Raw genomic sequence first — 65,548 nt, forward strand, 5'->3', positions numbered from 1 at the left:
TCTCCAGCCAGGCGCTTCCCTTCCCGGCACCGCAGTGATTCGCGGCTGGTGTTTTGAAAACACCCGGAAAGCTCCGCTTCTGCGCTTCTCCGGTGAATCTGCCCACCTGCTGCAGGAGATTCTGCTAGTGTCCTACCAAGACCCCTCCTCCTCAGCCCCGCTGCATCTTACAGCTCATCTTGGGGTTGACTCCTGGCCGCTCCCCTAGTCCAGACAGGCCCCGCCCTCCTGCTCGACCCCTGTGACTCACGGATGGCCCCACTGGGCCTCGAGGCCAGAGAGTCGGTGTGGGAGGCCTGAGCTGCGGGGGGGAGGGGGGAGGGGGGGCCGCAGGAAGGAACAAAGGGGCACCCAACGAGGGGTACCTGGGCGGGGAAGGGGGCATAAAGGACAAGGGGCCCTGGGGACTTGAAACACAGGGCACCCACGAAGGAGACTAGAGCTTGGAGAAGTCCCTTTCCAGTCTACCTCTCCTCCCGCTGAGCCCAGGCACCTCTCTCTGTCCCCCAACCCCCAACACTGGGGCCATGCCCGGGCCCCCTCACCAGCTGTCTGCATCCCCAGCCAGCTCCCTGCCCTGGACGGGGCCCAAGCCTAGGGCCCAGCTGCAGCTCCAGATGTGAGGCAGCTCTCTGGGGGAGGGGAGGACGGGAGTCTGGCTCTGAGCCTCTTGCATCACCCTCAGATGATGAAACCACGGCAGAGGTTTTGGCGAGGGTGCGGGTTGGGGTCTGAGGGTGCATCTGTCGGTGCCATCCTCTCCTCCACCCACCCCCCCCACCCCAAAGATAACTGCCCCATCCAGTAGCTGTGATCTCCCAATAGGTCAAACCAAAAACCAAGATCATTTCAAGGGCAAATCAACACCTCCGCCCCGTCCTGATGAAGAGCGGGAGCATCACCAGTGGGGAGGGGGGAGGGGGCGAGCCAGGCCCTGCACCCTTCACCGGCATCTGATCCTGGGGCTCGCAGGCCACCCTTCCAGAGCAGGAGGGCAGCAGAGGGTTGAGGAGTCAGGTCCTGGGCCCTCTCTCCCCATCCACCAACCAGAATAAGAGGGAAGAGGGGGGCCACGTTTATGGGCCATCTACCTGAACAAGAGACCTCACTTCATTCTCGTAACCTGTGAGCTAGGCTTTATAATGCTTCAGTTTCGCAGAAGGGGAAACTGAGTCTCACCTAGCACACAAGCAGCAGACCCAGGATTTGAACTCGCGTGTCTGGTTCCAGCCTCCCCAGGTCACCCCCAAGCAGCTGCCCAGGGGAAGGGAGCGGGGCGGCCCTCCCGGATGACAAGCCGCATTCTGTTCTCCCGTGACTCCCCTGGGGCTCAACTCGCATCTCCTGCCTCCAGGAAGTCCCCTCTGACTTCCGAGAGTAGGTGACCCTTCTGACTCATGGTTTCTCTGTGCTGGGAAATGGCGCCAGAGTCTGCCCTTGCCTGCCCCTCCACCCCCATCCCGCCAGGCCACAGGGTGTCGGTCAGGAGGGGCAGGACAGCCAAGGCTCTGGCTCCCGACTCCTGGGCACTGCTGCCTGGAGTGAGGCGGGAACTGGGCGCCGAGGTCAGATGGGGCCCAAGAGGCAGGAAAGGGCTTCACCGCAGCGTGGGTCTGGGTCGGCCGGGCTGGAGGGAGCCTGGGACAGCCCCTCGGTCTCTGTCCAGCTTCCACACAGCCACAGCCTCCTGTCTCTGGTTGGTTCCCACCCCCTCCACCTCCTCCCAACCCTCCTCTTTCCTCGCTTCCTCCCAGACCCCGCAGTTTGTTGGGACCAGCTTCCTGTCTGCATGCCTCCCCTAGCCCAGCCCTTTGCTCTCTGCCAGATAGAAACGGGTGCTACCCCGTATTTGGCCCCGAGTCCCACTCTGGTTCTGAGCCGAGACCCTTCCCCCAGCATCTTGGGCCGGCATCACTTCTGACAGGAGCTGTGGGCGTCTGGGCAGATGGGAGCCTTGAGGAGTTGCTGGGGGAAGGGACCCTCCAAGGCAGAAGCTCCCACGCTGAGGTGGTTAGAACACTCAGCAGCGGCTTGGGGCAGCCATCTGGCCCAGCTCGCTCAGGCGCGGCCCTGCGGTAACAAACCCGAGCCCCCAAGAAATGCCCGTAGGCCCTAGAAATGTCTCTGGGGGTGGCCTGACCTTGAGGCCTGTTCCCTTCAGGGTCAGCACCAGAACCTGGCATTTGCAGCAGCTGTGTGACCTACAGCTCTGGGTGGAAGGCCTGCCATTCTGGGCCTGCAGTCCTGACCCCCAGCCCGGGCCCAGCAGCTGTGCCTTGTTCCATGGGAGACGGGCCTCAGCCCATCCTGCTGGCCGACGACGGTCCAGCCACGCCCTCCAATGCCCACCTGGAGACAGAGCCCAGATCTGCCCCCAGCAAGAGCTCAGGACCCCAGATGGGGCCGACTGGGGTGCAGACTCTGATCCTAGCTCAGGCGGAGGCCCGGCCTGACTTCCTCTGTTACAGAGAAGATAGACTTAGCTGCGGAGGAAACCAGAATTTGTTATAAATAGCAAGGGAGAGAAAAACTGCTGTGGATTACGAACACCCCACCAGTCTCAAAAAAAAACACCTATTCTTGGTTTCAAATGTCACTGAGAGTTTAATTAACACGTCACGTAGCCTCAGACACGGGTTCTCTGTCCACTCTATGCCAATCCAGCCCTGGGGCGGGAGGCAGGAGCAGGCGTGGGTGGTCCTCAGGTCCCGGGACCCTGGAGTATGAAGGAGCTGGAGGTCATTTAGGTCAACCCCTGATTTTCAGGTGAAGAAACTGAGGCCCAGGGAGGTGGAGAGACTTGTCCAAAGCTGCACAGGAAGCCAGGGGCTGAGCAGGGACTGACAGTCCCCACACCCAAGGGCCTTCGCGTGCCTGTGGCCCTCGCCTGCCCAGGCAACGGCCGTCGCGCTGGGTGTCGCCACACACCGTGCTGACCCTCCACTCCAAGGCTGGTCACGTCCTCTTCCCCTGGGACTCGGTTACTTCCGAACGTTGTCCTGGGCACATGCCGCGAGCCTCAGACCCTTCCTGCCATGTGGTGCTCGCAGCGGCCCTGGGAGGCGGGAACGCGATCACCCCGCACGACAGAGGACACCGGGAATGGCCCAGGGTCACACCGCAGCCATGGAGCAGGGTTCGGACACGTGCAAGCCTGTTTCCTGTACCATCCTGTGTCGTGCAGCGAGGGACAGGGACAGGGTGGCTGGCAGTCAGAAGGGGAGCCCTAGGGGGCATTTTGCAGAAAAAAAGGAATAGAATATTGGCAAATTTAAATAATTCGTCCTGACACACACTGGGAGTTCGCTCGGTGCAGCCCCTTGCTTTGCCCTTGAGACCTTCGCTATATACATGGAAAAGGCAAACTGTGGACTCCTAATTGTGACACAGTGTAGCAAATGCCATGAGAAAAGTTACCAAGCATCACAAATGCACTAGGAAAAAGCAACTATGTCACTTACGGGGCCACCGGAGGAGGCTTGCCAGAGGGGCCGTCCGCCTGAGCCCCACAGGCTGCTGGGAGCGTGGGCCCGGAGAGCATGGCCTGGGCGCGGGTGGCACTGGGTGGAGCATGGCTGTGCTGGGGACTGGCGGGGAGTGGAAGGGTCTCGGGTCAGCTTAGCAGGGGACGAGGTAGGGCTTGGGGTCAGGGGGTTTGTCCTGTGATCCCCACAGTAATACAAGACTCAGCGGCTCGGGCATCGTGTCCGGCTCCTGTCACACACCTGGCTTCCCCGCCCCTCGGCCACGTGACCTGGCGGAGCTCGCCGAGCCGGTCCGCATCCGTGTTGCCGTCACAGCAGGACCGGCAGGGTTGCCTGCTTCGTAGATGGCGTCGCAAAGGCTTAATGAAATGCTGCTGTCGGGCACTTCACGACCGGACGAGTGCTCCAACACGGGGGGCAGGTTAAAAAGAGTCCACGGCGCCAGGCGGGGGCGGGCTTGCGCCAGGTGCAGCCTTCCCTGCGCTGCTGGGTCACCTGCGCCTTGCCGAAGCCTGGCTGACTCTTCGGGTGGCCGTGGCTGTGTCCTCCTCTGGGTCTCGCTCCCCTTGCCGCCACCTGGCATCTCCCCTCGCGTCCATTGTACTTGGTCAGCACTCGGTTCTCCCTCCCTGATCCCTCCGAACCCCGGCGTCTGTCCCCACAGCGTTTTCAGTGGCTCTTCAACGCCAGAATTATTATTTTGCCCCGTGTATTTATGGAAAACTTATTTTAAGATGCTTCTGCGCCTTGGTTAACTAAACTGGACGTTACATTCCATTTAGAAACAGTCGTGCGGCATAGGGGAAGGAGTGAGAGAATCGGAAAGCTTGGGGACAAAGCCCGGCTCAGCCACGTGCCAGTGACGAGAACCTGCCTCTCGGCGTCTCACCAGGAAAAGGATGATAGGACCTCAATGGGGTAGGGACGGTCACCTGGCACTATAAGCTGTCAGCCCCAAGGCAGAGTGACATATTACCAGAATCAGATGCCAGAAAAATGGGGGTCAAGGTCGGCTCTGGGTTGGCCGCACCTTCCACAGTGACCTGAGGCGGGAGCTGGCCTTCTGCCCACGGCCATCTGTGGGAGCCGCCAGGGCTCGTGAGAGGCGGAGGCCGAGGGTCCAGCTACCGGCTCCCCCCGGGGCCTCTGAGGTCGGTGCCCTCCCGTCTTCAGCGTCTGACCTCCTCGCTGGCCAGCACCCGACAGAATCGAAGCCATGGCTCCTCACCAAGGGCCAGGCCCTTACATCGTCACCCTCATACCCTCCACTGCCCCAGGGGCAGAAATCGTTGCCCGGTTCACAGGAGGAGCGGAAGCTTAAGGTTACGGGAACTGCCTGTCACAGCGTGGAAGCCGGGTAGGGGCCTGGATCCTGAGGCCAGGCTCGCCGCACCCACAGAGCAGCCTCGTCCACCAGCACCGCAGCCCAGAGCTCCAGCTGCTCCGAAGACGGTTTTCCAGCGTCCCGCATCGGAGCGCCGGATGGAAGGGCTCCCCTCGTCCGCACCCTGGGGGCTCTGCACCCGTCCTGTCACCCACACCAGCCACACCTGCAGCTTCTCGCCCCCAGCCCCAGCGCCTGGGCCCTGAATCTGCAGAGAACTGGCAGGGAGAAGATGGGGGTCCAGCAGACACTGGCCCTGGCCAGTGCCCCCGGTGACAGGAGGCGGCCCCCACCCCTGTGGGTACACTGTCAAATGGTCCTGCCGGGAGGGGAGAATTCCATCCCAAATCTGCCCCAGACCCCCGGGGAACTCATCCCCCACAATCCCCTCCTACTGTGCAGGACGCGGAAATAGGGAAGTTCACTGGTGGTGACAGGAACTGAGGGAGTGACCTCTGGGGCCAGTGCTGCTCTCAGGGGAGGCCAGGCCTTTGCTGGGGGGTGGGGGGCAAGTTCCGGTGCTGAGGTTTGGGGGAGACAGGGCTGGGAGGAGCTGCACTGACCGTCTGGGAAGCTGTGGGGACAGCGGAGCGAGGCCGGGCTTGCAGCGGCGGCCAGTGAGCCCCTGTCTGGGCACTCCGCACTGGGAGGCAGCCGGGGAGCCCTGGGGGCGTGACAGGAGGCCGCAGGGGCGCCGTTACCGTGGCAACGGCCAGCCGGCTATGGGCTAAGGGGAGGGGAGGGGAGGAGCGAAGCCCCGAGTGGGAAGGGGCCCTGCGGGGTGTGGGGCCACTGCCGCCCGCCGGCTATGCGACCACTGGCCGGCACGGCTGCAGCCTGCGCCTTCGCCGCCGCATCCGGGACGGGAGGACGCGGGTGCCGTGTGCGCAAGCGCGTTGCAAACAGACCGGAGCAGGACAAGGGCGGCCGCTGCCACTGGCGCACCGAGGCGCTCGGTCACGGAGACGCGGGGCGGCTCAGCGGGGCCGCGGAGCCCGTCGACAGGCTTGGCTGGGGCGCTGGCTGGGGAGACCGCAGAGAAGGGACCGCAGGAGAACCCACGCTCCCCACGGCGGCCTCCCGCCCTGCACAATGACAGGCCGGATGGACCCCTGTCCTCCCCCGTGCCACGCCCCCAGCCCAGGGGGAGGAGTGGGGCGGGGGAGCGTGAGTGTGGGTGCAAGTCCCAAACAGGAGACAAGTGGAGGCCAGGTGCCCGCAGCGCAGGCCTGGGGACTTTAATGTTCTGCCGGTGGGAGTGGTCGGTGCCCGTGACACTGGACCCTCGACTGAGCAGGCCACTGGAGGGGCGTTAGCGCCTCTGTCTGGTCAGGGCCGGCGAGGGGTCGGCCTGCCCATCCGCTGCTGTGGTTCCGACTGTCCACGTCGCTGCTGGAGGGGGAGGCTGCCACGGTGGGCTGGCCATGGTGGGCTGGCCTCCGCCCCAGCCACCCCGTCCCCAGCACTGGCTGCGCTGGCTCCCGGCCCGGGCCGAGGCTCTGCGGGCGTCACAGCCCAGGTGGGATTAGGGTCTCCTGGGAGCCCTGACACTGGTCCAGGCTGCCCAGGGAGGACCTGAGGCTCAGGCCGCCCTGGGCGCCGGCCGTGCCCACAGGGGACCCTCGTCCCCTCAGCAGCTCTGTCGCCGCCACCTCCACGTCCTCTGGTTCCATCCGGCAGGCGTCCGCCAGGGCCTGGCCTGTGGCCGTGACGAAGCCAGCATCAGCTGCCAGGGTCTCCAGGCCCCCTCGAACCAGGGCCTGCAGAGAGGACAGGGGAGGGGGCTTTGGGGTACGGCCTCGGGGCCTGCCTGTGCTGGCCCTGCCCTCTTCCCACATGGCCACCCCCGGGGGCCACCGGGAATGTAGTCCTGGTCCAGCCCCCGCCTCACCTCCTGGATCAGCAGGGCCGTGGCGGGAGCTGGGCACTTGGAAGGGCGCTCGTGGGGCCAGCCGCTGCGGGGGGCATCCTCGGGCAGAGACCCGGGCGTGCGGGTCCTCCTGGCCTCGGGCATGGGGGGCTCTGCCCTGGAGCGCTGTTGCAAGTGCACAGAAGCAGAGACCCCCGGGAAGCTGGAGGCTCTGGGCCCCGGGGTAACCCACTCTCTTCCCAGGAGCCTCAGCCAAGACTCACGGGAAGAGGCGTCCTGGGGTCCGGTCCCCCTGCTGTCGGCAGGAGGTCACTGCCGCCCACGTGCTCAGAGCTCCCCCGGGCCCGGCCTGGTACCTGGTGGGGGCTGGGAGCTGCCTGGGGCCTGGGCGTCGCGCTCGGGGTCGGCCGTCCGCTCCGCTTTTCCACACGGGGCTCGCTGTGGGGTGCTGTGGGCGCCACGGGGAAGCAGGGTGTGAGCTGGGTCAGCCAGCTGCACCCTGAGACCCTCGGGCTGGGGAAGGCGCCCTGGGGGCTGCACACGTGCTGAGGCCCAGCTGGGGCCAGGAGGTGCTGCACTGGCTCCTGGGCCCCCACCCTACTGGCCCTGGCCTCTGTGCTTGCGGATTTGAGAACTGTCGGCTCTGGCCAGGCTGTGCGTGTGTGTGTGTGTGTGTGTGTGTGTGCACGTGTGCACGTGTGTGTATGTGGATGTATGTGTGTCTGCGTGTGTGTGTGTGTGTGTGTGTGTGTGTGTTTCCCCTTTCGCCCTGCACACACGCCCCTCCCCGTCACCCCGTCACCTGGAGGGCGCCCTGCTCCTCTGCCTGGATGAGGGGCTGGACCGGCCAGCTCCCCACTCGGCCCCGGCTGGTCCCCGATGCGACAGGCCCCCACGCCAGCCCCCACGCCAGCCCCCCCAGCCCGGCTCCCAGCTGTGGGGAAGGGCCGGTCCCCAGGCCTCCGGGAGGACACTGACCCTGGGCTCCTCCTCCGGCAGCGGGCGTCGCCGACTCTCCCGGGCACTCCCTCACGTAGCGGATGCTGAAAGGGGGCGAGGCGGTGACCCAGCGCGGGCCGCCGGGCATCCTGCCCCTCTGCGGCCCACGCCTCCTTTCCGCTCGGGTCCACATCGTCCTCTGTGGTGGCTGTGACCGGGGATGGCACCCTGCCGCCCTCCCCGGCCGCCCCGAGTCTCCAGGAGGAACATGCGCACGCCCCGCCTCCGCCCCTCGGCTGGAGGCTGCCCCTGGCGAGGCTGCTGTCCCTGCTCCCCCCCTCCCCCGTGCGCGCTTCACGGCCCTGCACCAGCCTCTCCGCCTTGGGGACACTGGCGCTCAGCACCGGCCCACAGCGGCTCCGCCAGGAGCTCTAAGGACTGGCCGAGGCCGCGTCCAGCCCCGGAGCCTGTGCTGAGGCCCAGGCATGACCGTGCTGACAGCTGCCGAGACGGTGCTGAGCTCAGTGCAGGCCTTTCCGGCCGGTGGCCATCCCCACGCGCCTGGCTCTCTGCGATGACGTGGTCCTAATCGCCCCACATGACAGACACGTCCCCCGACAGGACGCCAGCCCGTTCAGGACGGGCCCAAGTCTGATGATTCTGTCTTTCCACAGCACCCTGGTCACCCCGGGCACAGCGCCCTTCAGGTGCGGCTGGGTTCCAGGCACTCTGTCTGGAAGGGGGTGCGGGCGGCCGGGCCATGGGAAATGGCCGCTCACCTGGCTTCTGCCCGCCCTGCCCACTCCCGAGGGCATGGGACTCAGCCTTTCAGCCCCGGGCCCCGTCTAGGACAGAAGCTCTGCCGGGCGCCTGGCCCTGCAACGGTGGCTGGGAGGCGCCCCCTCCCCCGCCCTGCTGCTTCCACGACACTGATGGGTCACAGGTCGGGGGTTGGTGAGAGGGGAGCCACCCGGCACAGCGGGCCTCCCCCGTCCCCACATCCACGGTGTCCTGTACTGTGTACTGCGGCTGACGGTCCCTCTCCGTCCACCCCAAACGTTCAGTGGGTCTGGGCGCCCAGACCTGCGGCAGGCCGTGGACGAGGTAACGCCCCGCCCAGCGCGGGTGCCCCCTGCCGGCCGCAGGAGCCTCTGCAGTCCAGACCCGCCCCCTGCACCGAGATGCCCGACGGACCCCAAAGGGCACCAAGGCCAGAAAAGGATTCCTTGCATATTTCGGGGCACCCTCTCCAGAAAAGCCTGGAACCCATGAGCCACGCCTTCCCATTCCTGCTCCGGAGCCCCTTCGTGGGACGGGCGGTCCCGCCACTACCTGGAGCACCCCCGGCGGCCGCCAGGGCTGCCGTTGCCGCCGGCAGTGTTGGCGTTGTTGGCGTTGTTGGCGTTGTTGGCGTTGGCGCGGGCAAGCGGGCTGACTCTGGGATCCTGAGGGAAGTCCTCCAAGAAGACAGGCGACTCCAGCTCCTCCATCTCTATCTCCGCGAACTGGAGGGGCCTCTGGCTGGCCATGGCGGGCGCCAGGGAGTTGGTCCTTTCCAGGAAGTTGTCCACGGCGCCAAACAGGCCTCCCGTCCTCTGGGGACAAGGAGAGGGCAATGGCTGAGCGCAGGGGTGGGCGGTGACTGTGCCCTGGGACCACGGTGCTGGGAACAAGCGACGGAAGGCCAGAGTGGACCGGACCGGGCTGGGGAGCCAGAGAAGCAACCACCCCCTCAGAGAGTCCTCATTGCTGGGGCGGACGGGACAGACCCACGGCACTCTAAGGAGATGCGGACATCCAGGCCGGCAGAGTGGAGGGCGTGGGCTGGCAGGGCACAGTTCCACCTCCAACGCGAACTCGCTAGGTGGCATTGGACACCTCAGTTCCTGTATTTGGGCCGCATTTCCCCGGGAACAACCCAAGAAGGTTTAACCAGGCGGTCCCTGGGCCCTGCCGGCTCCACGGTGTGGGGAGAAGCACAGGCCACAGCGAGCGGCTGAGGACCAGTGCGACGGAAACAGGAGGGGCACTCGAAAACGGAGGGCTGGAAAGATGGGGCGAAGCAGGGTTCGGGGGACGGAAGGGTAAGACTCAGAGGAGGAAGGTGGGAAAGCCGGGTCATTGAGTCTGAGTCCCCGGGGCCGTGGGTGGTGGGCGTCTTCAGCGGTCATGTCCCCCTCCCGAGTGGCGGGGTGTCTGGCTTGCCTGTCGGGGGACACTGCTGCCCCCGTGCTGGACAGGATATGGGGGGCGGCCACGCCCTACGTACCCGGAAGATCCCCTCCTCCATCGCGGCCTCCACCATGGCCCTCTCCAGCTCCTCCTCAGCGGTCAGGTCTCCTGAGATTGTCCGGCGGATCTCAGGGGCCGCCTCCTCTTCGATTGTCCTCAGTCCAGCCTGGGGACAGAAGAGACTCAGTGATGACCCTCTAGCCCAAAAGGAGAGGCCACTCGCCTCCCGCGGCCTCGCGCATTCCCAGTCTTTGCAGTGGGGCTCCGGCTCTGGCCCCCCATCCCTCTCCCGCTCGTTCCATGTGCCAGGACGTCGTGCGGCCACCAGGCCCTGCTCTGGCCTCTGGGACAGTCTAAACCCACGTGGTCCCCGAGGAGTCTTCTCTCGACCTCATGGATGATTTCATACTTTTTACTCATTACAGTCTTCCAGACAAAAGATCCCTTCTGATTGCATGTGCCATTAACACATTTCTTTTTTGAGCCAATGAAGTTCACATCGCCAGCAACAGGACAAATCAAGATTCGTGTCATCTGATGGTTTGCACTGAGAACGCAGCACCGCCTCCACGACATTCCAAGATGTGTATCCTAGAGATATTGCGCAGAAACATCACAGAAACCCAAACTGGCCTGCAACCTTCGAAAGCGTCAAGGTCACGTCGACGAAAGACCAAGGAACCGTTCCCAGTGGAAGAGACTGGAGATATGACAACTACGTGCAACGTGTGATTCTGGATTGGATCTTTTTTTTTTTTTTTTTTTTTTTTTGCTAGAAAAGACATTATTGGGACAACCTGCGAAGCTTGTGCGGGGGTAGGAAGGGGTCAGTGTTCACGTCCCGGTTTTGGTGGTGGCCTTGCGGCACGTAGGAGGATGCCCTCGTTTGCAGGAAGTACACCTTAAAGTGTCCCGGGTTGATGGGTCAGCATGCTGGGAATCACCCTCAAATGGGTCAAGAAAAAGAGGGGGAGGGGTTTGCATTATACACGCAACTTTTAAAATTGTGAGTTGTTTCAAAGTAAAAATTGCAATTAAAATAAAATTCTGCACACACAGCTCACGTGCACGTATATATTCCAATTTATAAATCGTGTGCATTATAATCACACTCAAAAAAGTGGAAATGAAAATCCGATAAGACAGAGCTCTAAATGCCTCAGCGCACCCAGCGGCTCTTCGAAGCTCCCCGGGAGCTCCGCCCTCTCTGGAGACTGCTGCTCCCACCTCACTCACGTCTCTGCTTTGCACGAAGCCCACGTCCTCGGGGCCTGGCGCCCAGAGGTGGAAGGGCTCCTGCTTCTTCTCTTGGGTCGAGCCCAGCTTCCATTGTGGACCACCCAGAACTGTCATCTCCTGTCCTCACCGCTCCTGGCTCCCTCCTTCCCACCTCGCCTCCATCGCCGGCCCTCAAGGGCGTGGACAGGGTGCTCCATCCTGAGACCTGGCTTGGAGACACCATCCCTCAGAGCTCGGCTGGGCATACCTGGATCTGTACGGTGTCCTTCTTGGGCCGATACCCATAATACTCCTCCTGGCGCTTCATGAACTTCCGGAAGTGCTCCTGGATGAGGAACGTGGCATAGAACTTCCCCACGGTCACCTCGTCATCTGTGGAGGGGCCCACAAGGCGTGTCCTGAAGGCCAGTGGCAGTGTGACACTGGGTTCAGAGCAGGGGCTGGGCGGAGCCGGGCCCAGTGGCTCAGGCCACCCACCCTCCTCTCGAGGGCCTGGCCAGTGGGCAGTTTCCACCCTGAGGCTGTGTCTGCCCTGGTGACACCACGGAGTCTCTCCACGGTGTTGACGGAGGGCCCGGGCCCTTCTCAGACTCCCAGAGCAGGCGCCCTGGTGAAGTCCCCCGTCCCCCTCCTTGGCCGCCTCTGGACCCCCGTCTCCCAAAGCAGCGCCCACCTCCTATGGGCGGGATGACCTGGTCCAGCAGCTTCATGCTGGTTCTCTTCCAGATCTTCTTGATGATGGCCCTCAGCTCCTCGTTGGCCTGCTCGAAGTTACCTGGGGACAAGGGACAGGCCGGGGCGGCTGTGCTTGACGAAGCCACCTCTGAACCTCTCACTCAAGAAATGTCGTTCGCTTTTGTGGCAGCTGCCGTGCTGGATGCTGGCAACGGGGGGACGTTGTCCTTGACCCCTGGCCGCCCGACTCTGGGGTCCCGCACTCAACCTCGCAGGCCTTGGCTCCTGGGGCCCGGGGGCTGGGCTTGAAGGCTCTCATCTCCTGCGCGCCCATCTTCCCCCCAAAGCTGTCGGACCCCCACACGCTGGGTCTGCCCCGAGGACCCCAGGCAGCCTTCCTGTGCTCCGTCTGCGCCCGTCCCGGACCCTGGGCCTTTCTCTCCTGCCCTGCGGTCTTGGTCGCCTGTGGTGGTCCTGACCCCCGTGGATGGCTCTGACACGGCCCGGCCGGGTGTGGGCTCAGGGACAGGACTGAGACCCCACCCCGCTCCCTCCAGACTCGTCTTCCGGGAAGATGGGGACCTGCAGGTTCAGTGGGGCTCATGAGGACCCCATCGGCTTGCCTGGCACTAGCTCCCACCCGGAGATGAACCTCGGGGCGCCCCCCAGCCCCCCAATAGCGCCCGCTCTAGGCCGCAGACAGCTGCATGCGTCGGTCCTGGTGAGCTCCGCCCTGTGCAGGATTGCCGAGCTCCCTCTGAGCCCCGCGGGGCACGAAGCTTCCGTGGCTGTGGTCTGGGGTCCCCCCCGTGGCCCCTGGTTCCAAGCCTTAGCTCAGAGAACCGAGCAGAAGCTGCTCCGGAAGCCGCCTCCCAAGAGGTGGGTCTCACCTTCCGTCTTGATTCTGAGGGCCGTACGGACCAGGGCGAAGAGGGTGGCGTTGAAAGTGACAGTGCCATCGCTGTTCAGAGGCATGTTCATGCCCACCAGGCGCTGCGCGAGCAGAGGCAGGCTCGCTGAGCCGGCCCCCTGCCCACCGGTCATCCTCGCCCAGTGCAAGAGCCGTGGGCTGCCCAGCACCCCCTCCAGCAGGGGATGCACGGCCGAGTTTGGGGATGTCATCGAGACCACAGGTCCTCAGCACTGCTCTCATGGCTCCTCCAGCCGGGCCCCCGGCAGCGTCCCCCCAGCCCCTTGGGCCTGTCCCCTCCTGAGCCCACCCTCACTGGGCAGCTCACCTTACCTTACACGCCACCCGGTGGGGGCAGAACTTCCCAAAGCCCAGGGGTGGCTGGATCCTTCTCAGCAGAGTCACCACGTCCAGGTGTTTGATCCGGCCCCTGCGGGAGGACAGCAGGCTGGAGGCCTGGCAGCCCCACCTGGAGCGGCCTCCTGCTCCGAGGCCGGGCCCAGGGGGGAGCCGGGAGACAGGGCGGGCTGCCTCGCTGCCCGCCCGCCTTCAGGAAGCAGAAGCGGAAGCCTCAAAGGACAATTCGCACTGCCCACCGCCAGCACTGGGCTCTTTTGGGGCCAGGATTCCCTCAGATACGGGGTCTCCAGGCCCGGAATCTGGACCTCCTCTCCCTGGCTTGGATCCAGCTGGCCGGGGGCTCTCGGCTGTGTTAGTGGAGGGATTGAGGGAGAGAGAAGCCCGCCTACGAGCCATTTCACAGGCATCATAAGGACCAAACGAGAGGACGCCCATGGCGGCTCGTGCCGCGCCCTACCCTGGGGAAGTCAGCGAATGCGAGCTCGCTCCCTCGTACAGAGAGCGGGAGGCAGCGGTGCACACAGGGGCCCTGGGTCGGGCGGACAGTGACGCGGAGCCTGGCCCCGTTGGGCCGGGGCGGGGGCTCTGCGTCTCCATCGAGCCCCAGGCTGCTGGCGGTGGACCGCGCGCTGAGCAGCCCGGGCCTCGAGCGTCTGCTGAGGCGCTGGGCTCCCGCCAGCGTCCACGCGGAAGCTGGACGACCGCTTCTCAGCAAAGCCAAGGGGGCGTCGCTTGGGGGGGCGGGGAGCTGTGGGGACCCCTCCACGCCTGGACACCCCAGTCCTCTGATCTGGGATCTCGGACAGTGAAGGGAGAGGAAGCCGCGTGTTCCTATGGGACTGGACGGTGACTCCCTGTCAGACATGAGGACGGGGTCCAGGGCGGACGGGGTCCAGGGCGGACGGGGTCCAGGGCGGACCGCCGGGCAGTGGCGGGAGGGCCCCGCGCCGAGCCTGCAGACCGGACTCACTTGGCCTCCGGGTCGTACTCTGCCCAGATGGCCTTGAACTCGTCCAAGTGGTGAGGGCCCAGGATGGACCAGTCTCGCGTGAGGTAGTCGAAGTTGTCCATGATCACAGCCACGAAGAGGTTGATGATCTGTAAGAGGCGGCAGGTGATAGAGTGGGGGGCGGGGCCTGGGAGGGGTCTGCGGGGGGCGGGGCCCTCTGGGCAACGCCCGCTGCCCCCCACCACGAGCCCCCTGTGCCGGCCTCCACGCTCTGGCCCCGGCGGCACCTCCAGGGCGTTGGGTGCTGCCCGTGAGCCCCCAGCCTCACGCTCCCCCCGGGGGGATGATCCCCCCTTCCCGCCCTCACGGGGCGGCGCCCTATGACCGCTGCTGCCTTTCCGTATGGGCGGGGCGTCCCCCGGAAGTGCAGGGCTGCTGCCGCGCGGACCCCCTGGGGCCCGGTGCGGCCCTGTGGGGCCAGCGCTGGGCCTCCGTCCTGTTTCTGTCCCCTGCGCCGCGCCGGAGCTTGGCACGCATCGGACGCCCGCCCAGCCGTTCCGGGGGAACGCGGGAAAGGGGAACGGCGAGGGCCGAGGGCCCAGCGGGTGCTGCCGGGGCCTCGTTGTCCGTGTGAGCAGACGGCGGCCCTGCGGCCCCCGCAGGGCCCGGCTCCGGGAGTCACCCGCCTCGTCCTGGGAGGAGCAGGGACAGCACACGGCTGGACTGCAAGCCCTACCGAGTGAGGACGGGGCCTCGTTCAGTTCTTTTGGTCACGAATCTCTAACCAAAAACAATGTGAAACCTTTTAGTAACCCCTCTGGGGCACGAAGCAGGGCTCAGAAAAACGAGCCGCCCCGAGGATGACGAGACCGAGGGTGCGTCTGGGCACGGCGCCCCGTCCTGCCCTGCCCTGCGCGGGCCTGCGGCCGAGCCCCGACACCGGTGGGGCCCCCGCCCGCGGGCCCGGCCTCACCAGGAAGGCGCAGAGCATGTAGAAGCTGACGAAGTAGTAGTAGGCGAAGCCGGTGCCGCAGGAGTGCTCCTCGCCGGGGGCGAACTCCGACTCGGGGTCGCACAGCTTGCCCGAGCTGCAGGCCAGCAGGATCTCCTGCCACGCCTCGCCCGTCGCGCACCTGGACGGGGGGGGGGGGGGGGGGGGGGGGGGGGGGGGGGGCTCCCGTTGGCCTGCGCACTCCCGGGCAGCCCCTCTGAGGAGCGGCCCGGGGTTCACCTGCCGCTCGGTGTGAGCCGGGCGGCCGTCCACCCAGTGGGGACCGCAAGCGGGAGCCGAGTGACAGCAAAGGGGCTTCCTGGCCGGAGGGGCAAAATCAACGGTGACTCGGGGGGTGACAGCAAGGAAGCGCCGTGCAGACCCAGCGGACTCAGGGTCGGAGGTCACCGGGGCCTCGCCACTCCCCTGAGGGCACTTGATCTCTGCCTCCTGCTTCTGGGGTGAGCCTGGGGGCGCAGCCACACTCAGCTCAGGACCATCATCAGCGGGGCCCGGTGCAAGACGAAGACACGGGGCCCCTCCCTCGAAAGTGCTTTGTGAAGCGGCACTGGTTGTGGGGCGCTGGGCAGGGCTGATCCCGGGTCCCGCAGAGCCTCTGCCAGCTGCGCGCAGCGCCCCGTGTGGCCGCAGGGGTCAAAGCAGGCAGCCGGCCCTGCCTCCGGGGCGGTGGGGGCTCGCGGGGCGGGGGCGGGGGCGGGGGTGGGGGGTGGGGGTCGCCCCTGCCTGAACAGCAGCAGCACAGCCTGCGGGAAGGTCTGGAAGTTGTTGTTCCGGTTTATCTGGGTCCCGTCCACCAGGGCGATCTTCCCGAACATCTGCAAACCACGCAGGGCTGAGCGCTGCCCGGGAGCCCCGGGTGGCCGCACGCCCCCCCCCCACTTCCCCGCACTCAGACCTGAAACCAAGGACATCTGACCGTCCGTGAGGTCCGGGAAAGCTCTTCGCATCAAGCTCAAGAAAAGTAGGATGAGCTTTTCTAAGGGCAAGCTGACTTGGAGACTCGTGTGGGCAGTTGTGGGGGGCAGGGAGATGGGGGCGGGGCGGGGGCGGGGCTCCGATCACAGCCTTAGGCCTGCGGTCTGGACTCCAGCCCTTCCACCTGCTCAGGCTGCAGCTGTCTGAGGACCCCCTGGGCTGCCAGGAGGAGCCAGCGAGGCAGGGGGTCCAACCTCCCCAGGGTCCACCGATGCCCCCTCTAAGGGACCCCTCCGCGCGGCCGCCTCTGCTCACCTGCATGCCGATGACCGCGTAAATGAAGAAGAGCATGACGATCAGCAGGGCCACGTAGGGCAGGGCCTGGGGGGGTGGCGGGTCAGTGCGCCGGGCTCGGTGCGTCCCTCAGCTCGGCTCCCGGGGGGGCCCCGCATCCCCGCTCCCCACCACCCCCTCCCTCCAGTGCTGTGCCCCCCACCCCTGGCTCCGCCCCTAGGGGCTCTCGGGCCGGCGCCGCCAGCCGTCCAGTCCCCACCTGGAAGGACTTGATGAAGGTCCAGAGCAGCGTGCGCACGCCCTCGGCGCGGCTCAGCAGCTTGATCAGCCTCATGACGCGGAAGAGGCGGAAGAAGGCGCTGGAGATGCGGGCGCTCTCGTCCGGGTCCTGCGGGGCGGCAGCCCCAGAAGTCAGTCGGGGGGTGGCACCTCCGGGGCTGGGCGCAGGCGGGGCGGGAGGGGCAGCGTGTGTGCCGGGGGATGTCGGTGGCCGGGCTCGTGGCGGGCACGTCCGTGGACGGCGTGGAGCGCAAGCATGCGGTGAGCCGGTGCTCGGGGCTGCGGCTGCGCGGCCCCGGCCGCCGCCGCGCCTCCGGGGCCTCCTGCCTCATCTCCCCTGCTCCGAGGACCCCAGAAGCTCTCCTGGCCCTTCCCCGAGGGGCCGCCCAGTGCAGAGGTGGCCCCGAGGCTCAGCTGCTCTGTGTCCCTAATTCGACCTGGCTCCTCCCCACCACCTACCCCGCACGCGGCTGTCCTGAGCCCGGCCAGCCGCCGCCCTTGTGCTGGCCTGCGACACCCGATAACTCTGGGAGGGGAGAGCCCCCTGCCCAGCTTCCTGTGTCCCCAAAGGCATTCCTCATGCCTGTGACCTGTCACTAAGGTCCCGAGTCTGCCGGCAGTCATAGTCCTCTCTGGATGTCCCGTGTGCACAGAGGGTGCCAGAGAGACCCCTCGTCCCGCTTCCCAGGGCTCCAGAAAGCCACTACGTCCATGCACGGTGCCCCGACCCCACCCGGGGGGCTGCTCTGGGGAGGGGGCCCCATGCACCCGCGGCCAGGCGTGAGCATGCGCGCTGCAGGGCTGAGCTCATGCAGCCTGGAATTACAACGTTCCCGCAGCCTCCACCCAGGCAATACAGTCCCCCGCTGGAGGCCAGGAAAGTCTGTGGAGAGAAGAGACGAGGGGGGGGGCAGGGAGGGGAGAGAGGAGGAGGGACACGTGGGAGGGGGGTGTCAGAGAGGACAGACACCAGAAAAGTTAAACAGAGAAAGAGACAGAGGCGAGGGACAGAGACCCCAGCTGGCTGGCCCTCAGGGCGCCGGCGGAGGGGAGGACGAAGCTGTGGGGCCAGGGAGGCGACAGGCTGGGGGCCAGGGAGCAGGGGGAGGAGGGGAGACCGACAGGGACACGTCCCTCCCGGGGCTCGGGCTCTTCCTGTGCGTCTGGGCTGTGTGACGGACGTGGGGGCGTCCCTGAGGGGCACTTGGAAACTGCTCGCTGCCCGCCAGGACTGGGTGGGCACCCCTCTCTCCCCCGGCCCCGGCCCTTACGGGCGAGCTGTCCTCCAGGGGAGACTGAGCCCCCACCGCAGATGCCCGGGCGCAGGACCAGGGCTCCCCGGCCCCTGGGGCCCCTGGAGAGCAGGCCGGGGTGTGGGGGCAGCTGATTTTCTCCTCGCTCCCAGCTTCCCCTGCGGCCGCACTCCGGGGCGCCCTGCTCTGGAAGTCTGGGACAGGGGACGTCGTGGCTTTATGTCCCGATTGTCTGTGGGTAGGCCGGGCCCCAGAACCCTGTTTCCCCGCCAAGGCCAGTTCACCCCGGGCCGCCGGCTCTCAACCCTGGCTGTAATTCAGAATCACAAAAGAACTCAGAGAAATACGTCCCTTTGCTGGGTCCCCGTCCCGGCAAGTGAAGTCAGCCTCTGGGGGGCGGGCCTGGCTCCAGGACTTAAAGGCGCCCCCAGGGATCCCAGCTCACAGCCAGGGTGACAGCAGCAGTGACCGCTAGGCACTCGTAGCCAGTGGCTGCGGCCCTTCCATCCCTGCGGGAAGCTCTGACCAGCACTGCACCCCGGTTCGTGCGCCAGGAATATAAATCAGGATTGAATTTCGAATCTTAATAGGACTTTGAACAAACGGTACTGGTAAGGGCCATCTGATGCTCCCCAAAATCACATCATGACCCTCTGGTTCTCACCACCAAGGAGACTTCAGATTTATGCAACACCCCTGCGCGCGCGCACACACACACACATACACACACGGCCCTCAAACGTCCGGAAGTGGCTATCGCTAATCTGGGCTGTTCATTTAGAGTCCCATCTCCTGGCTGGGTTGGTGACAAAGCTGTCCTGACACCACAGGGCCTCTGGGAAGCTGTTTCCGCCAAAAACGGAGCGAGGATGGAAATGCACCACATGGGCCCCGCACGCCGACTTGGTCCCGAGCCCACCCGCCCCTCGGGGCCTGACAGGTGGGGTTCAGCCTGTCGCTGTCCCTGTCTGTCCTGTACACGGGGGTGGACAGGACGCATGGGCCAGGCTCTCCCCGGCGTGACCAGCGTGGCCCCAGAGTCCCCAGAAGGTCATACTGCGTGCCGAGGCCCCGCCCCTCACAGGTCCCTAGGGCCATCCTCTCCCCCAGCCTGAAGTCCTGTGCTGGCTGGTGTGGGAAGTCCAGAGGGAAGGACCGGATGAGCCCCTGGCTTTGGGACTGGTTCTGGGCCCTGGGGTCCAGAACAGCCCCCCTGGGGTGGCCAAGGTCTGGGGCTCCTGTCCAGGACATTGCAGGACACAGCCTGCAGACACCCGCCCACAGAGGGGCTGTCCGCACTTCGGCCTCTGACTCTTGGGTCTCCTCCCCTGCTCCCTCCCGGACCCTGCAGGAACCCCGGGGCTTGGAGGCGGACCTCTCTGGCAGAACCAGCCTCCCCGCCCCGGCTGCCATTCCCCCTTCCACCCAGGGCCTCGACCCTGCACCCCGCTCTCCTCGGTCCAGCTCCTGGGGCCGTTCGCCTCCCTGCTCGGCCTGGGCCCCTCACGGGCTCCATGCTCCTACATCAGTTGGCACCTTACACTGTCCGGCAAGACCTAGAATCCTCGGAACCGCGGTTTCCTGCACCGTCTGCCTCAGGCGCTGCCCTCTCCCTGTCACTGGCTCCACCCACACCGTCTGCTAGTCTGTCCCCTGAAGCTCACCCACAGCTTCAAAGCACAAACCTGGGGGCCTTGCCACTGGGCAAACTGCTGTTCTCGTGAACTCAGTCCCTTGGATGCCGCGGCTTCCTCCACTCTCTGGTCACTCACTCGGGACTCCGCTCCCGGGTCCCCCACCTCACCAGGTATTTGCATGAGCCCGAGGAGGGGCTACGGCCCCTCCTGTTTTCAGGAGAGTTCTCAGCTCCACAGCTCCAATGCCCATGCCCCCTGTCTGTCGCGAAATGGCTCAAGGGACGTGTTCATCTTCACTCTCTCGCCTCAGTCCACTCCCCACGGTTCCCATGAGACCATGCTGTGGGGGTCACCGCTGACCCCCCCCTTGCCACATCGAGTCATGCTCAGCTCTCATCGACCTTGACCTCTCGACACCGCAGGTGACCACTCTGCCTTCCTGACGCCTGTTGGCCTCGATTTCTGGACACCAGTCTCTTCTGGTTCTGTTGGCTCGGTGGCCAGTGCCTTCTCCTTGTCCCTCTGGTCACCGGGGACGGGGGCAGGTGGGGCTCGGCCTCTGCACCTTCTCCGTACATTCCTCCGGCAACCTCCATCCCTCTGCGTGGCCGTCTCTAACCTGACCTGGCCTCTGACCCCAGACCCGTGAAGCCCGCTCGGTCCCTCTGTGTGGATGGATGCCTGGCACACGTCCTGGGCTGTCACGACCCTGCCGGAAAGCTTGGCTTCTGCCCCACCCTGTGGCCCCCGCAGCTGCTCAGCCGCTCGGGTGAGAATCCTCGTAGTCGCCCCTGATTCTCACCCCGGTCAACCCGAATCGATCCGCCAGCAAATGCTGTCAGCTCCAGGCGCTGACCACTGTCACCGCCTCCACAGCCGCCACCGTCTGTCGGGATGGTGACAGCCGCCTCCTGACTGTGCCCCGGGTCAGCCCTGTGTCCTCGGCGCCCTCCGTGACACGCACGGGCACACCTGCCACACTGGGGGTCCCGCTGCCTGCTTCCGGGGTGCTCTGCTCCTGGTGGCACCCCAGAGCCCACAGGAGGCAGCGGGCAAGTCCCTGAGGAGCAAGCGAACGGCCGACCCCGCGCTGGGCCCTGCGTCCGGTCACGCTTCGCCTCCTCGCCCCTCGCCTCCAGCTGAACTTTCCAGAAGAACCGCTTCAATCCCTGACCTCCCACTGAGCCCCGACTCACCGCTCGCCGCACCCCCTCCCTCCTTCTGCTGACCCAGACTACGGAGCGGGCAGAACCTTCTCTGCCTTCGCACCCCATGCCGCCTTCCGCCGCAGCAGCCCGGCCCGTGGTGCCTGCCGTCCTTCCTGGCTCCGGCCACCGGCCTCCTGTCCCCCAGGCCCCGCGTCGGACGGCACCGTGCCCCCCGCCCCCGTCCCCGGCGGTGACTGCCGCCTGCACGGCAGCTGGGCTCGCCCACTACATCCGCCTGGAGTCTGAGCGGTCTGCTTGCCCCGCGGGGCTGTCATCCCTGGGCCCCCCACAGACATCTGCAGATGGAAGGGGGACGACTCCGCCCCCTGACACTCACATCGATCTCACTGAGGATGACGTCGATGATGCTGCCGACAACGATCAGGAAGTCGAACACGTTCCAGGGGTCCCCGAAGTAGCCCTGGGGGCGCGGATGTGCGGCGTGAGCTTCCGGATGAGCCCCGCTGCCAGCAGGGGCAGTGGGCCCAGCCGCAGGACTGCAGGGCCCGGGCCGGGCTGGGGGCTGCCCTGCCCCACGCCCACCCCTGCGGCTTTACGTGGCGGGGGTGGGGGGCCGGGAGTTGGGTCCTGGTCTGGATGGGGCACCCGCACCCCCCACTCTGGGAAGCCCTGCTTGGGGCTGGATGGTGGAGGCCCCGGCCCGAGGAGTCAAAAGCCACAGGGAGGGCGGCCAGGGCTTGCTCTGTCCACCCCCAGTCCTGACCGTCTGGCCTGCCCTGCGTCCGAGGGTGGACAGGGACCAAGGGGCGAGCAGGCGGGAGCAGGCAGGCTGGAGGCGGGGCCCTTCGCAGAGTGAGGCTGGCGGCCGGGGTGCTGTGCTGGAAGGTCCCCCCGCCCGCCCCACCTGCTCCTGGGCCCGAGGCCATGGCACTCACCCTGGCCTTGAACGCCACGAGCTTGAGGACCATCTCCAGGGTGAAGATGATGGTGAAGGCCACATTGAGGATGTCTGAGATGTGGTTCATCTGCTCTGACTGGTTGTAGTGCTGGGGGGGGTACAGGGGGGGGTCCTGCATTTCCAAAGCCCCACCCTTTTCCTGGTGCTCCCCCCTCCGGTCCCCTGCCTACATTTTTTTTTATTTTTAGTCTCAAAATAGTAGGAGCCCAGCCAGCAATCCCCTGAGTTCTCCCCGGTGTGATGGGTACCCCGCCCCGACCAGTGGAAGATGGAGGGGAGAGGCGCCCATCCTGCTGGTGTGGACACAGGGCCGGCAGAGAAGACCCCTGGGCTCCAGAGCTGGCGTGACCACCGGGGCTGTGGGATGCTGAGCCCACCGAGCCCGCCGCGTGTGCACGTGGCCCCGGTGACCGGGAGGCAGCTCAGAGCGATAACCTTGACCCTGACCCAGCACCGTGCCCTTCCTCACGTCTGTTTACGCGGAGGCCTCCCCACCCCACCTTGTCCCCAAGTCTGCAGCCCGGCTCGGACCCGGACGCAAGCCCTTGGTCACGGCCCTCTACACGACCAGAGCCTGTGGTACGGTGACCCCCGCCCCCCCCCCCCCCGCCGCCCCTCCTGTCTACAGAATCACTCGGGCCCTGAACGCTGCGGCTGCCTCCATAACGCACCGCTGGGCACCAGCTCCGGGCCCGGTTCACTCCTGCCCCTCACCACGCAGCGCCGGTGCGCAGCAGGTCAGGTGCCGGGAAGAGTGGGTTAGGGCCAGACTGGCCCCCTGCCGGGCCCCGCCGGGCCCCGCCTCCCTCTGCTCCCACCAGGCGCGGGGCTGGGGGCCCTCACCTGCATGCCCAGGCAGACGGTGTTCAGCATGATGAGGGCAAACATCAGGTACTCGAAGTAGGAGGAGGTGACCACGTACCACACCTGGTACTGGTACGGGTTCTTGGGGATGTAGCACTTCAGCGGCCGGGCCTTCAGGGCGTACTGCACGCACTGGCGCTGGGACGGGACACGCAGGGCCGTCAGAGCCGCGGCCCCCAACCCGCCACACCCACACCCGCGGGCCGGAGGGAGCTGGGCACTCTGGCACGCCAGGGCCTGGGGCAGAGGGACTCTGCAGGCCGCCCAGCGGGGGAGTCCCTCAGGCTGGTGGGTCCCTCTGAGTCACCGCGGGCCTTTTCCTGACACGGCTGTAGCCAGCCCGGGGCTCCGAAGGACGGCCTTCCTCGGGGCGCCCTGAGGGCCCCGTGAGACAAACCCGACCCGACCCGACCGCATCCCAGCCGCAGGTCCTGCTCCACAGGGCGATGGAGCAGAGCTAGCGGTGTGTGGCGGCCGGGCTGGGCTTCGAGGGGAGGGTCTGGGGTCACGTCGGCCCCGGGACTTTCTCCGCTGGCAGGGGGCCTGCTGGGCTCTGCTGTCCCCTGCCCCCGGCAGCTGGCCCGGGCACCTGGTTCTTGTCCAGCTCACAGTTCTTGTACTCCGTCTCGCCCTGCTCCTGGAAGGTGACGATGACAAAGCCCACGAAGATGTTCATCATGAAGAAGGCGACGAGGATGATGTAGATGAGGAAGAAGATGGCCACCTCCACCCGGTTGTTGTAGACGGGACCCTTGTCCTCCTCGTGCGAGTCGATGGCCTCGTACAGGAGCCTGGCGTGGCGAGGACACAGGGCGGGGAGCCGGGATGGGGGGCTTGTCCCGCCAGCCGCCGGGAACCAGACGGAGCGTGGGGGACGCTCGGGCCACGGGGGAGACGCCAGGACTGTGCCGGGAGGCTGGACCAGGGCCCGGCGTGGCCGGCCTTTCCAGGGGTGCCCGCGATCCCCATTCTTCAGCAGGGCTCCCCCTGTGGGCACAGAGGCCGCCCCAATGGGGGGCAGGGCACGTCTGCTCAGGGCCCCCCTGGCCAGGCCCCCTGGAGTGACCAGTCAGCAAACCAGTGGCGTTGGCTGAGTGCCCGCCGTGGGCCTGGCAGAGACCCCAGACCCCGCCCACCGCGCCCTCACTCACTGCGGCCACCCCTCGAAGGTGGACACCGTGAAGAGGGACATCATGGCCGACAGCACGTTGTCGAAGTGGAAGTCGGAGTGTAGCCACCGGCGCGGCTGCACCCCCACCCGCGCGGGGTCCCCGTCCTCGTACACGTAGTAGTGGCCCCTGAGGCAGGGGGCCTGGTCACTCAGCAGCACTGGCCGTGTGACCCGCTCCCCGGCCCCCAGGCCCTGGACGGTGAGTGTGCTGGAGACGCGGGGCCGGAGGGGACCCCGTGGGGCACCCCGTCCCCATGGGGACGCAAGGCGACGTGCTTCTGGGAACGCACAGGGGCCCCGCTCCCAGCTCGCCGGCCTGCAGGGCCACCCGCCCCTCACACACGTCCCCTGCCGGGGGCCCTCCTGCCCTGCGCCCTTGGCCAGCGGGGCCTGCACACCTGCACTCCTCCTCGGTCATCTTGGACAAGTCATTGCAGCGGAAGAACTTGCCCTGCATCCAGGGGGAGGGGGAGGGAGACATGTTGTCATGGGAACGGGAGGAGAATGGGCGCTGCGTGGGGAGGCAGGCCGGGGAGCCGGGAGGAGGAGCCCCGCAGCCGCAGAGCCACAGCGTCAAGGCCGACCCTGCGCGCGGAAGGACTCGGGGCTCCCCCGGCAGGCTCCTGCCCCGGCGTGAGGGCCGGCACCGGGCGCCTGGCCCGTCGGCTCACCTTGAAGAGCTGGACCCCGATGCAGGCGAACATGAACTGCAGGAGGGCGGTGACGAGGACGATGTTCCCGATGGTGCGGATGGCCACGAACACACACTGCACCACGTGCTGCGGAGGGAGCGGCGGGGCTGGGCGGGGCTGGACCGCGGCTCCGCCCTCGCCACCCGGGCCGCCGCCCCCAGGCAGCCGGGGCGGGACTCTGAGTCAGGCCCCGTGGCCCCCCCCACCCCCTCACCCCCTGCCGCCCAGGCCCCTCACCTTCAGCCCCTTGGCTCTGTTGATGGCCCGCAGGGGTCGGAGCACCCTCAGCACCCTCAGAATCTTCACCACGGAGATGGAGCTGGACCTGGGGGCGGCCGAGGGCGGGCAGAGGGCAGCGTCCAGCCTCCACCTGCCTCCGGCCTCCCCCTCCGGCCTCCCCCTCCGCACAGGGGCCTCTTTCTGCCTGAAGCTGCTCCCACCCCGCCCCCAGGCTGCACATGGCCGCGCCCCGGGATCAGGCTGCCTGCGTCCTGAAGGGGCCACGCTCCCCTGGGGTGCCAGCGCGCTGTCAGGGCTCCTCTGCAGGAGGACAGGCTCGACCCCCACTCAGCCCGGGGCAGCCGGGGGACTCCTTCCCTCCGCGGTCCCTCCTCGTCTCCAGCACATGGCTCTGCCCGCTTAGCACCCCCACTTCAGTCCAGCTGGTGGCACCCCAAGGGCCCGACGCCCATCACCGCTGCGGGAGACCCTCCCCTGGAGCCCAGTTCCACCAGTGACCCGCGGGGAGCTGCTGCTCCGAGGCCCTGGCCCGGAGGCCCGGCCGCTGCTCACTTGAGTCCCATGGAGATGAGGGACACAGCCACCACCAGCAGGTCCAGGATGTTGAAGTAGTTGCGGCAGAAAGAGCCTTTGTGCAGGAAGGCGCCGTAGGTCGTCATCTGGGGAGAGACGGGCAGTGCCCTGGGTGGGGCCAGGCTGGGGACAGGCCTGTCCCCGACCAGGAAGGGCTCCTTGAGGGAAGGTTTGCCTCTGTCTGCTCCAAGGAGGCAAAGAGCTGCCGGCAGGTCTCCCGGTTGCACCCCGCTTCCTGCCATGTCCCGAGTACGTGCACCCACCCCCCCCCCGTTTCCTGCTCCAGTTCTCGAGCAGAGGGGCGTCTCGGGGGCAGCTGCACCAGGCTCTGCTCGCAGCCTGCCTTTCACCAGATGCCATGGGGAACCCTGGGCCTCCGTCCCCGTGGGCCACAGGGCGGGTAAGCCCGGGCCCCTCTCTCCCGTGCGTGTGTGTTTGGGGGGGCTGCACGGTCATCGTAACGAAGGTCTAGGAAAAGAGCTCTGCTCCCAGGGCGACCCCAGGCAAACCGAGCCTTCGACGGGAAGAAGAAAGTGCCGTGCCGCGCACACATGGCCGCGCCTGGCCGGCGGCGCCGGGCTGCAGGCGGCTGCACGTCCGGCTCCACGGCCGCCCGCCCGCCCCGCCTGCGAGCGGGAGCCCCAGCTGGTGTCCTGGGCCCCGAGTCTCCCCGCCTTCCTCCCACTTTCGCCTCGTCGCTGGTGCGGCCCCGGAGCAAGTGCTGCGGGGAGGCTGGAGCCGCCTCTGGTCTGGCCACCTGGCCGGGACGCGCCCCACGGCCACGCCGTCCCGCGGCCTCCGCTCACCTTGAGGACAATCTCCACAGTGAAGACAGAGGTGAAGGCAATGTCAAAATGCCCGAGGATCTGGGGACAGGGCAGGGGAGCAGAAGTCAGTGAGAGGAAAGGGGGAGCTGCGGTACCGCCAGCACCATCACCATCGTCATGGCCGGCACCAACACTGTCACCAGCACTGCGACCACCACCACCGCTGTGACACCACCACCACCAAGCCAGGGGGCAAGAGCCTGTCTGTGCCACGTGCTGTGACAGCACCGTCCAGGAGGAGTGCGCGTCGGGCGGACGGGCCCTCCAGAAACATAAGCTCTAAGATACTCCGGCGCCTAAGGCCACCTAGAGGCTGCGGCAGAACCCGCCCCGGGGGCCGGGGGTGGGGGCTGGGGGGGTGCCGTGAGGGGGGGACGCTGAGCTGGCGGAGGGCCCGGCCCACCAGCACCTGGTTCCGCATGGACTCAGCCCGGATGGGGTCCTCGGCAGCCAGCGCGGCGCTGCTGAGCATGATGAACAGCAGGATGAAGTTGGTGAACCAGGTGGCGTTGACGATGCGGTGACACAGGACGCGGATCCTGCGAGGGAGGCGGGGGCGGGGCATGTGGGGGGCGGGGCTGTGAGCCGCCCGCGCTCAGGCCTCGCTGGCCTCTGTCCTGCAGGGGGACGCTGAGCCCTCCCTCCGTCCCTCCCTCCCTCCCAGGTCAGTGGAGAAGGGTAGCGTGTGTGTGCGTGTGTGTGTGTGTGTGAGCGTGTGTGTGTGCACGCGCATCACACATCCGCGCGGTCCTCCGGCCTCCGTGTCCCCCCCAGGATGGGACAGGCCGAGCCCTGCCCCTGGGGGGTCGGATGAAACTCCTTGAACACTGGTCTGTGCCTTTTGCAGGTGTGAAACCGAAGCCTGCAAGGCGGCGGCTTCCTCCTGTCCCACCCCCTCGTCCTGTCTAAAATCGCTCAGAAAGGAGCCGATGTTCCCAGAGCCTCTAGGTGCAAGTAACAGGCGCGGCCCAACGCGCCACCTTGCCGGGAGAGGCTGGCCTTTCAGACACGGCACGAGATCGTAAGCTAAAGGAGTGCGTTTCTTAGTGCAATTGTAGGCCCGGAGAATCAGGAGCAGGGCTTTTCAGAGCATCTGAAAACCCCGGGAGCCTCCCCGAGCGGCAGCCGGGGGCCACCCACTTGTTGGTGGGGCTGAAGATGAAGAAGGAACTGGCTTCCGGGATGGGCACGGCTTTCTCTTTCAGCTGCAGCTCGGCCAAGGGCCTCGGTCGGGGGCTCACTGGGATCTCGGGCTCGTCTTCTTCATCATCCCCTGTGGGGACGGGAGAGAGAGACGCAGGGGTGTCTTTCTGTACTTAATGCTCCCGTGGCTTCTGTGCTCTGAACCCAACTGCGAGCCCCCACAGGCGGCATGCGAAGGTGGCGGCCGGCCAGCACAGGGCACGGGGACACCAGCAGGGTCCGGCCCAGGTGCCTCCCTTTCCCCGAAGCAGGCGGCGGGTTTGAACGCTCAGGCCCGGAGACGCCCAGAAACGGGGCCGGGAGCAAGGCCGGGCCTTGAAATTGTGTCTTCTGCCTCAGGGCTGGGCTCGCGGCGTCTCCGGTGCTCACGGCTGGGGGTGGGGGGTTCCAGGGAGGGGACACACGGGAGACTGTCCCCGGGGAGAAGCCGGCCCCAGCCTCCTGCCCGCATCGTCCCAGGACGCTCACCCGGGAAGTCGGCCGAGGGGTAGGGGTCCTTCACCTCGTTGACGTTCGACTCAAACTCGTCGATTTTCAGCTGTCGGAAGGGACACGGGAACGTGATGGCGAGAACAAGGCCTGCGGTCCTCACTCACGGAGCACTCGCTGGAGGACCGCGCTCCCCCGGCCCGGGGACAGGCGACGGGCCGGGCGTATCCCCGCGGCCCGGGGACAGGCGCCCGCCGAGTGTTCCCGTTTCACATCCAGGCCCAGGAAGTCCGACGCGCTGGCCGAGCTCACGTGGGGCCGGCCAGGACGCAGCCCCCCTGCACCTGCGCACCGCGCCCCCTGCCTCTCGCCTGGTTCCCCCAGAGCCACCTGCGCATCACGGGCTGGACCCCCGGCCACCCCAGGCCCAGGCCCTGACCCTCAGAGCGCTGCTTCCTCAGACCCCGGGCAGCGTGAGCAGAGCCAGGCTGGGACAAGCATGTCCATGGGCGAGAAGGTGGGAACACCTCGGGCCTCTCAGTGGGGAGGGGTCACCCTGACTGGGTTACTGGACCAGGACTCAAGTCTGGCTCCCAGATGGGGGCCCCTGTGCCTCGGGGCACAGAGGGTCCCCCTGGAGGAGTCGTGGTCACAGACCCTCCCCGGTGGAGGGAGAGGTACAGTCACCTGGCTGAGCCCCGCCCACCTAGCCCCAACCCACACCCCAGGGACGCTGCACCAAGGCCCTGCCCCCCACCCCGCCCGGCCCCGCCCCACGCCCAGAGCACCTTGGCTGTGGTGGGGATGCCCTCTCCCTTGGGCTTCTGTTCCAGCTTCTTGGCCACCACCGACTTGTCCTCCTCAGGCTTGTCCGGGAGCCCCCTGCGTGGAAAAACCAAGAAGGCCCCACAGGACTTCGGCCCTCGCTGGGTCTGCCCTGCTCCTCGGTGCCAGGGGCCGCCCGCCCCGAGGGCCGCTGTGGCTGAGGAGGCTGCACTCACCTCTTCCTGCGCTTTCTCTCCTCGGCCTTGGCCTTCTGGGCAGACGTCAGGCTCTCTGCCTCAGCCAGGTTGTCCACTGCGATGGCCAGGAAGACATTGAGCAGGATGTCTGAGGTGTTCGGCTAAGGAGCCTCGGGTTGTTGGGTTGGGGTGGGAAGGCTCTGGGCTGGAACATTCCCCGCCTGCATTCCTGCAGGACTTAACCTTGCTCCCTTGCTGGGGTCACTGGAGCCCCTCCTGCCAGAGTTCCCCCAAGGAGGGCATGGGCCCAGGGACACAGACGAGCATTCTCGGGGAGCCTGCCTGCAGAGGGTGCTCATGACGGGGGGCCTGGGGTCACGGTGGCCGTGAGCACCTTCCGTTCCCCTCCGGGGGCTGACCCCGGCCCCCGCCCCCGCTGTGCGGAGAGCCAGCGAGGCCCGGCGGGAGAGAATCAGGCTGGGCGCCCAGGAGCTCGAGGGACAAGGGTTCCCTCCCTGCCCTGGTGCCGGCATCAGGACCTGGCACCGCTGGCCCCCTCTGCCCAGGCCCCCTCCCCCTCCCATCTGCCGGCTCGTCTCTCGCTCTGCCCAGGCTCACACTGCCCCGAGCCCTGGCCCCTCCCCGCTGCGTCCCCCCATCCGCGGCTGCTCCCCCAGGCCTGTCCTCCCTCCTCCCTGCTCAGGCTCGCCAGCCTTCCCCTTAGAAGGAGTCCTGCAGCAATACCTAGGTTTGTGGGGTCCCCGCCCCTCCCCCACCTCGTGTGAGCCCTGCCAGGGGGCACCCTTGGCCCGCTCTCGGCCCCTCCCCCAGCCCCCTCCCTAAGCTCCTTTCTGCATCGGTCTCAAGCGGATACAGTTGCCGCAGACGAAAAGGATGATGAAGTAAATGCACACAAGCATGCCGGGGTAGGAGGGCCCGCCGTACGCCATGATCCCGTTGTACATCACCGAGTTCCAGTCCTCGCCCGTCAGGACCTGGGGCACAGGCAGGGGCGCCGGGCGTCACGGCGGGTCTGCGAGCCCTCCGCAGGGCCTACGTCGTCTGGAGGGCCCTTCCAGCATGCCAGACCTTCCCTCTCTCCACCGCGGCCGGCGCGGAAGGTCCCCGCTCTGCGCCCTGCCCCTCTTCCAACGAGCGACAGTCTTATCCTCGGCTCTCCAGGGCCAAGGAGTTCGGTCGTCACCAAGGAAGGTCACCGCTTCCCGTGCCCTCTTCCAAACACCCAGGCTGACTGCACCACGCCCCCCCCCCCCGCCTCCTGTCACCCCGGCCTCCAGAAAGCATGCGAAGCGCCAAGGGCCTCCAAGGGCGGTGGCCAAGCAGCCAGCGGAGGACGGGGAATCCTGCGCAGGGACGGCTTGCTGTCACGCGCTTGTCCCGGGACCAGCGAGGGTGTCCCTCGTGGGGACAGGCTGCAGTGGAGCAGAGTCTCTCTGCCCTACACCACGGCAGCTCCTCCGGGGCCTTGCGGGGAGCCCCGCCGTGCTCCCTGGGGTGGCTTCCAGCCCGCAAGGCTGAGCCATGCCACGCAGTGAGAGATGGTTTGTACCCCTCGGGGGAGGCACAGCCTTGGGGCAAGGGGGCTCCCCGTGTCTGGCTTTGGGCTCAGATAGGAGTGGCACGTGGGAGCAGACGCCGGCACCCAGACTCGCAGCCCACCCCAACTCTGTTCGTAAACTGTCGTCCTGCTGCGGACCAGCACTGTGCTGGGCGCCAGGGACAAGCTGGGCACAGCCCTCAGCCCAGGGGTGCGGGGCGGACAGACAAGGATCCGCGGAGAGACCACGGGGACGAGGGCACCCGCGGACCCCAGCAGGCTTCCCGGAGGGGGTGGCCCTCCCCGACCCTGCGGGCGGCCCACCTGGAAGACGCTGATGAGGGCCTGCGGGAAGCTGTCGAAGTTGCTGCGGGGCACCGCGGAGTCCTCGAAGTCGTACCTGCCGCCGAAGAGCTGCATGCCCAGCAGCGCGAAGATGACGATGAAGAGGAAGAGCAGCAGCAGCAGCGAGGCGATGGAGCGGATGGAGTTGAGCAGCGACGCCACCAGGTTGCTCAGCGACGTCCAGTACCTGCGGCGGTGAATGGGAAGGCCTGGCTGGCCTGGGGGGCGGGGCGCACGCTGGGCGGGGCCTGGGGGGCGGGGCCGGGGCGGGGCGCACGCTGGGCGGGGCCAGGGGCGGGGCCTAGGACGGGCTGGGGTGGGCACGCAGGGCGGGGCTGGGGGCGTGGCCTGGGGCTGGGCACACGCTGGGAGGGGTTGGGGGCCCGTGCTGGATATGCGGAGCCCCCCCACCCCACTCAGCATGGATCTCCGCTAGTCACTCCACACCCGTTAGCAGGATCCCGGCTGGCTTCCAGCCCCGGGCCGGGAGAGGAAGCCGCGTCCCTCTGTGCCCGGGACCCGCGCCTGGCGGGCGCGCAGCTCAGGCGGCCGCTCACTTGGTGACCTTGAAGATCCTGAGCAGGCGGATGCAGCGCAGCACCGAGATGCCCAGCGGGCTCATGGCGCCCGTGCCCACGAGCAGCAGCTCCAGCAGGCCGCTGCACACCACGAAGCAGTCGAAGCGGTTGAACAGGGACATGAAGTACTGGCGCAGGCCCAGGCCGTACATCTTCATCAGCATCTCCACGGTGAACAGGGACAGCAGCACCTGGTTGGCTACGTCTGGGGGCGACAGCGGGGCGCAGCCTTGCTCCCCTGCCCTTGCCGCCCTTCCCGCCCCCAGACCCGCAGCTGGCCCTGCACCTAGGGCGCCCTCCCACGTCTCCCAGCCATCGCCCGTTTTCCACTCTCCCAGCCCGGTGAAACCTGGTGAGTTTCGCCCATCGAAGGAACAGGAACCTGGGTTTCTAAAGAGCCAAACGGCCCCGCCACGCTGAGGGGCGCGCCCTGCGCCCGGCACCAGTCACCGGCCACTCCCATGCTGCCGGGTCCAGGGGCAGTGGACCTTGCTTTCCTGTCCCCCAGAAGCACGTCCTGGCCCCCTGACACCATGTCCTTCCCAATGGGTAACTGCGGAACCCGGGGGGCCCCCGGCCAGCTGTGGCCATCGGCCGCACGTGCCCTCTTTCTGGCCAGTCTCACCTTGCAGGTGGGTCAGCCAGAGAGGCTGGGCGTGGTGCTCGGAGGCGATGGACAGGGTGTTGAGGGCCACGATCAGGATCACCAGCCAGTAGAAGGCCCGCGACTTCAGCACCTCGCGGCATTTCCAGCGAAGGATGCGGTTCCAGTGTCTCCAGTGCCGGCTGAGGCGGGAGACAGAGCAGGACGGAGCAGGACGAGGGCGGGGAGCCGGGTTACCCCGAGCCCTGCCCGCCTGGCCCTGGCCCCACCGTATCTGAGCCCCCGTCCAGCCACACAGGAGGGCACGGGCGTGAAGCCGGGCTGACCCGCCCCTGCTCTCACTAGCTAGGCCCCCCCAGTGCCCCAGGAGCACAGCGGGGTGCCGCCTCGTGGCTCACTGGACACAGGCCAAGCACTCGGCTCAGAGCCCGGTGCGGGGGCTCGTTTCAGTGACGGCAACACTGGTGTAAAAGCGATTCTTCGACAGATGAATGATATCCGGGGTTGGGGGTGGCAGGCAGGGTGCCCTCATGCTCAGTGCCACCTTCTTGAGCAAAGAGGCAAAACGACGGAGACAGCAAGACGATCGGGGGTTTCGGGGGTTCCTAGCGGCTGGGGCTGGGAGGGAGGACTCCCGGAGCACGGAGGGCTCTTTGGGGCAGTGGAAGCGCTCTGTGTGGTTCTGTGATGACATGTTCACGTCACCCACAGGGTGCACGGCACCGGGAGCGGCCCTGATGTCGGCTGTGGCCGCTGGGTGATGGTGACGCGCCCATGTAGGCCGTCATGGCCACCAATGTGCCCTCTGGTGGGGGTGTGGGGGTGGGCGAGGCTGCGCGTGGTGGGGGAGGGGTAGTATGTGGCGAGTCTCTCTGTGCCTTCCGCTCCGTTTTTCTGCGAATCCCAAACCGCTCTAAAAACAGTCTTAAGAAAGAAAGATGTGTGTGTACAGGTGTGAAGTTGCCCGTAATAGATAATATTAAGTTAAAAATCTAAGTGACTAGGTAATATACATATCACACTCATTTGTTCGTCAAACACCTGGCAATACCTCGTGTGTGTCGGGTGCTGCTCTAGGCTCTGAGGTGACAGTAGTTCATATAAGTAACCCTGTCGTTTCAAAATCAAGATCAAAAAACCAGAAAACGCGGCGTGCGTGTGTGTGTGTGCGTGCGTGCGTGTGTGTGCATGTGCGTGTGTGTATGCACGCGTGTGTGCGTGTGTGCATGAGAGGGAGAGATGAAAGTGTGGAAAGGCTGGAAGGGTGCCAGTCTGTCACCATGGTTACCTCTGCGCAGGGCGGTGGGGCCTCATCTTTCCTTTGATATGTTTCTCTACTATTTGATCTTTCAAAATTACAGTTATGTTTGAATTTGTAACAGGAAGCAGCCAACCAAACAAACACACTGTCCCTTTGCGACAAAGGCGCGGGCTGCCAGCCTCCTTCCTGCAAAGCTCCCCGGCTGCCCCTTGGGGCGCGCGCCGCCCCTCTTCCCCTGCAGAGGTTCCGGGGCTAACTGCCCCACCGGCTCCACTCTGAGCAGAGGGCAGCGGCCAGGTGAGCTCGCTGGCCCTGCCGTGGTCTCTGAGCAGGTCATTCCCTTCAACTGCTCTAACGGACCGGGGCGGGGACCCTGGAGCCACCTAGGGGGGAGGCAGCTGGGTTCTAGCGTCACATCTCAGTGAGCCTGGGGCTGGGGGTCCTGGGGAGACGGGCAGACACTCACACGAACTGGATGACTTTGTCCAAACCCTCAATCTCAAAAAGGCTCTCCGTGTCAGAAGCACCTTCGTCCAGAGACAGCTTTCCTGGGGACAAGAGGGGGCCAGTGGGCCAGGCTCCCAGGCCTGCTCTGAGCTGGACACACCTGGGAAAGGGCCCTTGACCGGAGACCCCTGGGACAGCGGGCCCCCAGCGGGCCCGGACCCCTCTGCTCTCCTCAGACCGGGGTGGGGCGGGCGCAGTGAGGTGCCCAGCACCTCGGGAAGAGCCCCGGGCCGCCCCTGAGAGCCGTCGGCGTCGGGCAAGGTCGGCTTTCCCCTCCGCCCCGTGCAGTGCTGCGCCTGCTGGGCGGGCCTGCCCGGCTCCCGGGGAGGGCGGCAGTGGGCACGCGGGCCGCGAAGGGGCCCGAACCTTCTCGCAAGTCCTCGTCGTCCATGACCTCGCCCTGCGTGATCCAGCTCATGTAGCCCCGGAGGTCCTCGTCTAGCTGCTGCTTCTCCCGGAGCTTCTGGAACGTTCCCCTGGACTTGGCCTTCTCCCGTTCCTTGGTAAATTCCCTGCGACGGGGCAGGGGGCAGAGAAGGAGGGGTGCAGGGAGGATTGAGCCTCCCAAGGAGACACAGGGAGCCCTCTGTGGCTGGCTCCGCCCCCTCCTTCTGGCCCAGGAGTCACCTGGGGTGCAGACACCCTTCTGGGTGGCTGAGGGCACCCCCATCTCCATCCTTCCCTCCCCTCCCAGGAGTTGCCTTACCCGCTCAGGACGCCCAGCACCAGGTTGAGGATAAAGAAGGAGCCCAGCAGAATGAGGGTGACAAAGTAGATCCACGGCCACTCGTTCCCAATGGCATCGTTGACCTGGTCGGACAGAGCTGTGAGTCCCCTCCCCTGCCCTGAGTCCCCCATTTCACAAGGCGAGAGGCCCTCTGGGCCATGGGAGGGGACCCTTCCGTCCTGAGGACCCAGGACCTGGAGGTGAAGGACCTCCCAAGGGCGCCTTGCCGACCGTCCCCGGGCCCAGTATGACTGACCCGTTCCTCCCTCTGCCCAGCCGCCTCCCTGGCCTGACTCTCACGGACGCCATTTCCAGTTGGTTTCTTTACAGCCAAGATTTTTCGAAGCGAAAGAAACAGTACAAAGTCTTGGCCTGAGCTTGGCCACCTCCTTCGTGGACAACCTCTGTGACCTGAGATAAGTCACCCAACACCTCCGAGCATTATCCCATCTGCCTAATTTAGAGGATAATGACATCACTGCCTCCTTGAAGCAGAGGCAGAATTACACAGTGACAGTCCTTTCGAATGCTGACTGATTTGCTCCGGTAACAGGGACCCACAGGAACGATTCTAACTAATCCTTTATATTTGCGAAGCACTTGACAGTGTTACAATGTTTCGCCACAGGGGTGTCACGCTGCGGTTAAGGCCGGGGCTGGAGCCAGCCGGATTCGAGTGGAGTCCTCGGACCGAGTACTCACAAGCTCCGTAGCTGCCGGCAAGCTCCAGAACCCCTCTGAGCCTCAGTTTCCCTAGCTGTGGCATGGGGACAATGCCTCCCCTCATGGGAGGGGTGAGGAGGAGCAGGGCCACTCGAGTGGGTGGCAAGCAGCCCCCGGCCCCGCCCCCGCCCCGCCTGGAATGACGGGAGCTGAGCTGCAGGCTCCAGCCCAACCCACCCAGTAAAGGACGTCGGTCCAGCCCTCCATGGTGATGCACTGGTACACCGTCAGCATGGAGAAGCCGAAGTTGTCGAAGTGGGTGATGCCGTGGTTGGGCCCCGGCCAGCCGCCCCGGCACTCGCTGCCGTTGATGGTGCACGGCCGGCCGGAGCCCGTCCGGGCGCAGGGCGACGGCTTCTCGTTCTCCACCGTGGCCACGATGTCTGCAGCCGGGCGGTGGCGGGAGCGGCAGGCCCAGGGGTGGGTGGGCACCGACGGGAGAAAAGTCGTTAGCATCACTCGTGCCAGGGCTGAGACCCAGCAGCTGGGCGTGCCAAGGCCCCCAGCACACGGAGCACACGCGGCGGGTGGAGAGGCGCCTGGGGCCACGGGCGTCCGCGGGCAGCGGTGACCGTGCGTTGGGCCCCTGGGCCCCACAGGGCTCCTAGGATCGCCGCCCCGTGAAGGGCGGCCTCCGAAGCGGGTGGCATGTCAATGTCACTTGTCCCCACAGAGCTTTGAGAAGGAGGCCTCAGCCTGGCGGGGTGGAGGGCTGGGGCGGGGTCCCCCAGGTTCCGACTTGAGAGCTGCTTGGGAGCTGATGGGGAGACACCCCGGGGGTGGGGGGGGCTGTAAGGGACATGGGGACCTCCCGCGTCCGGGGCAGGGGCTGCTCTTGGGGACCCCCAACAGCCCCTCCGTGCCTCGGGGTGGTGCCCTCAGCCTCCCTAAAATGCCTCGGTCCCAGTGTCATCCTGGGCCCCTTTATCTCGGGTCTCAGTCTCTTTCTGTGTTCAGAGACCAGGCTCGTGGACCTGGGTGTCCCACCTGACCTCTGGAGCCGGGACGGCCCTGCACTCTGAGCAGGGTCCCCGACCCCTCAAGTCAGGCAGCCCCGAGGGGCCAGGCTCGTCAGCTCATGGGAACAGGCGAGGCCTTCGAAGGCGGCTGGAAGCTGCTGACTGGGAGGCCTGCTCTCTGTCCTGATCTCGCTCGGCAGAGGACAGACTGGCGGGGACGGGGAGAGGCTGGGCCGGGGGGAGACTCCGGAGGCTGTGGCGGGGTGTGCTGATTGAGCCGGGCTGGGTCGCCGGCCTGCGGGGACGAGGAGGCGGCCCCGCGCCCCGCCCGGCGCCCCGCCCCCGCTCACCGGTCCCCGTGAAGTAGCAGGTCTTGTGCATCTTGCCCTTGAACAGCTCCAGGCCGATGATGGCGTAGATGGTGACCATGAAGAGGACCAGCAGCGCGATATGGAACAGGGGCAGCATGGCCTTGAAGATGGAGTTGAGGACCACTTGCAGGCCTGCAGCCGGTGGGGGGTGGCGGTCAGCTCCCCTGGTGGCCCCGCGGCCACCCCCGCTCCCCACACCCCGGGGGACCCTGGGACACCGGGTGGGGGGACCCAGAACAGGCTGGGGGCGAGGGCGGGGCTGCGGGGCGCGGCCACCCACTGGGCACCCCCGACACCAGCCGCAGGGGTCGCAGCACACGGAAGGCCCTGAGGGCCTTCACGTCCAGGCCGGCGCCCTTGCTGCTCATGGGCGCCGTGTTGCTCTGGATGACGTTGACTTGCTCCAGGATCACGGTGAAGACCCTGCAGGTGGCAGAAAGAGGCCCGGCGGCCAGATGAGCCACCGTCCCAGAGTCCCTCCTGTGCCCAGGGGACCTGAGACGGCACCACGGTCACCGGCGGCCGGCTGGCTCGGCGAGACTGCTGGGGGGTCGGCGAGGGAGGGTCCAGAGGCCACAGTCAGACTCCACGACGAGGGGACGGGGAGAGGCTGGGCCGGGAGGGGGGAGGCACCGGAGGCTGGGACCGGATCCACTGGGGACGTCTGCTCAGGACACCGGGGGTGGGGGGCGCGTGTCCAGGCACCCCCGGGATGGGCGGCCGGTCACTCAGTGGGGGCCCGAGGGGAAAGCCCCGAGCTGCAGTCCCTGCCGGTCCCTCGCATCCCCCTCCCACCCCACCCCTCCCCTCGCGGCCGCCCAGATGTCCAGCACCCCTGGACCCCCGTCTCGCGTCCCTCCTTCGGGACCCTGCCTTTGGCGACTGAACCCCCAGGGCGCAGCGACGGAGCCCCCTGGGGCCGTTTCCGACGCCATCGTTCTGCGTACATTCGTCTTGGCCTCCAAACAGGCCAAGGATCCTCCCGTTCTCCCCGCCAGGCCCAAAGCAGCCCTGGGCGATGCGCAAACAGCCCACGGAGCGTTTATCGCACCTCAGGGCGGCTCGGGCTGACGTGGCAGCCTCTGGGGCCGAGACGGCCTCGGTTGGGCCCCAGCACGGCCGCGGGCCAGCTCGGCCAGGTGTGCGGTGCCGGGCAGCTGCTGACCGCCGTGCGCCTCTGCTCCTCAATCGGAGGACGCGGGGGTCACCGGGGGAGTTAGGTCGGGGGTCGCGTGTGATGCGCGCAGTTAGTGCCACCGCTCAGGGAGGTACTGGTTATCAAAAGGCATGTTGGGGCCGAACTGGGCGTCCCCCCCCAGATCCGGATGTTGGAGCCCCGACCCCCAAGACTTCGGAATGCAGCTGCTTGAAGACCGGCCTTTAAAAAGGCGATTAAGTTAAACGAGGCCGTGAGGCCGGGCCCTCCTCCTCCCTGACTGGTGTCCCCAGGGGAGGAAATCTGGGCCCACGGAGAGACACCGGGCGGGGGCACGGAGGACAGACCCCGTGAGGACACTGGGAGAGAGGCCTCAGAGGAACCGAACTCGTCCCCAGCTTGACCTCCGACTTCTGCCCCCAAAACCGTGAGGCCTCGCTCAAGCCGCCCCGTGCGGGGCAGCTCCGGCTGGCACCGGTCACCGTGTGTCCACTTCGCGAACGCGACCCAGGCCCGCGCAGGGAACGACTAGACGCTAAGGGCGGAGGGAGCTATGGCCGCCGGAGCAGCGCGGCGTGACGTGGCGGAGGAGGGCGCGGGGCGGCAGGGAGCCCTGGGGCCTGCCCGGCAGCCTCACCCCAGGAAGACGATGATGAAGTCCATGGCATTCCAGCCGCTGCGCAGGTAGGCGTCCTGGTGGAAGAGGAAGCCATAGGCGATGATCTTCACGGCCGCCTCCAGGGAGAAGACGGTGAGGAAGACGTACTCCAGCTTCTCCTGCGGGCGGCACGGCCGGCCAGCGGTCAGGCCTCCTCCCCGCGCCCCGCGCCCGCCCCTCCCTGTGGGCTCGCGGTCCTGCCCCCCGGCCTCGGCACCTGCCAGGGCGTCCGCGTGGATCCCCCCGCCTCCCAGCTCGCCGCCCCAGAGCCCCCGGGCAGTGCCCCGTCTGAGCCCGCCACCACCTCGTTCTCCAAGCTGCCCAGGACACCGCTGCCCTCCCGGGACCGCCGACCGCGCAGAGGGGGCTCGGCTGCTGTGTTCCGGGACGCGGCCTCCACCAGCGGTTCGGAAGGGACGCAGTCTCACTTCCGAGGGGGCAGGCGTGGGGGACACGGGGCGAGGGCCCCCAGCAGGCCGCCACTTGGACGTGGTCCAGGAGCCCTGCTGCCTTGTTACTCAGAGAGTTTTCCTGAAAGTGTCGGGAGGCAGCGAGGCTGTTGGGGTGAGCCTGCTCTCCTTAACTCCCCTGCCAGTCGGTCCGAGGCTTTCTCCCGCTAGCTCCGAGCTGCCCGTCTACTTGGGGGCCTGGTGTAGGGACCGAGTTTCAGTTGACCCTTGGGGACAGTCATGGGACCTCCACTCCACAGAAAGCCACAAAGGGTGGGCTGGGTGCCCTGCAAGGTGGGGGCCGGGGGGCCTCCTGGGCAGGTAGGCATCCTGGTAGAACAGGAAGCTGGAGGCGAAGATGGTGGGGGTCCCGCCCCTCCGCAGGGCAGGCTTCCGGGGCAGTCGGCTCTTCGTGAACGGAAAGGCACAGGGAGCAGAGGGAAGTCACGCTGGCATCTCTGTCGCCAAGTAGCTGCAGCCCCAGGGACAAGACGGGTGTGGCGGGGTCGAGGGGAGGGACCACAGGGCCCAAAATAGTGGCCGTGCTCACAGGCTGGGCGGCCGGCCACGTGCACGGGCGGGCTGCCCGCACCTGCCACTGCCCGTCCTGCCCGGCCCTGGGCGTGCCCACCGGGGCCGTAGGGGCCGCGCGCCTTCCTAGGCAAACACCCCGCTGTCAAAGACGGGGGACGTGTCCCTTCTCGCACCCCAGGAACAGTGGCATCGATGTCACACTGGGCGGCCCCGCGGCCCCTGCAGCCGGGGCCGTCGCTTACAGGGACCTTGGCTCCCCAGATAGTTAGGACGTGCTGGATGGGGCGGGGCGCACTGGGGGGCCCGGCAGCCACTCCAAAAGCAATGCCATCGAGGCCCCTAAGCATCCTGTTCCCTTCACCCCTGAGGGCTGGCCATCGGGGGGCGGGAACAGGGGGGCTGACGGCTCTGTGCCTTGGACTCTGCTGACGCCTCTGGGAGCCCCGGTTCCTCATTCATAAAACTGAGACCACGGCCACGAGCTGGGGACCCGTCCTGAGCAGTGAGCGGTGTCCTGCAGGGACCTGTCCACCGTCACTGGCCGGTTCCGAATGCCCGTAAGTCACAGCCACGCCCGTAAGGCACAGCCACACCCGTAAGGCACAGCCGCGCTTCCGGGAACCCGGGCCTGGAGGGCGGCCACTCCTTGGCCAGTGCCACGTCCCACCGGTTCTCACGGCGCCGTGGGGCGAGGTCACGCCGAGGGTGGCCCTGTCGGATGCGCCCAGCGCCCCCTCTGCGCCACCCTGGGCCCCTCCACCCGCCAAGCTATTCTCTTCTCCACGGAGGAGGCGAGCGGGGCTCCAGGAGGAAGCGGGGTGCCCGGGCTGCGAGGCCTCTGGCCGCCCGCATGACCGAGTCAGCAGCCTTCCCGGTGAGCCAGCCGGCCGTCCTGTGGCCATGCCGCTCACCGGCGCCCCCGGCTGGCCTCTGTCCCCACGGCCACCCCAGCCTCCAGGTTGGAGGGTGGCCCTCTGGGACGTGAGCAAAGTGGCCATGTTTAGCCTGATGAACTCTCACCCCGAAGAAGCAGCCTGAGCAGGTCCGTCCCAGGCCCAGGGGACTCTCACTGCCCCAGGCCACAGATGCCAGGGCTTTCCAGACAAGAGGGACAGAGACGGGGTGGCAAAGGGGGACGAGGGCTACGGTCACCCTGACGGCGAAGTTTATTAAGCGCCTGCTGTGTGCCCGGCCGCGCGAACACGCCCGGCCGCCACGGGACCCTGCAAGGCGCCCTCGGTCCCGCCCACAGAGGACGGGGAGAGGCACCGAGGGCTTGAGTCACCCTCCAGGTCACACAGCTGCTAAGCGGCAGAGCCGTCTCGGCCACCGTGCCATGCGGGGAGGGAGCCGGCAGGCTCGGACGTCCGGCCAGGCTGGTCGGATCCTGCCGCTCCCCCCCACCCCGGTCTGTCATGGCCGCCGACCCTCAGGCCGCGCCCTGGGAGCACGGAGAGCGAGGGGGGTGAGGAGCCCCTGAGCAGCTCCGGTGCCGGGCGGGTCGCGCGGTGCTGGGACTCGAAGGGCAGTCCCGAAGGCGCGATGGGGAGACTAGGCCCGCAGAGGGCAGGAGGGTGCCAGCGAAGGCCCCTCGAGGCCGGCGGGTCCACAGCTCCCCACAGGCAGCCCGGCCGCGCCGGGCGCTCGGGGTCTCCCTAGATGTCCCCCGTCCACTCTGTGTGCACTCCCTGGAGCGAGGGCCTCAGACCCAAGCTGAGTCCCCCAGCGGGGCGGTGGGCAGGCTCGAGGTGGGGCCCTCGTCCCATTGTGCCAGCCCAGGCCCCGCAGGTCCCGGCTCTGACAGGCGAGGCCAGAGCTGGGGTCCCGAGCCGCGTGGAAGGGGCCGCACCGCAGCCGCCTGCGGACACATTCCTGACCCTATAAAAAGACAAGTGTCCTGGATGCCAGAGGCTCAGGCTGCAGCCGCTGAGGGCTGTGCAGCAACCCGAACCCCAGGAATGTCCCCGGGGCCTGGCCTTGTCAGCAGACAGCAGAGAGGCAGGCACCGCTTGGGAGGCCAGGGAGGGGCCGGCCCGCCCCCCGCCGGGCAGTCCCAAGGCCTGCTTGGCCGCCATCACCAAAAATTGTCCAGAACTCGGAAATCAGGCAAAGGGAGGCGCCACGTGGGACGTCCTGTTGGAGCGTTTTATAAGGGGCCTGGCCGAGGGCTGTTTGATCGACGAGTGAGTGGGGTTTCTCGGCCAAGCCCTGCTCACACCTCAGGCCAGGGTCATAGGTGGGAGGGGCCTGTGCACCTGGGATGCTGAGTCCCCGCCCCCACCTCTGATGCCGGCCACCTGGGCTCCGCGCCACCCGCGGCCAGGAGCCAGCTGTGTGACCCCAAGCTCGGCCTTCACAGAGGGTCCCTTGCTGATGGCTGAGAGCCCACTCGGCTCTGACCCCCGCGATGGCAGGCCTGGCCTCGGGGAGGTTTCCGTGAGACGTCCCCTCCCAGGGAACCCACTGCCCGCCAGCGTGGGGCCGGGCCTGACCCACAGCTCAGGCGAAGCGCGGGGCCCTTGGAGATGTTTGAGGTGGCCACTCCGTCCAGAGGCAGACGCTGCAGGCCCCCGAGGTGTGATTTAACTCCCTGGAGGGCAGATCTTTCCCAAAGTAGTCACTTGTCAAGGAGCTGAATTGGCACTGAGGTCCCCGAATGTACCATCCTTGGGGGGCGTTCGGGACCCCCCCAGACTCAGCTTGGGGGCGCCGAGCCGGCTGTGCGAGGCCCAGGTGCTGGTCCCTGCCTGCCCACAGCACGGCCGTGCCCGCGGGGGGCTCAGAGATTCCGCGTACCACCACACACGCGCACAGAGCCCCAGCCTCTCACCAACGCGAGGTCGACTCCCGCGGAACCCCGCGCCGCGAGAGCCGAGGAGACACCTTCCCCGCAGGCCCCCGCCGCCGGCTGCCCCCAGGGTGCCGTGCAGGCTCCCAGGGCCCTCTGCAGCCTGGACCGGACGTGCCCGAGGCCACTGTCGCCCCGGAAGCCATGCCGTCGCCATAGTCACAGCACAGCCGTGACAAGGTGGGGCTGAGAGTCACAGAGGCCTGAGTTTGAGACCCTCTGAGAAGACGCGTGCAGGGGTGGCCCGGGGCCAGGTACCCCAACACTCTGAGCCTCAGTTTCCTCATCTTACAATGTCCCCTGCCTCAGCTATGGGGGTGGCTATGGGGGGGGGTCCCTAAAATAGATGATAATGTAAATGATTTGGCACAGGACCCGGCATCGAACAAGCCCGTGATAAGCAGGGAGCATCTCGTGATGATCTGGCCTTGGGCAGCTGGGTCCCAGGCCTCATTGTCTCTCCCGTGAAACTGGGTGAGGTGGGGAGGACATGGGACACTCCGGCCCTGGACAGTCCCCTTCGGCTTTGGTCTGTGATGGTCTGTCATGGGGTACCGGTGGACCAGCAGAAGATAGGGGTACAGAACCCTAAAACTGTCCTCTGCTGGGGTGGTGGATGGAGTCCGCCCAGGCAGGTGAGCAGGGCTCTTCCGGGCTCCACTGGGGAGGGGGACAGCCGTCCAGCCCCATCGCCCACGGGCTCTCAAGCCTCCGCGTCCGTCAGCTGGGGCGAGTGGGCGGGGCTTCCGGGGCCCCCACCGGGAGCTCCACCTGGACCGTGCAGAGCCCAGAGCAGCGGCAGCCTGAGCGGATCCGGAAGCAGCGGCGGAGGCCCCAGGCCCACCCTGCAGGCGGCTCGGGGGTCCGCACCCCCGCATCGCCCTCCAGTGCTCAGCCCCCCACGGGGCTCCGCAGGCCCGCGGGGAGGGGGGCGGGCGGCACCTTACCAGGCCGACGTTGAGCGTGTTGTTGTCATCCTCCGGCATGGGCACGTACACGGCCAGGGCCACGCAGTTGGCAAAGATGGTGAGCAGGATGATGGTCTCGAAGGGTCTGCGGCCAGCGTTAAGGAGTGAGGCGCGGGGTGCGGGGAAGAGGCTGCTGGGGGACGGCGTGCCCCGACTGCCCCCCAGCTGACGGCCCACCGACTGCAGGATGCGGGGACCCTCCCTTCAGGGGCGAGCGGCCCCCCGCACAGGTGCTTTGAGACCCAGAAGCTCTGGCTCCAGGCTGAGGTTCCCCTTTTAAGGGCCAGGGAGCCTGAGGGCTCCACTCGGGACACCTGTCCGCCTCCAGCCCACCCCCGCCTGCCCCTCCCAAGGGGCCTTGACTTTCGGAGATTCTGGTGGGACAACCTGGGGGTCCGTTCAGAGAAGTGGGGCTGCTGGGGGCTAGGGTAGGTGCCCACAGACCAGGACTGTGACAGGGACGTGGGGGCGCGAAACCTGCGCCTCGGAGCCCGAGGACGGAGCGGAAGACCAGCGACTGGCTCGGCTGCGACCCGCCCTCCCCTCCGCGGTCACCCCGCAGGGCTGCCTGTCTCTCAGACGGTGGGGGGCTGGGGAGACCGGGGCCTGGAGAGGAGGCCACAGGAGCAGGGAGGCGGGGGAGGGCACCCTGTCACCCCGACAGCCCGGGGGAGGCAGGCAGGGCCGGGCGACACGGCCGGGGGGCCGGCCCGCCCCACACCTCGACCCCCACGTTGCTCTCCTCTGGGGAACAGCTGACAGGAGTCCCCGCTCCCAGACCCTCCGGAAGGGTCTCCGGGGTCTCCGGCGTTCCCGAGCCCCTCGCTCGGAGCTCCCCCACCCCCATCTCCTTCCTCTCCCCAATGAACCAGATGCCGTCATTGCCTCTCCTTGCAGAGCTGACCAGGGTGGGGGTCTCACCCACAGCCCCCGGGACCCGACCCAGGGTGGGGGTCTCAGCCACAGCCCCGGGACCGCCCACAGGGGCAGTTCTCCCTCCGCCCGGCTCCCCGCGCCCCACGCGCCCCAGCGGGGAGCCCGGTGCAGCTCCCACCCATCGCATTCATGCCTTCCTACGGGGGGGGGCGTCTTGGAGAGCTCACCCACTGCTTCCTCCTCCCCCACCTGATATCAAAATGAGGCCGTCGCTTCCAAAGTCTGAGGGAGCCGCCATGGCGTGGCCTTGGCGCACATGCCAGCAGCCCCGGGACTCACCCCGGCCCAGCCACGGATGGTCAGTGGTCACCAGGACCAGGCCACACACTCAGGCCCCCTAGGGCCCCAGCAGCCCCTCCACCGCCCTCGGCTGAGGACTTCCCGCCCCAAGGCTCCTCGGGGCCGTCACCCCGTCTCCACGCCCCTGCCTCCCTGGCCCCCGAGCGCGTGGCCCGTGGCCACCCCTCCTGCGGCCCAGGCCCGGATACTTCCACTCCACGATGCTGATGCATGCCTTCCTCAGCGGGTTCTGCAGGGTCAGGCACAGCAAGGCCCGGGGCGGCCTCGGCAGGACCTCGGGGACCGGCTTCTTGGGCTGCTTCCTCCGCAGGCCCTCGTCCTGTGGGGAGGGCGGCTCCATGTCCCCGGCCCGGCCCTCGCCTCCCTGCGTCCCCTGCGCCCTCGCCCTGGGCACTGGCCGCCGAGTCTTCGGGGCCAAGCCCACGCTGCCTGGCCGGCCGGGGCGGGGCGGGAGGATTACTGTCCCTGTGTCCAGGGAGTAAAATTAGCCCCGAAGCCTGCAGCTGTCACTCCGTCCGGGACGTCCCGGGGGGTGGGGGTGGCAGTGCCGGAAGCAACGGCTCGCGGGCCTGGGCTGGGCAGGGGGAGACAGGATGGACGGGTCGGGGCTGGGCGGGAGTCCAGGAGGGTGGCTTGAGGGGGGCCTGTTGGTTCCCCTCCCCCAGCCCCACGACACTGCCCAGGAAAGGTGCCGGTGGCCCAGCTCGGTGGCTCGCTCAGCTCCTCGTCACCCCCACGCCGTGGGGCTGCAAGGCTCCCGGAAGAAGCCGGCCGAGCGCCCTCCGCCGCGGGCCCTGCCACACCGAGCGGTGTCGGACGTGTGCCCCCTGACTGTCCCAGGGCTGAGCGCCCCGGCCCCTCCCGCGCTGGCCGTGGGCGACCGGTGTAGGGGAGGGCACAGCACCCCACACCTCCAGCGAGTGCCCAGGTGGGCTCCAGGTAAGCGAGGGCAGAGCCGGATCCAGGAATCACACAACACAACAAATCTTTTATTTCAGCCCTTGGCACACACCAGGCCACCGGTCCCGCCGCTGAGAGCAGCGCACAGGCTGAAGGGGAAAAACAGTCCTCACTCAACCTGGTGGGGGGGGGGCACCAGGAAAAGGCCGCCGTGGGAGCCAGGATGGCGGGGGTCGCCCTCCACGACGGAGGCCAGAGCGCCCCCCCCCCCCGTGGGCGCCGGCACGCAGCGCCTCCCGCCTCCCTCCCTGTGGGTCGCTCCCACCTGGGCCGGAGCCCGCCGCAGACCCGCCTCCCCCCGCCCCAACCCTGGGCTCCCGTCCCCGCGGTGGGGCCGAGCAAGCTCCCACAGGGGTGCTGCTATTTGAGGTCATTTCACGGCGCGCCAGGCAGGGCGCGCCCCGAACCGAAGGCGGCTCGCCTCCAGGGGCTCGCAGACCCCGCCTGTGGCCGCAGAGGACGGAGCTGGGCCCCGCAACCGGCTGTGCCCGAGCCGGGGCCTCGGCTTCCCCCCGCACGGAGCTGAGGCCCAGCGGGAGCCGGACCCCGGACGGTGCCGGGAGGCTTCCTCCCACCTGGAGGCTGCGGCGCGCGCGAGCTGCCCCAGGCCCTGCGCCGCGCTGCGCCGCCCCGGCTGCTGGGTCTGTCTGGGCCCCTTGCACCCCTGCCCTGCACCTCGGCCCAGGGGCCGGCAGGGGACGGGGAGCGAAGACCCAGAGCGCCGAGCACCTGCAAGCGTCCGGGCCTGCGCTGTCCCGCAGTGACCCCCGGCGCGCTCGGCAGTGGGCGGCCCCGCGGACCCGATCACTGGCCGGACTCCTCCGACCCCAAGCCCGGCGACGAGGAGAAGCGCGGGCCCTCGGGCCGCGGGCCGTCGGGGGCGGCGCGCAGCAGCTCCTGCAGGTGCCGGATGTAGCGGATGGCGGCGCGCAGCGTCTCCACCTTGCTCAGCCGCCGCTCGCCCAGCGCGCCGGGCAGGTGGCCGCGGAGGCGCGCGTAGCCCTCGTTGACACAGCGCACGCGCTGCCGCTCGCGCTCGTTGCGCTTCTGGATGAAGGCAGGCTCGAAGGGGCAGTCGTAGCCCCCGAGGGCGCCGGGCGCAGGCGCGCAGGGCGACAGGCCGGCGTAGGCGGCGGCGGGGCCCGGGAACAGCAGGAAGGGCGCAGCGCCGGGGGGCTCCGCTGGCAGCGGAGCCGGCCGGGGAGGGGGCGCGGCGCCCAGTTGCATGCCGCCGGCGGGCGCCGCGGGTCCGCGGTCCACCAGCGCCCGGCAAAAGTGACCGTTCATGCTGCAGCAGGGGGCCGCGCCCAGAGCCAGACCCTCCCCGAATCGCCCCAGCTCGGCGTCTGCGCGTTCCCGCCACCGGGGCGCGTCACATCGCCAGCAGCAGCTCCGGGGTTCCAGGACTGGTTAGGGCTTCTCTTCGCTCTCCGGGGTGGCTTCCGCGATCTCCCCAACGCCCGCCATCGCGCAGGACTCGGGGGGCCCCCGAGCAGAGGCTCCGTGCGCACAGGCTCAAGTCCAGCTTGGCGCCGCAGGACTCGGGGCCATGGGCTGGCGATAGGTCTGGCACCGCCTCGCGTGCGGCCCCGCGTGGGCGCTACCCCTGGGGCTCCGCGCTGGGCCCGGCGCCTGGGCCTTGTTCCTCTCCGCCTGGGGTACCCCAGGCCTCTTGGGGGGTCGGGAACTATCAGCCACCGCAGGACAGTGTCAGCTCCGCAGGAGGTCCGGAACCGTTTCTGAAGGAGAGGAGAGTGGATACACCCCTTAGCGAAGGCCTGCTCTGATGGGCCCCACCGCCCGCACCCCCGGAACTGGACACGGACTTCCTGAGGGACCGCAGTGTGCCCGCTGAGGATGAGGCCCGCGGGGCTGTGTTCACCCTGAGTGTGGTGTCAAACACCCCTCACAGAACATAGACGAGAGGTGAGCATCAAAGGAGGAAAAATACACCCGGAACAGCTCTGCCCTGGCCTGTGGCAGGTGCCAACGATGTCATTTCCTTTGAGAGGCCAGCGGCACCTCCCAGGCCTTCTTGGAGGGGCTCAGACAGATGGAGTTAGGGGGGCCCAGTGGCCCTCAGTCACCGCAGGGCCCTTGCGTCCGCTGGCGGAGACGCGGCCTTGATTCTGCGATGTGTTCATGGCCGCCAGCCCCCAACGCGTGGGGGTACCGGGGCCACTTGAGTGTCACTCCCGCTAGGAAGTCCCTCCGAGCCCGCTCCCCCCTCTCGTGGGTGGCCACAGCGTCCCGTAGATGCCATCTTACACCTGTCACACGACCGTTACTGTCCTCGTGGTGGAAAACCTCAGGTTCAAGGGCAGGGTCGGGGGGCATCCAGGGGGCCGCACCCCCCACGGAGGAAGATGGACAGCTCGAGGGCTGGGACCCCGGACTGGGCCTTTCCGTGGGACGGAAGGGGGCCAGCTCCCTCCCTGACAGTGGGAGGTCGGCGACCGGCTCAGACCCCAAGCGTCTCCGCCTTCTCGTCCTCGTCCCAGACAGCTGTGCTCTCCACACGCAACGGAAACCAGGAGGAACCCGCGGGGACTCTGAGCATCGTGGAGACTCGCTCTGCTCTCGAGAGTGGAAGCAAAGGGCGGCACATTGGGAGCCACTCGCGTATGGCTCCCCGCTTAGTGCGACGGCTCCCCGCTGCTGCCAGACCCGGGGGCGGAAGGTTCCGGAAAGTCTCTCCCGACAGACCCTGAGCTCCGTCAGGCCCAGGCTCGTCCTGACCCTGCTTGTCCTGACCTCACACTGACAGATCCGGGGCTCTCTCCACACCTCTGCTCCCCAAGTCCTGCCCTGGCTGGGCACCCCGGCTTTGCAGCTCCCAGTATGGGCGTCTGAGGTTGTGCACCCCGAGTCTTCAGCCCGCTCGGACGCCACCAGAAGGCAGGGGCTCAGCTTCTACTCGAGGGTGATGGCCCTCCGTCCCTTGTCCAGTGCTGGGCACATTACGGGTGCTCAAAATTGTTTGCTATCAGTGCTTTAATTTTGTAAAAATATGGGATCCAGACTATACTCCCTCACGTGACCCCTGTGTATTCGTATTTGACTTAAGTTTTAAAATTTAATTTGATAGAGGTCTGAACCTTTTTTCTATCTAACGACAGTTTTAATAACACAGCTCAATACTTATTCGTGTGGATTCGATTTTCAATACTCATTTACTTTCCTCACCTCCTATCCACATTTTTTCCCCTGAGAAGTATTCGGGAAAGTGACTCACGACGTCAAGACAAGACGTTGGGGGCTTCGACTGTGCATTCCTCCCGCCAGGTCTCCCTTTCCCTCGGGGAAGAGCTGGTAACCTGGCTGGGGGCACACCTGCAGGTGGCCTCTGTTCTCACGCTTTTCCCCCACTGACCCCGCGACCCCCCATGGGAGCTGAGGGACACAGCGCCTTGGACGTCGTTCCTGAGGGCCTCTGTCTTCTGGGGACTGGTGCCCGCCCAGGGATCAAGCCGCGAGCACAGCAGGGTAGAGAAAGGCCGGTGATGGTTACGTCGCCCCCCAGGGCCGGCGGTTAGTAATCCCACCAGCTAGCGAATGCGGGCCGCGGCGTCCATCTCCCCCCGCTGTGGCTTCGCATTTCCGACCAGGGCAGAGGGGCTGGCACTGACCTAGAGGAGGTGTCTTATGATACCCGCGGGAGGGGACGTCCCCCTGCGGGCTCAGGTGGTCTGCTGCAGTCGAGGGTCTGCCCTGCGGACAGGTGCCGGCTCGCCTCGGCGGCCTCGGGAAGGTAACGCCCCCTGGCGGACGTTCTCGGGAGGGCGCGCCGGGGTCCGGGCGGGACCCGTGGCCAACAGCGCCACCGTGCGGCCGCGAGCGGCAACGGCAGCGGGGGCCGCGATTCCAGGCGGCGACGTCACGCGCGGGAAGTTTAAGTCCGTCATAACCCCCTGGGGACTGTGCGAGTCCTGGATCCTTGGGCAAACTCAGGGAACGCCTGATAGGAACGGAGCGGCTGGCGACCGGCATTGTCAGCGAGCCAGGGGCCACCTTGGGCGGACCTAAGGGTTCAGGTCTGCAGACATGGCCATGGAGGGCCTCGGACAGAAGTGCCACCACAGCCACTGGACTTGGCGCTGACGCCTGCCCCCCGCACCCCCACACCCGTCCCGGTGGGGGGCTGAGACGGAACTTCCGCACCCGAAGGCCCGGTTTCTGCTCAAGTCTTTGAAGGAGCGGGCTAACCGAGCCCACTCACTCGTCCAAGCCGGTCGGCGGTGGGGTCCATCCCACGCCGACCACCCCCTCCCCAGGGCCTCCCTGGAGCCCAGCCGTCGCTGGACTCCGTGTGGCCCAGGAGCGCAGGGCTGCGAGCCAGCAGTGCCGGCCCAAGTGCTCCTGCCCGCCGGGCTCCGCTCTCCTGTGGCAGCCTCCAGCCCCCGTCGCGGCTGTCAGCGCGATGGCCCCCACCTCACAGGCGGGGAGACGGAGGCTCGCAGGGCTCCAGGAAGCCTGAGGCCGCGTGTCTGGCGAACAGTAGGCACGTTCGCAAGTCCTCGCTCCGGGCCGGACGCTCGCCTGAGCCCGTCCGTCTCCCACGTGCCCCCGCAGTGCTGTGAGGCCACCGGGGCAAGGGACGGGGACCCAGACATGTGAGTGGCCTGGGGCCACCCGCTGCTGAGTGACGGAGCTGGGAGCTGGCACCTGACCTCGGCTCCAGGACTGGACCCCCGCCCTCTGCCTGGCGCCACCTGAGCCCGGCCTGGCTGGAAGCAGGACCGGCTGCCCCTGCCGCAGCCTCCGCACCTCAGCCCCGTTGCAGGAGCCGCCCGGCGATCCCCAGCCAGCCAGGGACGCGTCGGGGTCTGCGGCAGCCGGCACCGCGTCGGGCCAGACCCAGGGCAGCGGGCTCTCCAGCGGGCTGCAGTGCCCGTGGGAGCCCCGCTCACCCTCCTTCCCCCAGCCGGCGGGAGGAGAGCTGTCGGGGTGACCGAGCCCCCATAACCTGTTCTTGGCCTCACACCCCCAGCCACGCTGCCTTCCCACAGTTACCTCTGGGGCCTGGGGGCCTCCACCGCTGCCCGCCTGCCCTGGCACCTCGCAGCCTCTGCCTGGCTTCCCACCACGGCTCAGGGAGCCAGGCACACTGTACCTGGAGGAGCTTCAAACAGCGACACACCCCGGAGGGGAGGGAGGTGGGCGGAGGGCTTCTCTGAGGGGGTGGGGAGGGCCACCCCTGGCCTCCTGTGATTGGTCACCGGGCTCTCCGCTGGAGCCAAGGGCTGTGGAGCTGCTGTCCCCACAGGTGCTGCCTGGCTGGGGGCCTGGGCCTCAGGGCGCAGGGCAAGACCAGGAAGACGCAGGGCTCTCTGGGGGCACCTTATGGTTTGGTCACGAGAAGACTCCTCTGAGGACACGAGGTCGGGCGTGGGGGCCGTGTGGCGGTCTGGGCGCACTGGGCTGGGGGACCGCAGCGGCATGGGTCTCCTGCAGCAGAGCGAACCCCCTTTTCACCCCCTCGGCCTGCGGGAGCCTGAAATCTGCAGCCCAAGGAGCTGGCAGATGTCACGTCTGCAGGGGACCCGGCCAGTGCCCCTGTCACAGCTCCTTCCAAACCCCGGCCACTCCGCACTTCCTGTCCTGCTCAAAACGCCGTTTTACACATAGTCGCCTCCCGCCTCTTGCCTGTCCTTCACGGTCACACCCAGGAACCCCCGAAGTCCACGCGCTGACTGCGCTTTCCCTAACGCTAGAATGATCACGTGAGCACGGGTGTGGGAGGGCGTCTCCAGTGCCCCCCGAACCGCCCAGCGGTGAGGAACGTGCTTTGGGACGGGAGCCCGACCTCGCTCTGTGGCAGCCGAGGCTGGGGACACTCAGGAGGGCCTGCTGCTCCAGGTCCCACAGTGGCAGCGGTGGGGAGCGGGGGGCACGAGCCCAGCCTGCAGGTCGGCCCTGGTACGGGGGGCCCAGCACCCCGGGGGTGAGCCTGCTTCTGGCTCAGCTCTAGCTGGGGCTCGGGGACATCGGGGCTGGGGGGGGGGCCCGCGTCGTCACCCCCAGGAGGTTCCAAGCGGAACTTTGACAGGGTTTCTGGCATCCCCGGCCCCCGGTGGCACGGAGGGCCAGGCAGCTGTTGGACCCGCAGCAGGCTGGCCAGCAGGCGGGGCTCACGCCGTGACCACAAAGCCGGGGCTGAGTGCTTCCGTCCATGCTGGGCTCCCCAGCCCACGCAGCCGGCATCCCCCATGGCGCCGTGAGGGAGCGGAGGCCCCTGAGGCTGTGGAAGGCCCTCGGCTGCCTGGCTGACATGGCAGAGTCACCCAGGTGGCCAGCTCAGCTCCACCAAATGGAGGGCCGGGCGTGGGGAGGCTGGTGAGCGAGGCTCGGGCCCTGGCGTTGCTAGGAGACGGGGTCCAGGTGGACAGGTCCACCCCGGCCTCCGGGCTGCACTGCCCACCTGCCCTGCGGGCTCCCCGGAGCCCAGCGGAGCTGCCCGAGTGCAGACAGCACAGGTCCCGGCGCCCGTCGGCCACCCCATCGTCACTGCCCAGCCCCCAGGGAGCGGAGGGGACTGTGGGGTCGGGTGAGCAGAGCAGGACCTGGGCAGCCTGGTGGGGACAGTCCAGCTGAGAGCCAGATGGACAAGTCTGGAGCTCGGGGGTGGGGTCTGGGCTGGAGACGGGTCCCGGAAGCAACCCCAGGGGACCGCGAAGGAGAACACACTTCCAGGGAGTTGCGGGACATCGAAGCTCAGGGCAGAGGCTGCGGAGGGGACGGTGAGAAGCGGCAGGGCCGAGGGCCACGCGGAGACGCCCACGAGGCGAGGAGGACCGCGTGCGTGCCGTGCAGGGGCCGTCGAGGACGTCCTCTGGCCGGCGCCCGGCCGGTGCCCTCGCCCGCAGGGGCCGTGGAGGCGGGTGCGAGGTGGACACGGAGCCCTCGGGCAGGAGACTCCAGCACGCGGACAGGCCGGGGCACAAGGCTGAAGGGACGAGGGGGGCCCCGGGACGAAGGGGGGGGGGCAGGCCGCCCCTGAGGGCTGCGGCCCGGGGTGACGGTGCCGCAGGAGCCTCCAGGGCGGCGTGTGGCCCCCGCGGGCGCTGAGCAAGTACCAGGCACACGGGGGCGGACACGTCCCCAGCGGTGGCTCCTGTGCCCCGGCCTCACGCCCCTGCCGCGCGGCTGCCTCTCGCCCCCCAGACTCACTCGGAGTCCCACGATCAGCTCCGTCCCCTCAGTCGGCGTGTGTCCCCAAGGAGCTTCCAACGCCGCCATCTCTGCCGCTCCCGGAGGCACTGCGCGCCCCTCCCCCTCGAGGACACGCGCTTGGCTCTGGGGCTGCCCCGAGGACCTTGGCCCGAGGACGCGCGGTCAGGGCAGCGGCCCCTCCGCGCGCCTCGTCTCTGCCGGGGCCCCGGACACCCCCGAAGCGGCCGCAGTCCGGCCCCGGCAGCTGCGTCCCCGGCGGCCCGGCCCCTCCCCGCGCGCCGGGGAAGGGCAGGGTTTGCAGCGAGCATCGTTTCCGGCCCGACGCGCTGCCGTCCGACACTGCGCGGTCTCGGGGGGCTCTCAGCATGACCTCGGGGGCCGTCCCCATGCTCCTCGGAGAGAAAGCACCCGGAGGAGCGCGCGCCCGGCCCGCCCGCCTCTTACCTGTCAGGCGACGGGGCCCCACGGGGCACCGCCACCATCTCCACACCGTCCGGGCTCTGCCTCCCTGCCCGGACCTGCCGAGGACAACGTTCTGTGTCCCGTCTCGGACACGGCACTTACCAGGCCACGAGTGAAACACTCTTAATCTCTAAATCTCTTGAAATTCGTAAAGAGACAATTTAATGGTGGCGGCCTTGATTTACAGACAACGGAGGGGTGTGCACTTCTGTCCCTGCGTGGGCACGAGACCCCGGGACGAGGGCCGGTCCAGGCGCAGGGGCTGGCGCACCCAGGCCGCAGCTCGGCCTCGCGTCCCGCGGCTCCGGAGCTGAGGGGGAGGGGCCCGGGCACCACGGTGCGTCCGTCCGAGCCGGGGAGCGGGGGAGAAGGCGGCCTGACAAGCGTCTAGGTGTGCCCTGAGCCCACGGCGGGGCCAGGCCAAGCTCGGCTTGGGGAAGGTGGCCACAGGGTGCACAGCGGAGGGCCCCACAAAAGGCTGGCCGGCTGTCCCCTCCTGACGCCGAGCCCTGCCGGCCCGGCTCCACCTTCCAGAAGCGTCCTAAGGTTTGGAGCTGGAAGGGCAGCAAGGGCGGAACAAGGGCCCCGGCCACGAGGACACCCCATCCCCTGCCCTCAGCCAGAGGCCCGAGCAGGCAAGCTAGGGACCAGCACCCGTTGCTTCAGCCAGCAGAGAACACTTCTCCAGAAGGGAAACGCCATGGCGTTCACAGGGAAGACCCCGACGGGGGCACCGGGGTGGGGTGGGGGCATGGGGGGGCGTGCCCCTTGCTCCGTGCCATGCCGGGAACCGGGGGCCGCCGGCCCGCGAGCCAGCCGCGCCGCACGCCTAGCTGAGCATCTTGTGCCGGTCGAACACCGTCTTCCGCTGCTCCTGCACCTGCAGCTTCCACCGCTGCTGGGCACCCTCCACGCGCCCCAGGACGGTGTTGGCCCGGGCGGCCCCGCGGGGGGCCGTGGCGGCAGCCGGGGAGCGGGCGTCCTGCGGGGTGGGGGGAAGAGACGTGTGTGCCTCCGTGTGCCCGCGTCCCGGAAGCCCAGTGAGCGCCCTGAGCAACCCTGACCGGCACCCCACCTCCCCAAGGAGGGGCTCCCCGAGGCCATGCCGGCCGTCCACGCCGGCCTGCCCCGCGGGGCGCCCGGCCCGCGAGGCCCAGTGCTGCTGGATCTGTGGGGCAGACCCTGCCCGTCCCGGGGCCTGGGAGGGGGCAGGTCCAGGAGTGGGCCCTGGGCCCCAGGCAGCCCACGGCCAGCACAGCCCGGACCCTGAGCGTTGGCCTCAGGACACCGTGCGGCCAGCGCGGAGGACGCGATGGGGTCTGTGGTCTGACGAGCTGCACCACCGGCCCCCTGGGCAGCAGGTCGGCCAGGCGGGAGGGTGGGGCGCACAGCTGGGGGCCGCACAGCTGGGGACCCAGAGGACCCCCTGGGGAGGGGACGTGGCCGCACGCGGGCGTCTGGCAGGCGTGGACCCCGCAGCTCTCCACGTGGCCGGACGGCCGCCCCCTCCTGTTCCCTTTGCTCCCAGCTTTCTGTCGACAAGGCGGCATCTGCCCTAATTACCACTCTCTGCTCTGAGCCCCGGAGCCCCCGCACTTCCTGCAGGACCCGAAGCCGATCTGGGGGGAATTAGCGCCCAGGGCCGGGCCCCCCCCGCGGGGATTTCCTCCCCGGCTCCCGGCCTCTCATCTCCTGCCACCCACCTCTTAAGGGATTAGCGCACCCCTGAGCCCACAGCCGCCCAGAAAACGCGACTCCGCTTCTGAGGGCCTGGGCTGGCACGGCTTCTGTCGCCGCGCAGCTGCCGGGCGGGAGGCGGCGAGGCGAGGGCGGGGGGCGCAGGGGGAGCTGGCCACGGCAGGCGGGGGCGGCGCGGGGGTCCACTGCTGCAGAGCCCAGTCACTGGTCCTGTCCGGGGCCAAGGAAGGCCGGCCTGCCAGGCGGGGCGAGGCAGGCGGGCGCGCGGGCTGCGGGTCAGGGCCCCGCTCACGGCCCCTAGTGGACGCTGGGAAGGACGCCGGCCCTGCCACTCAGCAGCCGCGTGTCCCTGGACAAGTGACCTCCTTCCCGACCCCCATTTAGTGGAGTCTGTCCTCTGCAGACTGTTCTGACTGCGGTCACAGCAGGAATCACGTTTGCCCACGTGGACACACACGCCACCCTCGCCAAACACCGAGCGTGACGTGTTCTGATGCGCTCGCCCTGCCTCGTACCACGTTTCGGAAATGCTGGTCGCGACCCACTCAGTTCGTGTGGTGACCTCGGGCTGCGATTCACAGTTTGCAAACCACGGTTTACGCTGGGAGTCGAGCAGCAGGGAGCCCTGCAGCCCCACGGGGATGAGGAGGGCGCCCGGCGCCCAGCGCCCCGCAGGACGCACACAGCCGCCTCCGACACCGGCCTGCACACGGCCCTGGCCCGGCGGCACGGTTCTGGCCCGTTTCCCGCCCACGGCACGGACGGGAGCCACTTCCTGACGAGGCCCAGCGTGCAGCGCTGAGCGGTGTGTGGCGGGCAGCAAGCGCTCAGTGACCGGCAGCGAGCATGACTGCTGGCCAGCCCTGGCACGGCCCGGGCAGGACAGGGGACACAGGCGGGGGCAGGGGGCTGCCCTGGAAAGTCTCCGTGGCCTTGCAGACCGCTCACCTCTGCCCGAGTGCCGCGGCCGGGTCTGTGTGGCCCGCCCTCGATGCTGTGGGCCCTCTGGGACGGTCCACACAGGACGGCCGCCGGGCTCTGCCCCCTTCCCCCGGGGCTGAGTCTCCAGGCGACTCTGGGGGGCAGAAGGCCGCTGGGCCCTGGGGAGACCCCACTCGGGTTCCCCAACTGGCACGACGGGACAGGTGTCCTGAGCGCGTCAGGGTCCCCAGCATGGCACTGCACGCCTGAGCTGGTGAACCACACCCCAGGCCCACCCGCCCACAGCCGAGGGGGCCTTTCCCCGGCCGCCTGCGGCCGGGCCGCGCCTGCTGTCCTCAGCGGCCCCTCCTCCAGTCACAAGGCCCCGCAGGTGCGAGACCCAGGTGAAGCGGCCCCTTCTCAAGGCTGAGCGGGTGTCGGAGCGGCCACACACCGCCCCGCGGCGGGAAGACGGGCCACAGCCACTCGGACGCAGAGGGCTGAACGGGAGGGCGAGCACCATGGACAGCGACCGGCAGAGCGGTCTGGGGCTGGCAGGGACCCTGTGCTGTGGGAGGGTCAGCGACCCCACGCCTCTCTGCTCCGTCCTTGGAAGGGACGAGGGGACGAGGGGTCGTCCCTCTCCCGTGTGTCTGTCTTCTCCGGGTCTCTGTCAGCTCCTGCGGCCGGCCAGGGGCCCCGGCACAGCGCTACCCACCCCGGGAGCCAGATGTCAGGACGCACTGTGAGCCGCAGACCCCCGGCCTCAGGCAGCCCTGCCTCTCCATTCAAACGGGCAGGGCCGCACATCTGGGCCCAGTGCGCTGCTGCCCCGGCAGGCACAGGAGCTTCCGCATTTCAAAGGGCGTCTGAGCCCGGGGATTAGGCTAATGCGCAGGGATCCTGCAGGCAGCCCCAGCCCAGCCCTGGCCCCCGCTTTCAAAGGGGCCTGCTGCTTTCATCTCCCTGCTCGGGCCCCACCCCTTCCAGTCCCCCACCCCAGGGCGGGGAGGCTCCCCGCTCCAGGACTTGGGGGAAGCTAAGGGCCCCCAACCCTGGGCAGTGATCGGACCTCCAGATCTCGTCTGCTTGGCCCCACGGGGCTGGAGCCCGGAGCCCAGACAGTATCCTTGTCACGGTCACTGAGCTGTTCGGGCCGAGAACTTTCAGAGAACCTGGGAGTTCCTGTCCTGGGGCGAAAGTGAAGACTCCCATTGCTGGGTGGGGCGTCCTCATGTCCTTCTTAAGGAAGACTCTCCAGACCCCTAACAAACCCAGGGACACAAAGCCAGACGGCCTGGGGACCCGCTGTCCGCTCCGGTGCTGTGTGCCCTGAGTGTGCTCGGCACCCAGGACAAGGGAGGTGGGCGCCGGGCTCCACTCTCCCCTCTGTCCTCGGGGCCCTCCGCCTGGCAGCCAGCCTCCCCAGACCAGCTCAGACCTGAGCCCCAGCCCAGGTCTGGAAAGGGGCCTCCGGGGACCAGCCTCCGCCCTGGCTGCCCGCCCCCTACGCCTGGTCCTGTCCCGGCCTTCATGTCCCCGGCCGTGGCCATCTGGGGGCAGACACAGTGCCCCCTGCAGGACTCCTGAGGACGGGGAGGAAGGGGGGCGCGTGCACAGGACAGTGTGGAGCCCCCAGGCCCCAGCAGGGACAGCTGGGAGCACCTGAGACGGGGCTACCCCGCCGCAGTGTTGGGGGAGGGAGTGGAGAGGCCACTCCCAGGCTGTCCACACCGTGGGCCAGGCAGCAGAGACCGAACGCACTTTCAACACCTAGACCCCCCTTCCCAGGGCTCCTCCGGCACGGAGCGGGGCGGCCAGCTCCGGCTCCAGAGCTGCTGCAGCCCCTGAGCCCAGGCGCCCTGGACACGAGGGCGGCTGGTGCCTCCGTGGTGGACCATGCTCCGGACTCGGCCAAAGTCCACCCCCATCCAGTTCCAGGACGCAGACTGACCACACACAGCCCCCCTCCCCAGGCCTCCTCGAGAAGCAGCGGGGCTTAAGACTCAAAAGTGGGGAGCCCCCTGGGCGGTAGGCCCCCGCCCCGCCCGCACCCCAGCCACGCAGAGAGCCGTGCATTCCAGGGCCCTGTGCCCGGCTGTGGGCACCGAACATCTCTCAATTACTCCGGAGCAGGTCTGCAATTACCACATCACCCTGATCGCCGGGTGTTCATTAGAGACGGCCCCTGCCCCCATCAGAGCTGCTGCGACTCTGCATTAATAACCAGGTAGGCGCGCAGGGTTCCCCCTGAACAGACCACCCGCCGCCAGCACCGCCACCTCCCTGGCACGGCGCACCCTCTCTGCCCCAGCTCCGGCCAAGCTCATGCCAGCGGGAGGCCGGGGGTGGCAGCCGCAGGCCCGGCACGTGCCCAGAGCAGCAGTGGGGCCCGTGGGGGTGGCCGGGCCTCCCTCCTCCCTGGCCGCGCGTGGACCCGGGCCCCCTGCAGCCTGCGGCTTCATGCAGATCAGAGCCCCAACCCTCTTCTCGGGGGGCCTGCGCTCCCCCACCTCCGATCCTGTGCCTCTAGTGCTCTGGACCAGGGCCCCCCGCAGCAGCCCAGCCTGGGGGACCTCTAGTGACCCCGAACTCACTGCCTTAGAGGGGCCACCTCCCATTGCTGACTGTGTCATCTGCAAAACTCCTTACACTGCTTGAGTCCCCCGGTTTCTTCGCCTCGCTGCCCTAGGACGAGGCCGAGACCTCAGACCCCCCGGGGAGCGAGCTGGCTCCTCGGTGCCCTCCTCCCGGTGCCCTGGCTCCCTCTGCAGGCGTCCGCAGCCCTCCGCGTGGGGCAGACGGGACGGGGTGTGGCCCCCCACCATGTGAGTGCACGAGGGGGCCCCCCCCCTCAGCTCGGAGAGCAGAGGCTCCTGAACGTGACACCGGAGGCCTAGTGGCCTGGGCATGACCGGCTAGCCAGCTCTAGTGGTCACTCTTCTACGTGACAGAGCTCCTCGTGCACACACTGACGACCCCCACTGTCGCCGCCACCGGGCTGTGCTCTGCACCAAGCAGGTGCCGAGCAGGTGCTGAGCAGGTGTCTGCCACCCCTACGACACATCTGCCACCTCAGAGCCAACCTGATGGCACCGAGCAGCCAGGACACCACGCCACGTGTGTCCCCGTGGGACTGGCCCGGCTGGCTCACGCCCCTCTGCCTCCACGTGCAGCGTAACAGGGAGACACGCGCCACAGCCGTCGTGGAGGCTGCCCGATACCGGACATCTGGAGACTCCCCGGGGCCACCTCCTGTGTCACCTGGAGGTGCATGGGGCAGTCCCCGCGGAGGGGATGCTGGAGGCTGGGCGACGTGCAGGAGGCAGGGACGCGGAGCGCGGGGGAGGGGCCGGACCCCGCTCCGCCCCAGACCCCAGCGCGCATGGGGGAGGCGGAGCGCCGGGGAGGGGCGGGACCCGCGGCGCGCGGCGCAGGGACTGGCAGACCCAGCAGCCTCCGTTACCTCGTTCTCCTCCTCGTTGTGCAGCTGCTCGGTGTAGGCGTCCGGCTTCCGGATCAGAGGGTCCACCAGCATCAGGAAGGCCATGTAGAGCAGCAGGGCCCCCACTGCCGACAGGTAGATGACAATGATGACCTGGGGAGAGACCCGGGCCCTGTGAGCGGCAGCCGGGCCAGGATGGCCGACCCGTCTCCTGCCCGGGCCGCCTGTGTTCGGTGGCAGTGACCCCGCAGTGCGGCGCGGGGCGGGGGCTGGAGACTGCGGCTGGGGGGACCGTGTGCCAAGGAGGGCAGCGCGGCCCTACACCACATATTCCCTGACTCCGCCCCAAACCGAGGGTCCCACGAGAACCATCCGGCCTCCAGCAGCCAGGGACACAGATGAAGGAAGCGTGGATCGGGATGCCCTGAGACGACCCCGGGTGGGCGTGGGGGAAGGGCCCACCAGCTGCAGGAGCATCCACAGCGCAGGTGGACGCTCGCTCTGCGTGACCCCAGAGGGCGGTAGCACCTGTCTGGGGACCACGGAGCCGAGCCCTTTGGCCTTAGGTCCAGCGCCAGAAAATGGTACAGGTGTCACTTGTACCCCGGTTTGCAGACTCTGCCTCAAATGCTCTTCCGACCTCCACGATGCCGGGGCGGCCATCGCTGGCCTCCGAGCCCACGGCCCTACGCCAACACGGGTCACGGAAGCACAAGCAGCCGCAGCCCAACGCCCTCCTGCCCTGCGCAGGCGCCAGGACCCCCGGCCCTGGGCCGCAGCCCTGCGGGTGCTCAGAAGCGGCCAGCGTCACCTTGGAAGCTCAGTCAGACAGCCTTACGCGTCTGCGAGCAGCATCCTCCCGCGTGGAGCCCAGACGTGAGAGGCACCAAACGGTGTTTATCGTAGGAACGGAAGGAAAGAGAGGAAGTGAAGGAACCAGGAAGAATGACAGAGAAAAAGGAAGGAGCTTCTCCCAGGCTGTCATGCCCCAGAGTAAGGGGGCCCCGGGACAGAAGTCAGAGGGCTGGCTCCAGCGGGTGGGAAGAGGGTCCCTATGTCTGCGACAGCCCGGCCCAGAAGCCAGTCCCACAGCCCGTGGAATGTTCTGGGACAAAGCCAGAGCCTGCAGGAGCTCGGCAGCCCGGGGCGGGGCGTCACCTTGATGGTGGCGGTGCTGCGCTCCTCGTACTCGCACTCGCACAGCAGGCAGTAGGCCTCCACGTCACGGCTGGGCACGGGCATGGGCTCCACCACGTGCAGGCAGGTGCTGCAAGGGGAGCAGAGGGCGGCGGTGGGGCGGGGCCGAGGGCAGGGCCGTGGGCGGGGCGCGCTAGGACCCGGAGCCGTGGGCGGGGCCCAGGGCGGAGCTGTGGGCGGGGCGTCCTGGGGCCTAGAAACGTGGGCGGGGCCGTAGGCCGCTCGCAAGGACGGCGCGGTGACCGTGCCCTGGAAGGCCTGGTTCCTGCAGGCTGAGGCCTGGGCGGCCTGTGTGGGCGGACAGGGTCCATCAGCACGCTCACTGGCGCTCTCTGGACTATGACCACGAGACACGGAGGGCCCCGGGGCTCCCCCAGGACTTCATGTCTTAGGGGTTCTTGAATCAAAATCTTCGGGGCTCTAACGCACAGCACGGTGACTGGCTAATGAAACGGTGCGATGAACGCGAAGGCTGCAGAGACAGGTCTCTGACGCTCTCACCGCACACAGGTAACTGAGGCGATGGAGGGTTAACCAACCTCGCCTATGTGTACCGAGTCATCACCGTACACCCCGATTTACACGTTACCTGTCCATGACAGCTCCGTGAAGCTGGGGAAATACAACAAACCCAGCTCCTGGGGGCAGGGCGCGCGGGGCGCCTGGATCTCCTCGAAGCCCACCCGGCCTGCCCCCCTTCTCACGGAGCCCCCACTCGCACTCGGCTCCCTGCTCCGAGGATGGGGCGTCCTAGCCCCCAGGAGCGGGGATGAGAAACGCCGCCTCAACTCCCACGGAACACTGTTCCTCGGTCCCAACGCCACACCCACAGCTCGCGAGCGGGACGCGCCCCAGGCAGAGCGGCCTGCGCAGGCCTCACCAGTCCTTCTGCGGCACGTTTTGGTTGTAAATGTGCCCGCTGATGTTTCTGTACGGGGGGCAGATGCACTTGCACCGGACGTCCTCAGAGCTCTGGGGGGGAAACACATAACAGGGGTGCCCCAGGGGCGGGTTCCACCAGACGCTCAGCGCTGCGCAGCTCCCGTCCGGCCAGGGGGCGCTGTGAGTGCTCCCGACCTCTCCCTACCCCCAAGTTCAGCAAGGAATGACTTCTGCAGGAAGGACATGCCATCACAGGGTCCTTAAGATGGGCTGTCCAGGTGGCAAACGAGTCACAGGAAGCTGTCATCCACTTGCAGGGTGCTGGGGGTGGGGGCACGTGGTCCTCTACCCTTAGCCCACCCCTGGGTGTGCACCTCTGTCCAGCAGTCTTGGAGGTGGATCATCTGTCACAGGCGCCCTCTCCTTGCCCCACTGAAAGAGGCGACTACATAAAACCCTTCCCCTTCTCTCCCCCAAAGCCAAGATGTCCCTGCCCCCTAACAATCCCTTCTTGTCTTTTGTCACTAGCTCCCTTGCCCCACCCTTCTGTTTTGTCCAGCCCCTCCCACCGGTCCTCCTAGCTGCTGGTGGCATGCTGCCCAGCTCCCACGGGGCTTAATCAGGCCGATGAGATGGTCAGATTTACTCAGATTTACTCTGTTGGAATTTGTGTCTTAACGCCTCAGACCTACTGGAAGCCTTGGAGGCTTTCCCAATCGTTTAATCCACTCGGACCTGGGTCCGAGCCATTGCTTGGGCATCGGGCTGGTCACCCTCCCTGCGGAAACCTCCATCTGCGTGGGACTCCACAGGTAGAGCGCATTGCTGCTACTCATTGTCCTACGCGAGTCTCCCTGAGCAGCAGTTATTAATGTCTCTACCCCAAATACAAAATCCTTGCTAGACCCCCACCCCTCCGCTCGCCCTGCCCACAGGGAGGCCTGAGGTCTCGCCCCTGAGGGCACACCCCAAGGGGAGGGTACTCTGGGAAGGGGCGGGCTGGGGAGCCTCGTCCCCGGGCGGAGTGAGGGGTGGCGAGGGGGCAGCGCGCACAGGTGCTGCGGGCCCCGCCCACTCACCTTGTTGGCTTGGGCTGGCGGCGCCAGCAAACAGCCGACCACAGCCACCACGCACAGGAGCTTCATGCTTGCCAGTCCGGGGGCCGGAAGCCCGGATACCTGCAGAAGGGACACAGAGTCGGAAGTGGACGGTGGCCGCGGCCAGACCTGGGAATGGAGGGGAGCGGAGGGCTGGGCTCCAGGATTCCGGGGTCTCCAAATCCCGCCGCCAAGTGCCGTGATTCCTTCCCCCAGTCTCCGGGGATGCCAGGGAGAAAGACGAGGCGTCCTGGGGCCCCGGATCCCCTCCCGGACCCGCCGCCCTCCGCCCTCCGCCATCTCCGCCCGCTCAGGCCACAGGAGAACTGGGGTGCAGAGTGTGGCTGCCCTGACCCCATGGCCAGGCAGCGCCCGCCACATCCAGGGTCTGGGGTCGGCCAGGACCCCCGGGACCTCTACAACCGCACCCCTCCCCCACGGCCGACCTGCGAGCGGTGCGGCTGCTGCAAGAGACCCGGCTGCCCCCGCCTCTCCCGGCTTCCATTGGCTGCCGGAGCAGCCTCTCAGCCGCTCCCCTGCTGTCGCCCAGGCAACAAGGCCCGCCTCCTCCTGGACACCTAGACTCCGTGCAAGGAACCGGGAGGCATTTCTCAACCCCGAGCAGACAAGAAAAGGGAGCGTCGGCCCTCCAAACCTGAAACGGGAGGAGTCCAGCCCTGTGCGCCTCCTGAGCTGCCGCGCTCGGCCCCTCGGATTAAAAAACTCGGGGTTCAGAGAGGGGTAAGCTTGCTCCGCCTGGCTGTTTTAAAGAGAAAGCACTTGGTAAACAATAAACTCGGAACTACAACAATAACAATAAAAGCAGATTAAAGGGCTTTGTCCTCACCACCTGGAAATGCTGTTTAGGGATATAAAGGATTTGGGCCAGTTTTTCCAAGGGAAGACAGACTCCGTGACTTGGGGACAGCAGCCAGTGTGGACGCGACGTTGGCCGGACAGATCTCCCACTGTGACAGGTTCCGCTGACCTCCGCAGGTCTCCCAGATTTCAGTGACATTTCCACAGTCTTAGGAGCAGAGCACTTGCTACCCAAACATTTGAATCACAAAGAAGGGTCCGCGTCATGGAAATACCTCTAATATATCACATCTAAAGTCAAAAGACGGTTTACAAAGATGTTTGTAGACTGAGGGAGGGATGGAGGGATGTGGGTGGACACAGAAGTTTGGACTCCCCGTTCTACACAAGTGACAGCTTCCCCTCAGCGGATCCCTCATTAGCTTCCAAATGAAATAGAATGAGAAAAACAAATAAAATATCCCTTAAAGAAATCCTCTAAAGTTATCTATCAACCGCGTTTTGAAGGAGAAGGACTTGCAAAATTTGGAAGTGGGTCGGTGGCATTGTCACAAGCAGCCCACACTGCCCCCTGGTGGCCGAGGCGACAGGGCTCAGGGGTGCTGCGGCTCAGGGCTCTGTAAGCAGCGGAAGCCTACACCAAAGGGAGGCGTATCCTGAGACTTGCCATCAGGCAAAATTAATTCTGTAATGGTCAAAGCTTTGGGGTGCGCTCTCGCAGGAGTCATTGTCTCGGCTTTCACACCAGGAGAACAGGCTCATCCGAAGCCCCGTATTTCAGGGAGTGTTCATGGAGCTCCCACCCGAGTCAGGGTCCCAGGACAGATAATACAGATGCGGCCACACCGCTGGATTCGTGGGGGTGGGGCTGGGAGGTGTTGAGATCCTTCTGTCCGGCTGAAGCAAACAGTACATCAAACCAAAGCGTATTGATGGAAATCTTTGATTAAATGATAAACACGAATAAACAACAAAGTATCCCTCAATATATTTGTATACTTTCATCTACATTTAGATATAGAGTTATCCCCAAAATGGGTCGCCCTGTATGACCGGTCACTGTCCATTTCCTATGAATAATCACCCATGGCCTTTAATATTTTTGAATCCGTGATTTTCATGGCTGCATAGTGTTCCTCATCGTACGTCTGCGTGACTGACCTGCTTCTAGCCTTCTTGTTTCCGGCTTCCTCCGCCAACCGTGTCCTGCTCACCTGCTGTGAGCTCCAGGCAGCCCCCAGAGCCAGCGTCCCTCCCGCTTCCCGCGCATGCTCACTGCGCCCTCCTCGCCAGGGCGCCACGCGCTCGGCGCCACGTCTCACCTGCCTTTTAGGTCAGCGGCTTCTCCACGGCCAAGCTGCTGCCCGGTCGCCTCTCTGTCTGGCTCTCAGCACAGCGCTTGGCATATGGTAACGGCTCAGAAAAGGTTTGAAAAACACGCTAAGTCTAGATGTGTTGCTCATCGCGTCCAAGAAGGTTGAATGTCCACGAGATCCATTGTCGCCTCCTGGCGCGCGCAGCCGGAGGGCATTTCCCAGCCTCCCTGCTGCCAGCGGGCCCCAGCGGCAGAGGACAGGAAGCGATGCGTGACGTGGGACACCTGGCTGCTGTGGTCCCCCCACCCACGTACCCTTCTCTGTGTTCCGTCCCCTCGGGCTGGTGGAAGCAGATGGGGGTAACATCCCAGGGCTGGAGACGGCACACGGTGGAAGAACTCTGGGTTTGTGCACGGCCGCCTGAAGGGAGTCCGTCTCTCCAGTCTGAAGCGCTGCCCAGCGGGCCCCGGATAGGGGACAATATACAGCGACCTGCTGTGGACGCGTGGGGGGTTATTCAGTTGTTCAGCAAAACTTAACATGCCCACGAAAAGCTTAAACCACAGGATGAGCTTAAATAGTTATCGGTCCGATCTACTTAAAATGACTAGGTCGAATTGGCTGTAACAACTGAGCTGGCCAGTGGGGCAGGTCCTCTCCTCTGGTGACTCAGCCACCGTGCCCTGAGCTCTACCTGTGCCCGTGAGGACAGGCCAGCAAGGCCCCTGCCCCCTGGGAGCTCACAGTCGGGAGCAGAAGGCAGACAGAACCCCGACGAGGGGAGGAGGAGCCGTCCACACGTGGGGAGGCATAGCAGGTGCCACGCGGAGGGCTGGAGGCCACCGGGTGGCATTTGTCTTCCCAGCAGCGGGAGCAGAGGGAGCCAGGCCTGTGCACACGCGGGTATATTTAGCCTGGCGGGAGGTGTGAATGTGCTGACACTTGGAGCAGAAGGTGTCTGGACAGAGGGGCGGTTGAGAAAGGAGGTCGGTGCGGCCCGAGGGAGGGAGTGTGGGAGGGGACAGGGCGGGGCCCGGGCCTGGGGCCGGCCCACGCGGATCTGTGTATCCACCGCTGTGTGGCGACGCTGCCCCACACTGGGTGGCTTGACCGACAGACACTATCTCACACTTTCTGCAAACGAGGAAGGCTCGAGAGGTTCGTGCCCTGCTCAGAATCGGGACGCAGAGCCAGCACGGACCCAGCTGTGTCCTCAAGTCTGGGACCCCGGCTGCATCGAGACCTCCCCAGGGACTAGTGGTGGCGAGGTCACTTCCTCGACCACAGATCCCAACAGAACTTGAAGCCCTGTAACCAGGCATCCATAGTCTAGGGACAGCCCCGCCTGGCAAGGGGCACTCGACAGTATGACATGCTCTCTGCGGAGCTCCCACTTCCCGGGGCTCTGGCCTCTGGAAACGGCATCGTGACGATTTTTCCAGAAGGTGTGAGCCCTGGTTCCGCTCTCATCCCGGCTCCTCTGGCCACTTTCGAGGAGGTCCTCTTGGGAGACACAAGGGGCCCTTGGCCGGGCCACTCCGGGCCAGGCCGCCGCTGTGAGCTCTGTGGGCCGTC

General features: G+C 67.2%; 4 protein-coding genes across 6 annotated transcripts; 1 reads left to right on the forward strand and 3 right to left on the reverse strand.

Moving 5' to 3' along the window:
- Nucleotides 1-6,052: 6,052 nt before the first annotated feature.
- Nucleotides 6,053-44,343, reverse strand: CACNA1S (calcium voltage-gated channel subunit alpha1 S). The gene is made up of 44 exons (XM_036235373.1): nt 44,192-44,343; nt 42,747-42,852; nt 37,948-38,087; nt 36,435-36,577; nt 36,134-36,286; nt 35,002-35,207; nt 34,081-34,184; nt 33,741-33,886; nt 33,334-33,415; nt 31,628-31,788; nt 30,982-31,207; nt 30,404-30,611; nt 29,396-29,516; nt 28,561-28,669; nt 28,348-28,441; nt 27,599-27,668; nt 27,068-27,200; nt 26,337-26,466; nt 25,907-25,966; nt 25,080-25,186; nt 24,525-24,612; nt 24,267-24,374; nt 23,994-24,046; nt 23,576-23,722; nt 23,014-23,215; nt 22,404-22,562; nt 21,538-21,648; nt 20,979-21,062; nt 17,370-17,426; nt 16,524-16,652; nt 16,286-16,351; nt 15,779-15,870; nt 15,017-15,176; nt 14,065-14,192; nt 13,068-13,164; nt 12,715-12,817; nt 11,823-11,924; nt 11,397-11,521; nt 9,948-10,076; nt 9,011-9,273; nt 7,718-7,851; nt 7,003-7,187; nt 6,761-6,904; nt 6,053-6,629 (listed from the first exon to the last, which is right to left on the reverse strand). The coding sequence occupies exons 1-44, from the start codon at nt 44,341-44,343 to the stop codon at nt 6,378-6,380; spliced, it is 5,769 nt and encodes a 1,922-aa protein (XP_036091266.1). The 3' UTR covers nt 6,053-6,377.
- A 253-nt stretch (nt 44,344-44,596) lies between these two features.
- Nucleotides 44,597-45,727, forward strand: LOC118613344 (putative HTLV-1-related endogenous sequence). Its single transcript, XM_036235376.1, has 2 exons — nt 44,597-44,942; nt 45,420-45,727. The coding sequence occupies exons 1-2, from the start codon at nt 44,597-44,599 to the stop codon at nt 45,725-45,727; spliced, it is 654 nt and encodes a 217-aa protein (XP_036091269.1).
- A 40-nt stretch (nt 45,728-45,767) lies between these two features.
- ASCL5 (achaete-scute family bHLH transcription factor 5) lies at nt 45,768-46,250 on the reverse strand. The gene has a single exon (XM_016150546.2). The coding sequence runs from the start codon at nt 46,248-46,250 to the stop codon at nt 45,768-45,770; it is 483 nt and encodes a 160-aa protein (XP_016006032.1).
- Nucleotides 46,251-52,733: 6,483 nt separating this feature from the next.
- Nucleotides 52,734-62,335, reverse strand: TMEM9 (transmembrane protein 9). Of its 3 annotated transcripts, none has more exons than XM_036235516.1 (6): nt 62,285-62,335; nt 61,821-61,919; nt 60,740-60,831; nt 59,821-59,929; nt 58,684-58,815; nt 52,734-53,580 (listed from the first exon to the last, which is right to left on the reverse strand). In XM_036235516.1, exons 2-6 carry the CDS (start codon nt 61,884-61,886, stop codon nt 53,428-53,430), a joined length of 552 nt encoding a protein of 183 aa, XP_036091409.1. In that variant the 5' UTR covers nt 61,887-61,919; nt 62,285-62,335; the 3' UTR covers nt 52,734-53,427. The 3 variants fall into 3 exon arrangements, with proteins under 3 accessions (XP_036091409.1, XP_036091408.1, XP_036091407.1); XM_036235515.1 differs by lacking the exon at nt 62,285-62,335 and adding an exon at nt 62,106-62,269; XM_036235514.1 differs by lacking the exon at nt 62,285-62,335 and having other exon boundaries at nt 61,821-62,269.
- Between the last annotated feature and the right edge of the window lie 3,213 nt (nt 62,336-65,548).

Source organism: Rousettus aegyptiacus, unplaced genomic scaffold, assembly GCF_014176215.1.
Source record: "Rousettus aegyptiacus isolate mRouAeg1 unplaced genomic scaffold, mRouAeg1.p scaffold_m13_p_18, whole genome shotgun sequence".
NCBI lineage: Eukaryota > Metazoa > Chordata > Mammalia > Chiroptera > Pteropodidae > Rousettus > Rousettus aegyptiacus.

Bases quoted from the DNA above. Each gene is read 5' to 3' on its own strand.
- CACNA1S (XM_036235373.1), bottom strand. From the start codon at position 44,343: ATGGAGCCGCCCTCCCCACAGGACGAGGGCCTGCGGAGGAAGCAGCCC. The intron at 24,375-24,524 runs GTGAGGGGCCTG...CTCCCTCCGCAG, and splicing joins ACAGAGCCAAGGGGCTGAAG to CACGTGGTGCAGTGTGTGTT. The intron at 23,216-23,575 runs GTGAGTGAGGGC...TCGCCACGCCAG, and splicing joins ACCTTCGAGGGGTGGCCGCA to GCTCCTGTACGAGGCCATCG.
- LOC118613344 (XM_036235376.1), top strand. From the start codon at position 44,597: ATGGACGGGTCGGGGCTGGGCGGGAGTCCAGGAGGGTGGCTTGAGGGG. The intron at 44,943-45,419 runs GTAAGCGAGGGC...CTGTGGCCGCAG, and splicing joins AGTGCCCAGGTGGGCTCCAG to AGGACGGAGCTGGGCCCCGC.
- ASCL5 (XM_016150546.2), bottom strand. From the start codon at position 46,250: ATGAACGGTCACTTTTGCCGGGCGCTGGTGGACCGCGGACCCGCGGCG.
- TMEM9 (XM_036235514.1), bottom strand. From the start codon at position 62,219: ATGTGGCGGGCGCTGCCTGGCCATGGGGTCAGGGCAGCCACACTCTGC. The intron at 60,832-61,820 runs GTGAGTGGGCGG...TTTCCCCCCCAG, and splicing joins CGCCAGCCCAAGCCAACAAG to AGCTCTGAGGACGTCCGGTG. The intron at 58,816-59,820 runs GTGACGCCCCGC...GTCTCTCCCCAG, and splicing joins GCAGCACCGCCACCATCAAG to GTCATCATTGTCATCTACCT.